We start from the raw sequence: 72089 nt of genomic DNA, 5'->3' as shown, positions 1-72089 counted from the left end.
CATTTGTTTGTATCCTCTTTTATTTCCTTGAGCAGTGGTTTGTAGTTCTCCTTGAAGAGGTCCTTCACATCCCTTGTAAGTTGGATTCCTAGGTATTTTATTCTCTTTGAAGCAATTGTGAATGGGAGTTCCCTCATGATTTGGCTCTCTGTTTGTCTGTTATTGGTGTATAAGAATGCTTGTGATTTTTGCACATTGATTTTGTATCCTGAGACATTGCTGAAGTTGCCTATCAGTTTAAGGAGATTTTGGGCTGAGACAATGGGGTTTTCTAGATACACAATCATGTCATCTTCAAACAGGGACAATTTGACTTCCTCTTTTCCTAATTGAATACCCTTTTTTTCCTTCTCCTGCCTCATTGCCCTGGCCAGAACTTCCAATGCTATGTTGAATAGGAGTAGTGAGAGAAGGCATCCCTGTCTTGTGCCCGTTTTCAAAGGGAATGCTTCCAGTTTTTGTCCATTCAGTATGATATTGGCTGTGGGTTTGTCATAGATGGCTCTTATTATTTTGAGATACATCCCATCAATACCTAATTTATTGAGAGTTTTTAGCATGAAGGGTTGTTGAATTTTGTCAAAGGCCTTTTCTGCATCTATTGAGATAATCATGTGGTTTTTGTCTTTGGTTCTGTTTATATGCTGGATTACATTTATTGATTTGCATATGTTGAACCAGCCTTGCATCCCAGGGATGAAGTCCACTTGATCATGGTGGATAAGCTTTTTGATGTGCTGCTGGATTCGGTTTGCCAGTATTTTATTGAAGATTTTTGCATGGATGTTCATCAGGGATATTGGTCTAAAATTCTCTTTTTTGGTTGTGTCTCTGCCCGGCTTTGGTATCAGGATGACGCTGGCCTCATAAAATGAGTTAGGAAGGATTCCCTCTTTTTCTATTGATTCGAATACTTTCAGAGGGAATGGTACCAGCTCCTCCTTGTACCTCTGGTAGAATTTGGCTGTGACTCCATCTGGTCCTGGACTGTTTTTGGTTGGTAAGCTATTAATTATTGCCTCAATTTCAGAGCCTGTTATTTGTCTATTCAGAGATTCAACTTCTTCCTGGTTTAGTCTTGGGATAGTGTATGTGTCAAGGAATTTATCCATTTCTTCTAGATTTTCTAGTTTATTTGTGTAGAGGTGTTTATAGTATTCTCTGATGGTGGTTTGTATTTCTGTGGGATCAGTGGTGATATCCCCTTTATCATTTTTTATTGCGTCTATTTAATAAAGAAGAAAAGAGAGAAGAATCAATCTTGCTAGCGGTCTATCAATTTTGTTGATCTTTTTAAAAAACCAGCTTCTGGATTCATTGATTTTTTGAAGGGTTTTTTTATGTCTCTATTTCCTTCAGTTCTGCTCTGATTTTAGTTATTTCTTGCCTTCTGCTAGCTTTTGAATGTGTTTGCTCTTGCTTCTCTAGTTCTTTTAATTGTGATGTTAGGTTGTCAATTTTAGATCTTTCCTGCTTTCTCTTCTGGGCATTTAGTGGTATAAATTTCCGTCTACACACTGCTTTGAATGTGTCCCAGAGATTCTGGTATGTTGTGTCTTTGTTCTCTTTGGTTTCAAAGAACATTTTTATTTCTGCCTTCATTTTGTTATATACCCAGTAGTCATTCAGGAGCAGTTTGTTCAGTTTCCATGTAGTTGAGCGGTTTTGAGTGAGTTTCTTAATCCTGAGTTCTAGTTTGATTGCACTGTGGTCTGAGAGACAGTTTGTTATAATTTCTGTTCTTTTACATTTGCTGAGGAGAGCTTTACTTCCAAGTATGTGGTCAATTTTGGAATAGGTGTGGTTTGGTGCTGAAAAGAATGTATATTCTGTTGATTTGGGGTGGAGAGTTCTGTAGATGTCTATTAGGTCCGCTTGGTGCAGAGCTGAGTTCAATTCCTGGATATCCTTGTTAACTTTCTGTCTCGATCTGTCTAATGTTGATCTGTCTAATGTTGACAGTGGGGTGTTAAAGTCTCCCATTATTATTGTGTGAGAGTCTAAGTCTCTTTGTAGGTCTCTAAGGACTTGCTTTATGAACCTGGGTGCTCCTGTATTGGGTGCATATATATTTAGGATAGTTAGCTCTTCTTGTTGAATTGATCCCTTTACCATTATGTAATGGCCTTCTTTGTCTCTTTTGATCTTTGTTGGTTTAAAGCCTGTTTTATCAGAGACTAGGATTGCAACCCCTGCCTTCTTTTTTTGTTTTCCATTTGCTTGGTAGATCTTCCTCCATCCCTTTATTTTGAGCCTATGTGTGTGTGTGCACATGAGATGGGTTTCCTGAATACAGCACACTGATGGGTCTTGACTCTTTATCCAATTTGCTAGTCTCTGTCTTTTTACTGGAGCATTTAGCCCATTTACATTAAGGTTAATATTGTTATGTGTGAATTTGATCCTGTCATTATGATGTTAGCTGGTTATTTTGCTCGTTAGTTGATGCAGTTTCTTCCTAATCTCAATAGTCTTTACAATTTGGCATGTTTTTGCAGTGGCTGGTACCGGTTGTGCCTTTCCATATTTAGTGCTTCCTTCAGGAGCTCTTTTAGGTCAGGCCTGGTGATGACAAAATCTCTCTGCATTTGCTTGTCTGTAAAGTATTTTATTTCTCCTTCAGTTATGAAGCTTAGTTTGGCTGGATATGAAATTCTGGGTTGAAAATTCTTTCCTTTAAGGATGTTGCATATTGGCCCCCACTCTCTTCTGGCTTGTAGAGTTTCTGCTGAGAGATCTGCTGTTAGTCTGATGGGCTTCCCTTTGTGGGTAACCCGACCTTTCTCTCTGGCTGCCCTTAACATTTTTTCCTTCATTTCAACTTTGGTGAATCTGACAATTATGTGTCTTGGAGTTGCTCTTCTCGAGGAGTATCTTTGTGGCGTTCTCTGTATTTCCTGAATTTGAATGTTGACCTGCCTTGCTAGATTGGGGAAGTTCTCCTGGATAATATCCTGCAGAGTGTTTTCCAACTTGGTTCCATTCTGCCCGTCACTTTCAGGTGCACCAATCAGACGTAGACTTGGTCTTTTCACATAGTCCCATATTTCTTGGAGGCTTTGTTCATTTCTTTTTATTCTTTTTTCTCTAAACTTCTCTTTTTGCTTCATTTCATTCATTTGATCTTCCATCACTGATACCCTTTCTTCCAGTTGATCGAATCAGCTACTTAGTCTTGTGCATTCGTCACGTAGTTCTCATTCCTTGGTTTTCAGCTCCATCAGGTCCTTTAAGGACTTCTCTGCATTGGTTATTCTAGTTAGCCATTAGTCTAATTTTTTTTCAAGGTTTTTAACTTTTTTGCTATGGGTTCGAGCTTCCTCCTTTAGCTCGGAGGAGTTTGATCGTCTGAAGCCTTCTTCTCTCAACTTGTCAAAGTCATTCTCTGTCCAGCTTTGTTCCGTTGCTGGTGAGGAGCTGCATTCCTTTGGAGGAGGAGATGCACTCTGATTTTTAGAGTTTCCAGTTTTTCTGCTCTGTTTTCCCCCCATCTTTGTGGTTTTATCTACCTTTGGTCTTTGATGATGGTGACGTACATATGGGGTTTTGGTGTGGATGTCCTTTCTGTTTGTTAGTTTTCCTTCTAACAGGACCCTCAGGTTGCAGCAGATTTTTAAAAGAACTTCTAGGACCTTGTCTGTATATTGAATCGTATGTCACTATAGGAATCAGAGCAGGGCATTACATTGATCCTTTAAGAAAATTTTGCTACCCTATACCCCTTGACCCTACTCTTTTTTTTTTTTAATTTTTAAAGGTAATTGTTAGACATTTCCCAAGGTTTATTTGAAATGACACACCACTGAAAACAACTTTTACAGATGATTTGTGGATACAGTACACATCACGTATCTTACTTTAGGACAGTCTGTGAAGATGATATTTTTCCTGCTGCAGTTCCTTTGTCAAGTGACTTTAGACAGAGATAGGACTGCAAGGGTGACTCAGGTCATGCTGGCATAGGAGAAGCAGGTGCTAGTGTTTCACTTGAACTAGTTGTTGGGCTGGGGTGGAATGAAAGCTCCCTAGCCCATGAGGACATCTTTGCAATGTGGAGAGGACCCAAATCAGTGGGTGTTGCTCTTTGAATGTTGAAGGCCTTGTCAGCATACTGGTCACCCAGTTTCATCATCACTTCATACTGTTTGTACCAAAGCACCACAGTTTCCTTATGAAACTTAGCTTCAAGGCTGGAGATGTTTTTGAAAGTATTAATATAAAATCCAATTCGTCTTGACTATAATAATGGTAACTTTTCTTGTAAGTCAACATTAAACTCTTCAAACCTTCTCTTTGCTTTCTGAAATTCTACTTCTGCCTTAGACAGAGGCTCCTATCCTTCCTCCTGAAGCTCTGTTGAGCCCGATGGAGGTGGGCAGGCACTGTCATAGTCCGTCAGCTTCCTGCTGCACTTGGTGATGTGATTCTTCAAGTCAGGAAATTGGTCCAGGTAGTTTTCCAGTGTTAGCAAGGATGCATCCATGAGTTTTTCATGGATATCCTCCCAGAGCACATCACCTTTCTCACCAACCATTTTCACACCTTCCTGCCCAGACCAATCCAGCGCACAGACTTCACACAGTGACTCAGCTTCGTCAAGGTCTCTTGAATGCCTTTGATTGCTTGTAAACATCCTCAGAGTTCTCTCAGGTCTGGTACCCTCTGCTTCTTGTGGCTTGAAGTTCTGGACATATTCTTCAAACTGTTTGTCTTTTGTCTCAGCAGCTTTCCCTGGCTTCTGGAGGATGTTTTCCTGTGAGTGGCTGAGTCTCTTCCAGGCATTCTTGGCAAAGATGCCCTCTTGATGTTGGCCAGGGCTGCAGGTCCAGGACCTGGGAGGAGCTGAGCGCTCAGTGTGGCTGGTGGCATGGAGGGGCGGGAGGAAGTGGGGAGGATCATGAGGAGGGGTGAGGTCTTTGACCCTACTGTTGATATGTTGTTCTGGGACCATCGGGAGCCCAGAGCTCTGCTCTGTTTCACAGGACTCCACAAAGAGAAACTGCAAGTCCCAGTCTTTCACCTGTCTTGGACTTTTTATCTTGTCTCTTCATCACATCTCTTCAGTATAAGGAAGAACAGAAAGGGAGGCGAGAAACTCAGGGTTGTCAGTCAAATGTGTCCATTTACAGAATTTATAAAATGTATTGTTATCCTAGTTATCTTTATACTAGCCTGCTATGGCAGGTTTCAGGATCACTGGACCTAGAGGGTGAGTCAAGAAAGATTTTCTTTGATGTGGCTTAGATCCCCCTGAATTCATTCCCAAAAGCCCAAGGGAAGAAAGAACAGGATTAAGTATACATTGCCCATATCTTGGAAGACAATACAGAGAACAATAACAAACAGACAGAAGAACTAACAGACACACAGAAAGACATGGGTCACTTTAAATTTTATTTATTCATTTTAATGAAAAATTATATTTTGTTAAAAATGGTCAATGTGAGAAGTTCTGTAATACAGTAGGGAATAAGAACTATGTTATATTTACCATCCTCGAGCACACAGTCAAGAAGCTACAAAAGAGAAAGGCAAATTTCACACATACTACAGACAGACACACAGCCAAGTTGAGTAAAACAAACAAAATCTTTTGGTCTAATCAGATAAAGATCATTTACTAGCCTGGAAACTATTGTAAAGGTATTATTTTATTTTTGTTTTCTCCGTGTTATTTATACATCCCAAGAATCCTAAAAAATCCCCACCTTTCTGTGATGAAGAGTAGGTGGGCAACCATAGATCACTGAGTGTCAGTATGACAGAGGCCAGAGATGAGGCGCATCCAGCTGACTGGTCACTGGGTGGCCCCTTGTGTAGTCCAAGCACATCATACCCTGTATTTTGGTCAAAAGAATATCTTTTAAAATTAATTTAAAACTTATCATTTGAGTCATGGATACTGGCTCTTCACCTGGCCATGGGACCACAAACCCCCTCTTCTCATGCCTAGACTCTGAAAAGAATCAATTTTGAAAAGTATTTGGAGCCAGAAAAGGCCATTTTATCTTCTAGTTATGAGCATTGCCTCCATCCTCTCCCTTCCTCCCCACTCTCCACATATGACCAACTGTTTGTTTTTCAACTCGGCTATTTTGCACATGCCAGACACCCCTATCTAGTCTTATGTCTGATGTTCCCCTAAACCAGACCTCTCATACCACTTTATGAAAATGCATCTCTCTGTTCAGTAGTAACTGGAATTAACTATCAAGACAATGGTCATCTGAATTAGAAATTATATCTCTGTTTTCAAATTATTATCAATATTATTTGATAAATGTTAACCAAAGTTTTAACTGAACACATTTCTCATAGAGCTACTTTCCCTAGACTCATCATTTTGAATTGAGGGAAATGGCTTACTCTCATTGAAGAAAGTCTCATTTCTTCACGTGCAATTTTCTAGAAACAGCAGCCAGCTCCATATATGCAAGAGAACTGGATGTATGTCTGAGGCCAAAAATGCCTTATTCCTATGTATAACAGGACTAATATATGCAGGCCATATGGAGAGCAATGGGCATTGACTGAAATACCGGTGACCCAAATCATAGACCCAAGAATTATATATATAATTGGTTCATATATATATATTATTTATATAATATATATAAACACACACAGATACATACACATACTATTATATATTAAATATTAAGTATATATAATAGTGTGTATTATATATTAAATATATATAATAGTGTATGGGTATGTATCTGTGTGTGTATATGTATGTGTGTAAGTATGTATGTATGTATATGGTGCCAGCCATAAGCTAATCAAACAATGTGAGTTAAATTACCTGAGAAAACAATATCAGTTGAGCACTGAGATATGTACTTAGTGTTGTACATATATCTTATACAAATCAGCAATAGACAGGCAGGGTAAAATAATGTTCTAAGTAGCAGAGGGATTGATTGATTTCCACTGAAATGCTTAGGGATTGATTAGTTCTCATTGAAATGACTTTCCCTAGTTACTTATGCTGGCAACATTGTCACCCTGTCCAGGTCCCCTGAATTATTCCTCAGAGACCAGTGAAACAATGTCATGCTCTAGAGTGAGGCAGAGAGAATAAGCGAAGTATGCCACTCTGAATCTGCTTAGTTTTAATGCTATAGATAAATGGGTTCATAAAAGGTGGGAAAAGGAAGTGGAGGTAGCTCATTGTGATGTGAATGACATGAGGAACATGCTTTCCAAACCTATGAATAAATGTCAGGCAAACTACAGTGACATAGAAGACCAGGATGCAGCAGATATGAGAGACACATGTGTTGAGGGCCTTGGCCCTTTCTTCTCCAGAACCAATGCCTATGACAGTCTTGAGAATTGAAATGTAGGAGAAAAAGATGACAAGAAAGTCCAACAAGACCATTGCAAATAAAACTACAACTGGATAGAGACAGTTGAAGGTGATGTCAGCACAGGCTAGCTTGATGACATCTTGGTGTAGACAGAAAGCATGGGAGAGTACATGGGATTGACAATAGGGAAACCAGTGTAGGCGAACAACTATTGGCATAATGGACAGACCAGCCCTTGTCAATACCCCCACACCAATCTTCATTACCTGGGTGTTGGTCAGGATAGAGGTATATCTTAAGGGGTTGCGGATGGCAATGAAACGGTCATAAGCCATGGCAAGCAAGACACCTGACTCCATGACAGAAAGAGTATGGATAAAATAGGCCTGAGAGAAGCAGGCTCCATGGCCAATCTCCCTGTGATCTAACCACAGAACACCTAGCACTGTGGGCATTGTGGTCAATGTCACTCCGAGGTCTGTAGCTGCCAACATAGCTAAGAAATAGTACATGGGCTCATGGAGGTTATGATCATTCCTGATGAGAAAGAGAAGAGTGCCATTGCCAAGAAGTATGGAGATGTAGGCTGCCAATAATGGGATGAATATCCAGTGATGTGCCTTCTCCATGCCTGGGAAGCCAGTAAGCTGGAAGGTGGAAGCAGACTTATTGAGCCCCATTGCCAGCTTTGCAAAGAGGAAAATATTTACTCCAGGTAAAGCAATAGTAATCAGTTGTATAAAAGTTGCTCCTTGAGAATTCTACCTGTTCATAAGATGTTCACCAGTCCTGACTTTCAGTAACAGCAAGGATGATAATTTAGTCATTCCTAGGAGATCCTAGGTTTGGGAAAATAGACTGTATAAAGAAGATATTATTTAGGGTTTACTCTATGTAAGATTATTGGATACTACGTTGGGGATACAGCTATTCATGCAGAATAAACATTGTTGAATTCATTGTAAATCATATAACCCAGAAAATAAAAACAAAATGAAAGAAGAAATCACTATATTTGAATAGTGCTGTAATGGCCTGAAACTTATAGGTCACTTTTCATGGTGCTCTTCATCCTGACTGGTGGTATTATAGGGTGGATGTAAAGGTTTCCCAGGCTATTTGAGACCTAAAAGATCAGTAGAAAAATGGTTCTAAGCACTATTGGAAAAGCAGATATAAAGATTATATGGAAAAACAAATACACAAATTTCAGAGATTGACTTTTCTTCAATATGCCTGGAGGGAAAATTCAATTGATAAAAGCAGATATAAAGATTATATGGAAAAACAAATACACAAGTAAGAAATATATGAGCAAATACAATAAAATAGTAAATTTCAGAGATTGACTTTTCTTCAATATCCCTGGAGGGAAAATTCAATTGATGAAGCTCCAGAGACTTTTGGGTAGTTAGAAAATGACGTAAGAGTGACTTACCTGTGTGTGTTTCCAAAGCACATAGAACTCTATGTTGCCCAGCTTTATAACCCTAGTTATTGATACACTGCTTCAAAGAATTCAAATTTTCATAATATAAATTGAAGAATAAACAGTAAAATGTGGATTTGATGATAAGCTTTTGAAGGCACTAATTGATAATAGCACCAAACTACTGTTGCATATCACCTACTTGGTGATGCAAAAATAAAAATTGGTAATTTAGGCAAGATCAGGGAGAATTTTTTTTTTTAAACTATGGAATCTGATGGGATTTGACAAAAGTGAGAAGGCTCTGTGAGTCATTAGAATTCTAAGATTTCAGCTGGTGCAGGCAGCCAACCTCTGAGAATACATAAATTGTGTGTTGGTGGCATGAGCCAGAGAAAATAGGCCCACCTTCTCTTATGGTTGGTTTGGACTATACATCTCATATACTATTGAAAGAGCATATTGATGTAAATTTATGCACGATTTACAAGACCTCTTTCTGTCCATGAAAAGAATGCATCCAAGATTACTGGACTTTCATTTTCAGAAGAATTTGTTGAAGTTTCAGCTCTGCTCTTTCTAACAATAATGATCTTGGGAAAGTAATTTAATCTTGAGATTTGGTTACATAACCTGTAAACACTACTAGTGATTTCTGTCTTCTCAGTCATTCTCTTGACACAAAGTACGGGGAAATGTTTTGTAAAGAGTGGATAATTTTTTTATTTTTGTGTTTTTCTTATTGTTTCAGAGAAGCACCTTCTTTCTCTTTCTCTAGTGAGTACATGTCAGGATTATTCACCCAGAGGTGTGTCAAATGATTTCCTTTTTTTCTGTGGAAGCCTTGGGAACAGATATAAGATGATGATGGGGTTTTTAGGAGCCTGTGTTTGACTTTAAATAAAAATATTAAACTATAGTTTCTCTAATCAGCAGATAAAATGTGATATGTCTGGGTGGGAAAGGGAAAGGAGAAAAGATTGATGAGCCAGTGTGGGAACTTCTGACATAGCTAAAAGTAACGTTGAGCCTGGGGCATTGGGACTGAGGGAAGTAGAGGAGAAAGCAACTCTGTCCTCAAAAAGTGAGAAAAGGAGGTATTATTGCTCAATCTGCCTGCCAGTGAAAGGTTCAGACAATACTCAGCTTATGAAGGATTAAAGAAGCAGTATGGCAAATAAAAATTGTACATAGGTATATAACTTATTATAGGTATTCATTGTTAAATGATTACCATAATCAAACTAATTAATATATCTATCACCTCACATAATAACTTTAATTTTTTTGGTAGTAAAAATATGTGAGGTCTGCTTTCTTAGCAAATTTTAAATATACCTAAATAAAGCTGGGAGGGAAAAGATAATACAGAACATTAATCTAGTTAATTGTGTTATATTACTACTAAATAAACATATAATTGGTAAATTAAAAAAAACAGGAGTAGGAATAGCAGATAGGGAAAATAAAGCTGAGAAAGAAATGTATGGAACAAATAATTGTTGAATTTCTACCGTGTGTCAAGTATTGGACTGGGGCATTATATACACCTCATTTTTTGGGTAGAATCCTTAAAATAGCTGTTTGTCTTGTCTGTTTTCATATTGAAAACTGAGTGCTTTCACTTGATTCACTCAGTTGCTTTTGTGGTATATGACATGATCTGTGAGTTTCAGAGGGGATAAAAATCTAAAACCTTTGCCTCATCCCTGCAGCCATTCACCCTCTTCCAGGGTCTCTGTCATAGAATAGACTTGAGTTTTTATTAATGAGAAACTAATTCTCAAAGTCTCAAACTCCGCCGCATAAACTGATGGCTCTATGCAGACACCTCAGCAGGAGCCCATTCAGATGTTAACTTTCATATATTCTCTCACCTTCCCTTTGGCTTTTTTCCTTCACCTTTCCTGACACTCTTTTCTGTCTCAAGCACTTAGTATCTCCATCCTTTTTTTACCCTCTTACCTTTGGCTATTATCCTTTCTGTGATGGTTAATATTGAGTGCAAACTTGATTGGATTGAAGGATGCAAAGTATTGTTCCTGGGTGTGTTGTAAGGGTGTTGCCAAAGGAGATTAACATTTGAGTCAGTAGACTGGGAGAGGCAGACCCACCCACCCTCCGTCTGGGTGGGTACTATCTAATCAGCTGCCAGGGCGGCTAGAAGAAAGCAGGCAAAAGAAGATGGAAGAGTAGTGGATGCCTGTTACACAATATAAACTTTTCCAGGTGCTAAAGTCACACAGCTATGTGAATCTGTACCCCTGATCCAGAGGCACATATAACCCAAGCTCCGTCCAAGCTTAATTTTGAATTGGTTTATTAGTCATATGGTCAGATAGTGACTTTTTTTCTAGAAAGTATTTGAACCTCTGATGATTATAGAGGTATACCTCCTCAAGAATTTGGAAGAGTTGATTCTATATTTGGCACTTATCTGGACTTCTAGGGTAAAAGACATGGGGTTGGGGGCAGGGGGACTCTCAGGGTTAGAATGGAAGCCAGAGAGATTAAAGAATCAGTCAGGTGGAGAGAAATTACTGCAACCCCATAATTCGTGCCTGAGTCAACACCCATGCTCTGGTTTGTTCGTAGAATTGTTTGCCTTATGTGCTCCAGAATCTATCCTTCACTTTTTTATATTTGAAGAGGTAACTCTCAAAGAAACCAAGTTTTAGAGATGTCAGGGAGTCTTTAGGACCCATGCCTACTACATATATCTACTCTTAGCAGACAACACTATTACTTTTCTCTTGCTAAGAAATCAGCTTCGATCTCCCTGTCTTTCTTTGCCTTGGTTCCTGCAATGAGATCTTACAGAGGAGATTCATTAAATACACTCACTGACCTGAAACTTTGTTCCCTTCCATTCTTCAGTTCCATAGTCATATATCTCACATCTTTAGCCGTATGAAAGATTTGGGCATCATCTTTTCAGAATCTGCACATGAGCCTGGCTGGTAGGAACATTTATTTTAGAAGCTCCTCCCCAGAGACCATTCCTGATTTAGATAATTATTGTTCTTCCCTCCCTCCCTCTTCTGCTCCCTCCTCTCTTCCCTCTCTCCCTACCTCCTTCCTTCCATCTTTTTCTCTATTATTTGTGCCCTCAGCCTTGTGGGTATTGGGCTTTGAACAGCACAACTCAAGATCTCTGTCTCTGTCCTGGCTTTTACTGGAGGTTTTCCTCTGTTGGAGGTTGAATATTTTGTCTACATTGTGGCTCTGGCTCTTGCTGTGCTACTTTGGAATTATTTTATCTCATTGCATTTCATGGTCCTTACCTGTAAAACGCATATAATAATTGCCATCACAAAGTGATGTGGTGTGCTTGGCTGAAGCACCATGTGATGAGTATGCCTGCTGCATCCCCTGGAAAAGAGAAAACTTCTGGTAGGCTAAACTCAAGAAGGGAATAGTTAGTGATAACTGCAGATTGTGCATTCACGTTGGGTACTAGAGAAGGCTGCCTGAATTTTATTATATTGACTCTAGTCTATCTAGCTCTCTGCTTTCAAGCTTTCTCTGATCTAAACCAAGCAGGAAATATAGTAGAAATTCAGGTTACATAGGCCAAGAAGATATATAGGCTTTCTCTTGAGATAAACTGGGAAAGATTTGACCGTTGAAGTAAATGTAGGGAATAAATTACCTCCCAGAGGTGATACCAGAGTCTGCTGGGGCTATGAAGACAGGCTCTCTGATTCCCCACACATAAAGTTCCTACCAGTGGCTTGATTCGGCCAGTAACTTATTTGAAAAAAGAAAGATTATTTAAAAGCTTGGGGGGACTAATTAAGTGTGCCAGCTCCCTCTAAGGAGGAGTTAATACAGAGTAAATATTTCTTAAGATCCAAGTTGGCTATAAAAGGGAGACATCTGGGAAGGTGCTGTCTTTATTAATAACCACAGTGACTGCTTCTCTTAACAGACGTTGAGAAGGAACAACATGATCTAAGTCTTTAGGTAAGACACAATAACCCTGCTCTTCCTCACCATCAAACAAGTTATGGTACCTGGGAGTATGGTGAAATACTCCTAGATATATAAAGAGTGTACTAGGAGACTCCTCTGTAAGCTCTCCAGAGAAAGATAAGGAGAAGAAGTGAAGGATCTCAATAGTCCACAGCTTTGGATGTGTGCACAGATTTCAGTCTGAAGTTGATAGAACTTCAAAAGCAATTCCAAGTGCTACCAACCAACTACCTAAGACCTTCTGTACTCAGTGATGTGAATATGATTGACCCTCTCATATGTCTTCTTTCCTTTCTAAAAGATGAACAGGAAGGCACCTCTTATTCTACTACATTTTACTTTTTAAACAAAGCAGAGAAAAATTATGGCTGTAAATGTTAGAAGTTTATCTGATTTTCTAGGTGTTCCATTATAGAATCTTCTTGCTTCTATCCTCAGTCTTTATGATCTCTTTCCTTCCCTATTATTTTTTTCCTCAGCTTTTATCTCTTCTCTCATTGTCTTTCTTCTCAGAAACCAAGAGCCACAACTAGCTGAGGACACAAGAATTTTCACAAAACAAAGTAGAGTGATTCCATAGATCACTATTATAGCTGCATTAGCAGGTATGTCTGCATGGAATTCTTGGGAATGGAGAAGGGGAAACTTTAAGTTGCAGGTTATTATTGGCAAAATACAATCATTGCCTTACAGTTTGGTTAGCTTTCCCTGTAGTGATTCATCACTTGTGCTGCATATTCTCTTATAAGAAGGAATTTTTCACAAAGTTGAGATACAGTGAAAGATTAGGTTAAAGGAGATTATTGCTGAAACGTCAGAGAAGTAAGAGTGTTGACAGAGAAATGAAGTACATAGAACACAGAAGGGGAGGAGCTAAGCTGGATTATCTTTGCATCTAGTAACTGAAGAATATACATCACTCATTGTATGTTCAATAGGCACTGAATTCCGGTTTATGTCTCTCAGTCCTAGGACAGAATATGGATGCTGAAAAATGATTCTTTCAATTTTTTATTCCTTAACATCAAGCCAAAAGTGCTGAGTTGTTGCCTCACGCCCAGTTGTCTGGCATCTCTTCACTGAAACTATTACAGTTAGATCTCATCTCTATGGGTGGAAGGTAAGAGGATCATTTCCTTTGGTGGCATCTTTAGGGTAGTGCCTTACACTGACAAAGTAACTCTGAAGGGGTATACTTGGATACTACCATCTTTTTAACTTAGGATAAAAACAACTTCAAGAAGTTGTTCTGGTATGTGACAAGAAAAAAAAGCAAGGGATGCATTTGCTCTAATTCAGCTATATTTACTAATGACTCTCGATTTCCTCACAAGTAAATATGTATCCCCCTCAGACTTCCATTTTGAGTAAATGGCTTCACCATTCTTTCATTTGTTCAAACAGAAATCTAGGGGAAACCTCATTTGATTTTTCCCTCACTCCCATTTTTAATATATCAGCAAATCTTGGCACTACTTCAAAAATGCATCTGTCTCTGTTTAAGTTTTTCTATTTTTCTCTTTTTTTCATTTCCCCTGCTTCTCTCCTAGTCAAGGTCACCATGACTCTTCATATGGATTTTTAAAATAGCTTTCTAACTCATCTCTTTTCTTGTCTCTTGCTTAGTATTCTTCACATAGCAGTCTAAGTGAGTAATTTAAAAATGCAAATCAGAATATATCACCACACTATTTTCCATTGTGATTTTCAAAGTGTCCTAATGTCTTTACTACATTTATAGTAAGAACAAAACAAAACAAAAATTCCATGGTGGTCTATAAGGCCCTATGACACTTGATTACTACCTGCTTCTTTGACATCATCTATTGTCCCTCTCCTGTTTTCTTATCAAATGCCAGTCATGCTGATTTTCCCTCTGGAACAGTTTTCCTCTAGGTCTGTATAAGGTCAGGTTTTCTTTTGTATTGAGGTCTCAGTTCAAATGGGACCTCCTCATAGGTGCAGTTCTAGTTCTAGGCCCCTCAAACTGCTATACTATCTTGTATACAATACCATCCAATTAATCTACATCAAGTAGTACTGTTTTATGTTAAACTTGCATTTATATTTGTTTAAAATTGTCTTATTTATTTTTCAACTTAATTTATGGTTTATAAGATTAGGGACTTTGTCTTATTACCATTTAATTCCAGAGAGCTTTAAATATCATGGCTGTCACATGATGCGTGTTCACAAATATTAGGTGAACTAAGAAATGTATATCAGTCACATGTTAGATACTTTGCAAGGTGTTGAGCAAAGCAAATAAACACCATGTCTATATGCAAGAAGCCCCTAGTCTTGTGGCAGAAGGAATATTAAAACCTTCTCAAAGGACTAATCTCTTCTCTTCAGTAAAAGACAGCACCACGTTTAAGCGGTGAAATAGCTCTCACTCAGTATTGGGGAGAACAGATTCAGAAGCCTATGGCTGGGGATAAAGGGAAGGAAACCAGGAAGATGGATGTTTAAATACAAATGGAGAACTTGAAATGAGAGAGGTCAGATTCTAGGGAATTACTTCAGTAGGCCTATAGAAAAATAATTTAAAAAGAAAAAGACACTACTTGTAAATAAGAAACAGTAAGATGTTTAAACTGAAGGAGATACACTATTATAAGTGATGTCTTTGGCTGGCTTAATCATTTATTCCAGCCCCAAAGTCTATGATTATCTAACTTATAATTATACTGAGCTATTGTCACAAGTAGTGAGTAGTACTGAAGGATTCTACAAGAGGGTAATTCACACTAATTGTGAATGTCTGTTCCCCCTCACTAGTCCATGAAATCTGGAGGCCAAGTGTCTCTTTCTCAATCTGACTGCTCCTTAGCTACAGTGGTAGTGGCAGAGTTTCTCTTCCCACACTTTTCTTTCTTAGGCTGTTGAGACTTTAGCTGATAATTCAGTTAAGTCTTTACATGCAGGAAAATGTGGATTAGGGATCACTACTGTGAAGGCAATTACAGGTTTAGGTGGTAGACCAGAAAAAAATTAGTGTTCGCTTTCTTGAAATCCCCTTGAATGCCCCATAGAATATGAATTCTTTAAAATCTGCCTAGTTAAGGGTAACAGTTTAGAAGTTGTAGTTTACATAATTTTTTTTCTGAAGAGAACGCTTAAACAGTTGAAACTCCAAGAATTTGATTAGGTAGGTAGGAGATAGATCCTGGAATGTGCAGTTAAGAATACAAATAGTATGAGTAACCCTGAGAATGTATTTTGAGAAACAATCACTTATATTGATGTCATTATTATCTTTAGGAAAAAATTCTGAGAATGATACAGTCGAAGTGATACCTTGAAGGTGGAACTGTGCACTGTGGTAATAACAGGAACAGAAAAGACATTTCTTCTATATAAACCCAGGATGTCGTCCAACGGCAGCTCCCATCCCTTCCTATTGACTGGTTTTCCAGGCTTGGAGGCAGCTCATCACTGGATTTCCGTATTTTTCTTGTTCATGTATATATCCATCCTTTTTGGCAATGGCACCCTCCTTCTTCTCATTAAGGAAGATCACAATCTTCATGAGCCCATGTACTTCTTTCTGGCCGTGCTGGCTGCCACAGACCTGGGGCTGACCCTGACCACAATGCCCACGGTGCTGGGAGTCCTCTGGCTGGATCACAGGGAGATTGGAAGTGCAGCCTGCTTTTCCCAGGCCTACTTTATACACTCACTTTCCTTTGTCGAGTCTGGCATTCTGCTTGCCATGGCCTATGACCGTTTTATTGCCATCTGCAACCCTCTTAGATATACCTCTGTACTTACTAATACTCGAGTAGTGAAGATTGGGCTGGGAGTTCTGATGAGGGGATTTGTATCCGTTGTTGCCCCAATCACGCCCCTCTATTTTTTTCTGTATTGTCACATGTTCTTTCACATGCATTCTGCCTTCACCAGAATGTCATTAAACTCGCCTGTGCTGATACCACCTTCAACCCACTGTACCCAGTTGTGCTTGTAGTCTTTATATTTGTGCTGGATTCTCTGATTATCTTCATCTCCTATGTGTTGATACTCAAGACTGTCCTGAGCATTGCCTCCAGAGAGGAGAGGGCCAAGGATCTCGATACCTGTGTCTCCCATATCTGCTGTGTCCTGGTTTTTTATGTCACAGTGATTGGATTGTCTCTGATTCATCGTTTTGGAAAGCAGGTTCCACATATTGTTCACCTCATTATGAGCTATGTCTATTTTCTGTTCCCTCCACTAATGAATCCTATAACATATAGTGTCAAGACCAAGCAGATTCAGAATGCCATTCACCTTTTTACTACCCATAGAATTGGAACCTGATCTCCAATCATCACAGTCACTCCCACAGAATGTAAAAACTCTAATATTTAGCAGGAGAGCAAAGAAGTCTCATATCTAGCATGCATGCTCATATGACTTGGTAAAATAGGTGTTAAAATAGAGCTTCAAGTTGCCCTAAGGTATCTCTTTAAGCCCAACTCTTTAGCTAAATGTAGTTTGTACAAATTTTTGTTGCATTCCTGTAAACGGAATATTTCTCTAAGCTTTCCACTAAATTATTGTGATAACAATACTTTGGGCATCTATTGGTTGTCTATAATGTAACTAACATATGTTTATTTCATGGTATAAAGTTAGCAGATAGGAACAGAATCATAAAAATATAAAATTATTAGTTGGTTCGAGTGAAATGGAATAGAGTTTGGTTTACTACGTCAAATCTAATTTCCAACTCTTATGAATTTCTCTGCAGGTGTCCATACAAACAATGGGAACCTATAAATTTGGTCACTGAAGTCCAGGAATTTTCCTGCAAAAAAGAATATAATCTTAAAAAAGAATATAATCTTCTTTGATCAGTGACCTAATTACTTATCATCTCAACAGTCTAGTTGGTTCCTCCTCCCTCCATCAAATGATAATGAATTTGTCTCAAAAACCATAGACTCATATTTATTCCCCAAGGCAGTATCTTCTGACAAACTTGTAACAAAAAATGTGAGAAGAGGAATCATGGATAAATGAGAGGACGTAGACACAGTCAGTACCTCCTTCTATCTTGCTCTCATTCTTATTCTACTACCCTAGTTGCTAGCTCCGATGTTGAGGCCATCCCCAGGTATCTACGCTGGCTGACTAGTCCAAATTAGTGGAAGAGACAGTTCCTTCACCCTCTTTTTGCTATGAAAAAGGTCTGAAGGAACCAAAAAAAATAGGTTTCTGCATTTTTTTGAAGAACGATTGCTTTCTGTACATACATTCTGATTAAGTGTAAATTTCCCAAAGAATACAACAATGTCATTCTCATTTGATTAAAATTGTCTGCTGAGTTAGGAGGGGACCCATAACTCAATTTAAAATATCCTAAAAAGAGGGAGGTTATGTCTTAATTATACTTTAATCAGAGCAAAAATAATACTTCAGTGAGACAAGAGAGGGGACTATATAGAAGATATTGTTTATGTCTTTGGTGTTTTACCCCGATCATTTTACAGAATTGTGCACCTGTGAATGTTGGCTGCTCATTGTTCATGTTTCTGCTTTCTGCAGGTTGTTGTTCTCAACTCAGCAGGAAATGTCTTATGAAGAAAATGGCCCCTGCTCCTTAGGTAGCAGGCCATAGGCAAATACTGACCCTCTTGCCTTCTGAAGCTAAGCTCCAGCTTCAGTATGCACTTGCTTACCTCCTTCCCCTGTCTACACTGCTTTTACTTGCTCCCTGTCTCCTGAGAGCATTCATTAATAAATTGCACACGTCTGAATCCCTATCTCAGGCATTGCTCATAGAGAGTCCAACTTAAGAAAAACTGCAATCCTTATTTATATTGTTTCATTAAGAGTTGTAATTGTGAAAGAACTGAACATATAAAAAAATCAGCTTTATCATGTTTTTTATCCTTGTCACGCCATGTCACCTGAGCAACACAGTCTGAATACTAAATTGTGAGTGTGAGTGCATATATGTGATGGTAGGTTTTTGTCCTGCTTTCAATCATTCATAAAACCAAACATGTGTCCCTTAATTATGCTCTACTACATCTACAACTTATTTTATTCATAAAAATATTGTGGGGTAGATATTATCACTGTTTTCTTGATGGGGAAATTTAATATAAAAAAGTTAAATATTCCCTCCAAGGGCATAAAATTTTTAATTGGTATAGTCATGATTCAAATTTATATCTTCTAACTATAAGGCCAGTGTGAATGGTACTCCACTAAAATAGACTATCCTTAGTGGCTTCTACTTTTTGCCTTGTATTCCATCATGCTTATAGAAGTAGTACCTACTTTCTTTTTCTGAAAATTTCTCCTCCTTCTACTCCAAAAATATTGTTCCCTATGAAAACTGATATTTTGCATTGTATCTCCAAACTCCTAACTGCAGTAGAAGAACTTTTTTAAAAAGAATTTTTCAATATGACATTGCAAAAAAAAAAAGAGTAATGCTTTTGTTGTGGTAGAATTACTAAAATGCAATGCTTAGAATTGTTAATGACAATGTTTTTCATCAGGCAAGTGACTTCAAACTATAATAAATATTTAGAGTAAATTATAGATAAAGAAATGATAATAAATAAAAAGAATCTTCAAATCCCTGATTCCATGTTTTCCTGAGACTCAGTGACAAGGAGGACAGTTTGAATCTTTTTTTGATTCCACAGCCTAATAAACTCCTCTTCTTGTAATTTGTTTTGTTCAGCCTAGTTTCAGTTGAGTTTCACTTATAACCAAAGACAATTAATAATTATATCATCTCAGTTATAGATATGTGAATCTTCTCTAAAACTGGAAAATACTGTTAGGTAGAAGAGCTGCCTCTTTTTCTAAAATAAAATACAGGAAATGGAACCTAAAAATGGCAGGAAAGTTGACCATTTGGTGAATGATTTATGAAGTTATTTCCCTTGTTTAAGAAGTTCATTTCTGACTGACTTGAAAGTAAGTGTGAAACTAAATTCATTGAGAAGATGCTGTAGGATGAATACAGACACAGGACATCGGAGGTGGGGGGAAGACTAAATAATTATCTCAAACTTAGTTATACAGAAGGCTACATGGTGGAAATCCACTCAGACATGTTTTTCTATTCAAAACCCATTGTAACAATCAACATAAACACAGTATGTTAGTATTATCATAAAATTTAGAACTTTCTGTGATCTCCTACAAGTCTTCCTGTGGTAAAATGCTATGTACTATTAGAAGCCTTAGCAAATTAATACAGGAACAGAAAACCAAATACCACGTGTTCTCACTTATAAGTGGGAGCTAAATGATGAGAACACATGGACACATGGAGGGGAACATCACACGCTGGGGCCTACTGGAGGATGGAGGGTGAAAGGAGGGAGAGGATCAGGAAAAGTAACAAAAGGGTACTAGGCTTAATACCTGAGTGATGACATAATCTGTACAACAAACCCTCGTGACACAAGTTTAAATATGTAACAGACCTGCTCTTGTACTCCTGAACCTAAAATAAAAGTTAGGAAAAGAAGCCTATTTATAACACTATCTCCCAGGAAACACTGCACATAAATTTGTATTCATAAGAAGAGTAGAATTCAGAGTGGTCCAGTGGACTAACAAACTGGTGAACCACCTTCTTACAGCAGATGAAGCCTGTAATTCAGCTTTTCATCATTCAAGACTGAAAGAAGAATATAACTTATATAGAGAAGGACCTCATGAGGAATAAATTCCATGGTGCCTATTAAGATAAATAAGTAGCATGTAGTTATGGGAAATCTAAGGTGTAAAAGAATATATATTAAAAAAGCCATTGCCAAATACCATCCTTTCTTTTTCAAATAATATTATACTTGTATAGTATGGGCTTGAAGGGATAACATACCATAAGAATATTTAATTTGAGTCAGGAAATGAAAGGCTAAGTGTGCATTTCTGTAGACTAAGCCAATCTTAGAAATGATTAAGAAGACATGGAAGAATCTTAGAGACACACTGAAAAAATATGTATAGTCTAATGAGTTTACAGATCACTTTTCCTCCCATATAAAATGAATTTATACTAGATAAGGGGAAGATGAACTTTATTCCTCGTATTAACGAATAATTGCTGGGTTCCTTCACCAGAGATGCAGATTTTTGTAGGGTAAATGAAAGGTGATATATTTAAAGATACTTACTAGATTATATGAGTATTAAATTGGGCAGCAAGGATGATTAGAAATGATTAAGGACCCAGAGGTCTCCATGTCCAATTAAAGAATGTAAATCTGTTTTTGATTTTATAGCCTAAATCCTTAGACACAGTCATTGTTATTAATAAACTCATTGACAAAATTTATTTTACGGGAAATTTAGGAGTTTATGTCCCTAGATTTCAAGTACATGCCACCAAACTGACAGATGAAAGTGATTAGTCACAAAGTGCCTCAAAAATAAATGAGATGGCCCTATGTTAGTCATGGTTCTCCAGAAAAATAGAATCAACAGGATTTACCCAACTTCAAATTATACTACAAGGTGACAGTAACTGAAACAGCATGGTACTGATACAAAACAGACACACTGACTAATGGAACAGAATGGAGAACTCAGAAGTAAGACCGCACATCTGAAACAATCTGATCTTCAACAAACCTGGTAAAAACAAGTAATGGGGAAGGGATTCCCTATTTTATAAATTGTGCTGGGAGAACTGGCTAGCCATATGCAGAAAATTGAAACTGGACCCCTTCCTTACATCTTATACATAAATTAACTCAAGATGCATTAAAGACTTAAGTGTAAAACCCAAAACTATAAAAACTTTAGAAGAAAACCTAGGCAATACCATTCAGGACATAGACACAGGCAAAGATTTCATGATGAAAATGTCAAAAACAATTGCAACAAAAGCAAACACTGTCAAATGAGATCTAATTAAACTAAAGAGATCGGGCGTGGTGGCTCACGCCTGTAATCCCAGCACTTTGGGAGGCCAAGGTGGGTGGATCACTTGAGGTAGGGAGTATAAGAGCAGCCTGGCCAACATGGTGAAACTCCATCTCTACTAAAAATACAAAAAATGTGCTGGGTATGGTGGTGCGCACCTGTAATCCCAGCTACTCAGGAGGCTGAGGCAGGAGAATTGCTTGAACCCAGGAGGCAGAGGTTGCAGTGAGCTGAGATCGCACCACTGCACTCTAGCATGGGTGAAAGAGTGAGACTTCATCTCAAAATAAAGAAAAATAAAATTAAATACAGAGCTTCTAAACAGCAAAATAAACTATCATCAGAGCGAACAGGCAACCTACAGAATGGGAGAAAATTTCTGCAATCTACCCATCTGACAAAGTTCTAATATCAGAATCTATGAGGAACTTAGACATATTTACAAAAGAAACACACAACCCCATTAAAAAGTGGGCAAAGGACATGAACAGACACTTCTCAAAAGAAGACATTTATGTGACCAAGAAACATACGAAAAAAGTCTCAATGTCACTGATCATTAGAGAAATGCAAATCAAAACCACAATGAAATACCGTCTGACACCAGTCAGAATGGTGGTTTTTAAAAAGTCAAGAAACAACAGATGCTAGCAAGGTTGCAGAGAAATAGGAACACTTTTACACTGTTGGTGGGAATGTAAACTAATTCAACCATTGTGGAAGACAGTGTGGCAATTCCTCAAAGATTTAGAACCAGAAATACCATTTGACCTCACAATCCCATTACTGGGTATATACCTAAAGGAGTATAAATCATTCTATTACTAAGATACATGCACATGTATGTTCGTTGTAGCACTATTCACAATAGCAATGACATAGAATCAACCCAAATGGCCATCAATGATAAACAATTTAAAAAATGTGGTACATATAAACCATGAAATACTATCTAACCATAAAAAGGAATGAGATCATGCCCTTTGCTGGGACATGGATGGAGCCGAAAGCCATTATCTTCAGTAAACTAATGCAGGAACAGAAAACCAAACACCACATGTTCTCACTTAGAAGTGGGAGCTGAACAACGGGAATGAGAACACATGGAAACAGTGAGGGGAACAACACACACTGCAGCCTGTCAGGGGGTAGGGTGTGGTGAAGGGGAGCATTAGAAAAAATAGCTAATGCATGCTGGGCTTAACACCTAGGTGATGGGTTGATAGGTACAGCAAACCACCATTGCACACATTTACGTATGTAATAAACCTGCACATCCTGCACATGTACCTCAGAACTTAAAAATTAAAAAAATTGAATGTACATAAAAATATGGAAATTAATAAATGTGATTCACTGCATTAAAAAAAAGTAATGGCAAAAAATGCAATTACTGTTGCACCAACCTAATATAAGGAATTAGCAGATGTGATTATGGAGGAAGGCAAGTCCCAACATATGCAGAGTGAGTCATTAAGTTGAAAACTCAAGAGAGCCTGGTAGTTTAGTCCCAGTCCAAGTCTGAAGGCCTGGGAAACAGGAGGATTGATGGTGTACTTGCAACCCAAAAGCCATCAGGCTTCAGACCCAGGAAGTTTTGATGTTTCAGTTCAATCTAAAGGCAGAAAAAAAGGTCTAGATTCCAGTTAGAAGGCCATCAATAAGGAAGAATTCTCTCTGATTTGGGGAAGGGTCAGACTTTTTGTTCTATTCAGGTTTTCAACTGATTGGAGGAAGCCGCCTGCAATAGGAAGGACCGTCTGCTCTACTTGGTCTACCGATTTAAATGTTAATCTTGCCTAAAAACACCCTCACAAAAACATCTAGAATAATGTTTGACAAATATTTGGGCAACCCATGGCCCAGTCAAATTGGCATATAAAATTAACCATCAGAGCCTGTAGAGGATGAGTTAAAGGATGGAATCTTCAGAGATAATTGTGGAATCCAGAAGGCTGACAGATAATAGAATCAAACTACACAGAAAAAAAAAAAGAAGCTGGTATTGTCAGCACAGACTTACTCAACAAACAGCAAAAATCCTAGGATAGAGACCTTCCTGAATCGTTAGTGATATAAGCTTATTCTACCTGAATGTTGCCTTCCTATATGCCGTATGTAATATAAGGCAGCAGTTAGATACAGACTGTGACACCAGAGCTCAGACAAAGAGCCAAGGAATAGGAAGACCAGAAAAATATTTTCATTTTAAAAAGTTAGGTAATTTCTAATAACATGGCTGCCTATTTTCAGCACAGATATTCTAATAAATATTGTGTTATGTGATTTAGAAAGAGACAAGCACTCAGCGGATGACCCTTGTCAGGAAACACTGCATCAAAGAAGGCTTTTATTACAGGAGATGGAGGTCCTTCCCAATCTGAGATTATGCTGCTGTGACATGATACTTTACTTCACAGGCAATACAGCAGGAAATATGAAAAGAATGAACAAGGTCTTAGAAAATACATGAATGAGAGACACATCAATGGCTATTGAAGGAAATAGAAGATACTTTGGGTGCCCTGCCTACTTCCTCCCAGTGCCCCTAAGCTTGGTGACTTTGAGTGTTGGCTGATAATAGTTGTTCCCATTCTCTGGAGGCTTATCCTCCACCAACAGTGTCACTTCACATGAGATTTTATCCCAACTCTGGGGCAGTCTGCAGGAAATTACTTTATATCTGTTCTAAGGTAAGTGATGTTTCCAGGAATAGAGTCATATTTATGGGGCAGAAGATTCGTGTACTGCCAGTGAGAGGGTCAATATACCTACTAATGAAATGGGAAGGCAGCCTGAAATTAAATCAGTTATCTCAGGGTCTTACTACCTCACCTCATTTTAAGTTCAAAGCATGGCTCCCCTAAATCAATCCAGACCTAAATTTTCGCTTAGTACAAAGAGGACACACAAACTTTCAGACTTAAGCCATTTCCAGAGACTGACTTTTAATCATGATTTCCTACTACTATTCTACTTATATTTCGGAAGACCTATGAGCAGAATGCAGTTCAGGAGGAACGTAACTGATGTGAAATGTCAGGCACCAAAATGTGACCCTCATGGTTCACCACATTGCACCCATACTCATTTTAAAATCTCATAGTTGGGCTAAGTTCCAGGATAAATTTAGGATTTAAGACTGATGAGACAATAGAAATTCTCAGATCCTTATTTCTCTGACAGACTATGAGATGATTGTATTCAAGTACAAATTGTCAGACAAAGCCAGGGATTAAAGAATACCTCCACCATGTCCCCTTTTTAACATTACTACAGGACACTTAAATAAAATTTTAAAACTTGATTTATATTGCTCCAGAAGCAGTAACTCTGATTCTTGGGCAAGACTTACCAAGAGACAGAAAACAAGCTTACTGTTTGAAAGAACTTATCAGCAGCACTCATTTGTGAGTATATATAACAAACAATCTTATTTGAAACCAAGAAAAGATTAAGTGTGAGGGATTATTAAGCTTTGTCTAAGTTGAGTGAGCTTATTGGCTACAGGGTTAAGGAATAACAAAAGTAGGCTTCACGGTAACTTCTTTTTGATGTGAGGAATCATACAAGGCAAAGGTGGTTAGATAGCGTGACTTCCGTGTGCTGGATGAAGCTACAATTCTGTTTTCTTTTTGCAAAGAAAATATGGGGCTTTAAGAACACAGTTCTGGAGCCCACTTCCTTCTCCAAAGGAGGCTTGAAAAAAAATCCCAGTAGCCTAATTATCCAGCATCAAGACAGATACTGGGGAACAATTTTGAATACAAATAACCTCACAAATTAACCCTGTTAGCAGTCTTCAGAGATACCATTTAAACCAATTTCTACACCAGGACTCAGCAATTACCTCTCCCCTTAATTTCTGATACCCCAGGTCAGGCTCTAGTGACTATGTGAGAATGGAATGAAGGTAATTGAGAGGAAAATAAAGACTAATCTTGTTGGATTCTCTTCCACCACATAGTTGTTGCAAGAGGGTAAATAGAGAAAAGAGGCAAGATATCTGTATCTACAGATTCTGCCGGGTGTATCAACCTCCAACATAAAAGTTCAACTTCCTAGCAAATGTTAACTCTGAAATAAAAACAGTAGTTTTATGTGATGGGTGCTTACATGAATAATTAAGAGTTCTGAGTTGATATCTAGAAGTTCTTGTTAGCTCAGCGCTATTAAGAACACTTTTCCTACAATAGAAATTTTCTTTGGAAGAGGCAGGAGAGGAAGGAGACTGACTCTGGGAGTGAATGTGCAGGGTGGGGTCTCCATGACACCTGTGGGTCTCCATGACACCTGTAGGTCTCTATACTACCTCTCCTCCTCCTCTCGATGCAGTTTTCTAGGCTCAGTTTTCTCTGTCTTACATCCACCTATGTTCCCTTTCTGCCTTCTTCCTCTCTACTTTGTAGCTCCCACATTTTCAGCTTATATATTAGCCAATCAGTATATTAGTAATATTTTGAAGTCACTGTTCTTACCTAAGTCAGTTTGACAATCAGCATACCAGTCAGTTAGTGATCAATGTGTTAATCATAAAGTAATTAAAATTTTATAAATAACCTCACAATCAATATGTCAAACTCCGTCATTGCTTCCAGGGCCATTGGTGTGTTAATACAACACTTAGTAAAGTAAACAATGTTAGTGTTGGAGTGGGAGTAGAACCGTGTTTTTTACTACAATGAGTTAGAGCCACTAGGTCTGAGAGACTAGTAAAAGAATGTAAACAGTAAAAATTTTGTGCTAAGTTTTATGCTAAAGTCTGGGTGATGCAAAAGAGACATCTGGGGTTTAGTTAGAGAGGGCAAAATAAGAGAATATAGAAATAGATACAACAAAAGGGTGATGGATATAGGAAGAACAACACAGGAAAACAATAGGATAGGGATGACATACAGCTGCACCCTATGTACCTGAGCAGATGGTGCAGAAATGATCGGTGCTGCCCAGCCAAGCCCAGCCTAAATAAGTTGAACCATGCATTAGAGTGAAAAATAAATGTTTAATGTTGTCAGCCACTGATGCTATACAGGGCTTTGTGATGTGACAATTCTGTGATAATAGATAAATGATACAATAATTTACATAAACTCTGTAAATATTAGTTTATTATAGAACTCTATAAACTCTTAATAAAATATGGATAATAGTAATACTTTGCATTAGTTTTCTATTGTTATACATAAATTACTGCAACTTGAGCTGCTTCAAACATTATTAGTTTATTATATCACATTTCTATAGGTCTGCACTCTCATAGGCTTAACTGAGTTCTCTGCTTAGGGTATCATAAGGTCCAATTCAAAATGTTGGGAGGGCTGGGCTCTTATCCTAAGGCTCTGGGGAAGAATTCGCTTCCACGTTCATTCAGATTGTAGTCAGAGCTCAGTTTTTTTTTCTTTTTCTTTTCTTTTCTTTTTTTTTTTTTTTGAGATGGAGTCTCGCTCTGTCACCCAGCCTGGAGTGCAGTGGCACAATCTCTTGCTCCCTGCAACCTGCGCCTCCCGGGTTCAAGCAATTCTCCTGCCTCAGCTTCCCGAGTAGCTGGAACTACAGGCAACTGCAACCACACCTGGCTAATTTTTATATTTTTTGGTAGGGATGGAATTTCACCATGTTGGCCAGGCTGGTCTGGAACTCCTGACCTCAGGTGATCCGCCCGCCTTGGCCTCCCAAAGTGCTGGGATTACAGGCTTGAATGAGCCATTGCACCCGGCTGTCAGAGTTCAGTTTCCTACTGCTGAACTCTGAAGTCCCTGTTTGTTTTTGTTTTTTGTTTGTTTGTTTGCAGGCTGTTAGCTAGGATGCCCATTCTGTACCTAGGGGCTTCTTGCATTCCTTCTTTTGTGACCTCCTTATATTTCAAACCAGCAACTGACCCATGAACCTTTCTCAAATTTTGAACATGTCTGGCTTCCTATTCTCCTACTACTTGGTGAAAACTCTGCTTTTAGGGGCTCATGGAATTAGACTAGATTCCCCTGAGTAATTTCCTTTTCAATTAACTCAAAGTCAATAGATCAGCAACTTTAATTACATCTGTATAACCCCAAGCATGATATTGTATCATATTCACAGTCCTAGAAATTAGGATAGGAAATCTTATGGTAGAAAGGTTTTTAAAATTATGCCTATCACATCATTAAAAAAATAGCTAGTGAGAGAGGAGACTTTCTTTTCCAATATATGTGTTAGTTTTAAAGTATGTGTGAAATAATTTTTATTCTTAACATTTTTTTGATGAAGCACAATGTCTGAAAGGGTGGTAGAAAGCAGCTGGAGTCGAAACTGAGGATGAAGTCGTATAGTCTAGAGCTGTGCTGTCCAAAACAGTAGCATCTGGTTAGCTTGAGTCAGAATTTTCTGTAAGCGTAAACACTCGATTTTGAAGAATTTGTACCAAAAAAAAAATCGTGGGAACTATCTCATATATGATTTTTATGCTGATTATCTATTAAAATGATAATATTTTTGATATAGTAGCTTAAATAAGACATACTAATATTAATTTTACCACTTTTCTTTTTACTCCTTTTAATGTGACTACCAGAACATTTAACATCACATATTTAGCTCTAATTATATTTCCACCACATAGTGCTGGTCTAGAGAGCTGTTTTGTTTGTTTGTTTCTCCTCAGGTATCCACCATGTCACCCACCATTACTGCTGCCCCTTTTCTCCTCACTGGCTTTCCAGGTCTGGAGAGATTTCATCCTTGGAGTTCTATCTCCTTCTTTGTCATCTATGTCTCTACAGTCCTTGGCAATGGCAGCCTCCTCTTCTTTATCAGAGAAGACTGCACTCTTCATGAGCCCGTGTACTACTCTCTGACTATACTGGCAGCCATAGACCTTGGTGTAACTTTGACAACAATGTCCACTGTCCTTGGTGTTCTCTGGCTAGATCACAGGAAAATGAGCCATGGAGCCTGCTTCCTCCAGGCCTATCTAATCCACTCTCTCTCTATTGTGGAGTCCAGAGTGTTGCTCATCATGGCCCATGACTGTTTTATTGGCATCCATAATCCCCTGAGATACACCTCCATTCTCACCAATGCTAAGGTGGTGAAGATAGATCTGGGGGTTCAAATGAGGGGATTTGTTGTGCTAATTGTGCCCATAATCATCACCCTCTCTGGATTCCCCTACTGTCGATCCCATGTCCTCTCCCATGCTTTCTGCCTGCACCAGATGTGATCAAACTGGCCTGTGCAGACATCACCTTTAATAGACTTTATCCTGTAGTCCTGGTCTCATCAACTGGTTTCTTGGACTTTGTGCTTATCCTTATCTCTTACATTCTGATCCTTAAGAAGGTCATGGGAATTGCCTCAGACAAGGAGCAGACTAAGGCCCTAAATACTTGTATTTCTCACATTAGCTGTGTTCTGGTTTTTAATGTCACTTGATTGGGCTACCACCCTTTCTACCACCCTTTTAGACACTGTGCTTCATCAAAAAAATGTTAAGAATAAAAATTATTTCACACATACTTTAAAACTAACACATGTCACAATGCAAATCAAAACCACAAAGAGATACCATCTCACACCAGTTAGAATGGCAATCATTAAAAAGTCAGGAAACAACAGGTGCTGGAGAGGATGTGGAGAAATAGGAACAATTTTACACTCTTAGTGGGACTGTAAACTAGTTCAACCATTGTGGAAGTCAGTGTGGTGATTCCTCAGGGATCTAGAACTAGAAATACCATTTGACCCAGCCATCCCATTACTGGGTATATACCCAACGGATTATAAATCATGCTGCTATAAAGACACATGCACACGTATGTTTATTGTGGCACTATTCACAATAGCAAAGACTTGGAACCAACCCAAATGTCCAACAACGATAGACTGGATTAAGAAAATGTGGCACATATACACCATGGAATACTATGCAGCCATAAAAAATGAAGAGTTCATGTCATTTGTAGGGACATGGATGAAACTGGAAACCATCATTCTCAGCAAACTATTGCAAGGACAAAAAACCAAGCACTGCATGTTCTCACTCATAGGTGGGAATTGAACAATGAGAACACATGGACACAGGAAGGGGAACAACACACTCCGGGGACTGTTGTGAGGTGGGGGGAAGGGGGAGAGAGAGCATTAGGAGATACACCTAATGCTAAGTGACGAGTTAATGGGTGCAGCACACCAACATGGCACATGTATACATATGTAACAAACCTGCACATTGTGCACATGTACCCTAAAACTTAAAGTATAATAATAATAAAAAAATAAAATACATTATTTTGGATTAACAAAAACCAACAGGCTACCACAGATTCTCTTTGTGTTAAATTTTCTCACATGTTTTGTTATTCTGGCTCTGCTAGAATTCTCTTGATTTGAGTTTGTCATATTTTCTCTTTCCCCATAGCCTGTGTATTTTTTCTTCCTTTATAGAATTAAACTGTACCCCACTTATACAAACACTATATTTGTTACCTTCCTTGTTTTTCAATTATTAGCTTAAATAATATTTCTTTTGAGAAATTTTCCCCTGCCCCAAAGATGCTTTCTATGGGCTCCCTTTAGCATGTTACCATCTATGCAGTAATGATAGTGCTATGAAAATTTGTGGTAACTATTTTCTTTATATTACACACTATTTACATTCTGTGAATAAAGACTATGCTCCTCATTGTGTATCTGGCAAAAAAAAAAAAAAAAAGGGCAATGAGCTACAAGTAATATAATTTTAAGATAAAAAGCTGAATGTCAGCCGGGCGCAGTGACTCATGCCTGCAATCCCAGCACTTTGGGAGGCCAAGGCGGGTGGATCACAAGGTCAAGAGATCGAGACCATCCTGGCCAATATGGTGAAACCCCGTGTCTACTAAAAATACAAAAATTAGCTGGGTGTGGTGACGTGCTACTGTAGTCCCAGCTTCTCAGGAGGCTGTGGCAGGAGAATCACTTGAACCCGGGAGGTGGAGTTTGCAGTGAGCTGAGATTGTGCTACTGCACTCCAGCCTAGCAACAGAGTGAGACTCTATCTAAAAAAAAAAAAAAAAAAAGCTGAATGTCATGAATCTGCATGACTATTAACAGATCCATTGAAGTTCCAGTAGATAAGAACAAATTTTACCAAAGTAACAGGAAAGACAAAAATGCAATTGGAATTCATAAGCTCTAGGACCGGTAGAGGTACATATGATCCCTGAAGACAACCGATATCCCCTAACCCTTTCAAATAAACTAAGTTATGATGCTGAGTCTCCTTGGGTCACATAACCAAGCCCTGGTATCCCTATCTTACATCAACTGGTTTTTGAATTTCAAATTTTCCTCACCCCATTCTTCAGGAAACACCTGAAAATCCCGAGGACATCAGTTGTGGGGCCCTGTTCCTCCCGAACAGAGAAGAGAGGGAAGGGAGATCAAGGGGTCTCCTGAGATGCTAGAAAGATGAAACTCAGGGGAGGTGATTTCCACATGCATAAGCTTTAAAATGAGGCCTCATGAGAGGTCTGTGAGTGAATGATCTGAACTGAGTCCTCAAAGAGGACAGGAATAGCTTCCTATTTTAGCCACAATACTGTGAGTGGGTGAGTGCCAGGAACTTGAATATGGAATGATTCCTCTCTCTTCTGATGTGAGATGCACTCAAGGAAAGCATATAAGAAGGTTTTCCAGAGGTCTGCCTAGAGGTAAAGATCACAGCTGAGGTGGGATATCCTACAGCACAGATTTTTTTTTTCTTTTTTGAAAGAGTATTTAAGGAACTGTGATAGATTTAGGTGTTCTAATCTGGGACCCTTGGATTGGCATAAGTATAATTGTTAATGCTCAGAACTGCATGTGTCATTGTGCATTCTTACCATTTTTCTATGTAGATGTTTATAGCTTTTTTTTCAGAGAATATTTCTTCATTCCAAAACAGCTTTGTTATCACTCACCTCCTTTGTTCAGTTATTGGTAAATATATTACATTTATATTTGTAATAGTTCCAGCAATGCAATTCTATTTTTTATTGTAATACCTTCATTTTTGAAAATAAGAAGCAGAAAGGAATATGTATGCATAATGTCTTCTATAATGACATGACTATCTTTACTGGTGCTTTTGTCATTTTATGTAGATTCAAATGATCATCTTTGGTCATTTGGTTTCAACTTAGTTGAAATCAACTCAGTTTTTGTTTATCCAGAAAGGGCTTATTTTACGTTTATTTTTTATCGATAACTTTCCTGTTCAGAGGATTCTTTGTTGACAGTTTTTCTCTGAAGAGTAGACAAAAAATTCTGAATCGAGTTGAAAGGCTTAGAAAAGGGCAACCAAATTAAGATCTAAGAAAGCAAATTGGTTTGAAAATGAAATCATATTGATGGCAGATGATAATATATTGGACTGGGTTGGAGAAGGCAGGAGGAATTTAACTTGTGGACAATAGAAATCTGAGAGTTGGGTAGTCCCAACTGTCAGGCCCTCAGGACTGGGGCCAAATGGAGGACTCACTTTTTTGAAGATTAAAGACAATGCGTGAGAGCACAGAGTTCTGAACCTAAACAGGCTGAGCTTCTGCACTCTGCTAAGATCCTGAAATTTATAGAAAGAAAAGTCACCATTTTAACATATAACAATTTAATTTATAAGATCCAAACAACACCCCTTGAAACACACACATGCATGTGTGTCTGTGTGTTTGTTTGAAGAACTGCTCTAAGAGATGGCATGAGTAGTCAGTGGGACTCACTAGAAAAATTCTAGAGACAGGGCCCATCTCCTTAGGAAGGTGCGGGGACACATCTTCCATGCAACTCAGAAGGAAGGCAGAGTAGGAAATGAGAAAATGAGGGAAAGGAGGAATCATATTTTTTCCTCTTTCACTTGTTTATGTAGACTGTGTAATAGATTCACTATTTACTACATTTTCTTGAGGCTAACAGATCTTTCCTGTCTGTTCCTTCTTCATACTACAAAGTTCCCTCTGTCTCCTTTACTCCCTTGTATCTGGTAACATTCAAGTTATGTTCTCAAACTGAGCATGACAACTTTTTTCCATGGACCTGTATGTATTTATGCATCTTGGTGAGAGTGTTGCTACAAGTATAGGAATCTTATTCATCTAGAAATATATCATCATGTGAAATTCAGGTCAATAGAACATCTAGAATGAAGCTAGAATGAAGCAGGGCTTAGATCTATGATTTTTCTCAAGTTTTCAGCATCATGGATCCTGTTGAGACATTCAAGGGCAATATTCTGCATAAAATTGAAGGGAGAATATTAAGCACTATTATAATCTCATAGGCCATATTGAGAGCTTCTTAAGGGCAGACTGTGCTTATTACATGGTTATTTAGAACTAAACACAGTGCAGTTGTGTGGCATGTGCTCACCAATTCTGTGCTGACTCAAAATAGTCATTTTCCAACTTGTCCCAGATGGTATTGGTGAATGGAGCTCCTACAGGTTGCTTGTATCTTCATATATGATATATCAGTTCAAGGAAAAATCATCACACATCAAGTCAGGACCCCAGATCCTTAGGAAATCACTAAACATTTATGTTCTGAGTTGAGAGCTGCCTATCAATTTCACAGTCATAGCTGCTCCACCTTTATCCAGAAAAACTAGTTCTTGTGCTTCTAGTATAATTTTCTTAACACTTGTTAATAGCTAAGCCATCTTAATGGAATTTTGCCACATAGTGCAGCCTTGGGAGCATGCACACAGTATGGCTTCATCTCTGGTGACACTGCTTATAGTGGGCCTCAGTTTGATGACAGTATCTAGCTCTCCTAGAAGCCCCACACGCCTGCCTCTGGGTAAATATCAACGGCTTCCCAGTGTTGGGCAGGCTTCTTTTGTGTTTCTTTTTATTCCCAAAATCTCAGACATGATTTACCTTTCATTTTCTTTGAGGTACCATAACCTTCCCTGTCTTACTTTTAATGACCCAAGCTTAGAGATGGAGGGAGATATGACTGTAAACATTTTTTTCTGCTCATAAATATAATAAAAAACTTTCTTTTTTGGTTTCAAGTGTTTTATGGCCAATTTCTCTAAAGACGTTATTATTTTTTAAGGAAAAGCTCACAAACAATTTAAAAAGTACTTGTGCTCTGGAAATCTAGTTTGATCCTTACACAATTTTTTTAAAGGAATCCCAGATTTTATGGCTTTCTTTTTAAAAATTTCTTTTTATTTTTTAAATTTTTTAAAACTTTATTTAATTAAAAAAAATTTTTAATGTGACTTTCTTCTATGTTTACCCTTCAGAATATGTGTCACCAATTTGTCCTTTCTCTAATCTGCCATTCTCTTCCTCCTATACCTCATTCCGTACATCCTCTTATTCCTCAATCTGTGTTTTTAAGCATGAAGGATCTTTCGAAGGTAGAACAACATTTGTGTAATAATTATAATTCAGTCTTCTATATGAATTCAATGTGATTTAATTTTAGGGATTCCCTAGTGTTGGTGATTTCAGTCTCAGTAAGTTAGTAATCCTGACTCACAGGAGCTGATACAGATGTAGCATCAGAACATTTCCTTATACAATATGAAATGCTTTGTGATTTCTTCTGATTCTGATTTATTTTTGATACTGAGGCCATTTTATGAAGAAAACTGCTAGGTGCTAAAGACTTGCTTCCAGGATTCTGAATTTATCGTTAAATAAGACTGCAGCAGAGCAAGTAATAAGCTTCTTCTTTTTCCCCCACCCCTCTTGGATTGTGGCAACCAAGAAAACAGAAACAGTAGTGATGGCTGGCATCCTTAGGCTGTGGAAACATTATAATTTTACCTGTTACAGAACTGCAACAGTTCCTCAGGAGTTTGGAGTTGATGGAAAAGCAGAAAGAGGTAAGAAGGACAGAAAACCAGCTAAGTATTTAATTATGGGAAATAACGTTGGAAAGGGCAAGTGGCAGAAAGAAAGCCAGTAAGTGGTGAAAGAAACATAAAAAAGATAATTGTATGAAGATATTTGGAGAAAATGAGAAAATCAACTGGATGGAAGCATTAAAAGGTTTCTATCTCGAAAGATGGATTAGGTATGAAATGCTTATAGCAGTGATGCCCAGACATTGTTTTGCACTGGAATCACCTGAGGACCTGAAAAAAGCGAATTTGATTCAGAATGTTGGAAGGGGCAGAATCTGAGGCTGCATGCCTAACAAGTCCGCTGCTTGTTAGCTGCATCTAGTCTGTGATCCACAACTCTGGTGGCCAAGCTCAAGTAACTGTTAGAGTGACAAAGCAGTTCATTGGTAGTGATGGTGATGCACGCTATAGTGCATAAAACACTGACATTCGATTTCAAAAAAAAATGAGAAAAATTGCATTAACTGAAAAAACTGTCTTCATCATAATTGTGAAATGTAAAATTACAACAATCATTTCCAAATGGTCAGTAATCACAGCAAGAAAACAACTAAGCCAGATTATTATCCATTTATGTATATTTATGTTATGTGTTTTTGTTATCACTGTTGTTGCAAATATTTATAAGTACCCTCAAAATAGTTGGGGATAATATATTTAAAATTAATGAAAAATTTTTGAATTTGAGAAAAATTGAACCGTTAACTCAGTATTTTTTCTAATTAGGGAAAAAACCATAGTCTGTACATGCTATTCTTCTTCAGGAAAATAGTTGCAGAGTCAAATTTATCACCCCAGTTAATCATCTCCAAGCAGAAAGATTGGAGGCTCCTGGTTTCAAGGTTTCAAGAAATCTGATCTTTACCAGTGGATACACTATGTGGCCCAGTATTACTGCAGCCCCTTTTTTGCTGACTGGTTTTCCAGGGCTGGAGGCAGCTCATCACTGGATCTCCATCCCCTTCTTTGCTGTTTATGTGTGCATCCTTCTGGGCAATGGCATGCTCCTCCACCTCATCAAGCATGACCACAGTCTTCATGAGCCCATGTACTACTTCCTCACCATGCTGGCAGGCACAGACCTCATGGTGACACTGACCACGATGCCTACTGTAATGGGCATCCTATGGGTGAATCACAGGGAGATTAGCAGTGTGGGCTGCTTCCTGCAGGCTTACTTTATTCACTCCCTTTCTGTTGTGGAATCAGGTTCCCTCCTGGCAATGGCATATGATCGTTTCATTGCCATCCGCAATCCTTTGAGATATGCTTCCATTCTCACCAATACTAGAGTCATAGCATTAGGAGTGGGAGTGTTTCTAAGGGGTTTTGTATCCATCCTGCCTGTATTTTTGCGTCTTTTTTCATTTTCATATTGCAAATCTCATGTTATCACACGTGCTTTCTGCCTCCACCAAGAAATCATGAGACTGGCTTGTGCTGACATAACTTTCAATAGACTTTACCCTGTAATTTTGATCTCTTTAACAATCTTCCTAGACTCTCTGATCATCCTCTTCTCCTATATTCTAATTCTTAATAATGTCATAGGCATTGCCTCTGGTGAAGAGAGAGCCAAAGCCCTCAATACCTGTATCTCCCACATTAGTTGTGTTCTTATCTTCTATGTTACGGTGATGGGTTTGACATTCATTTACAGATTTGGGAAGAATGTGCCAGAGGTTGTCCACATTATCATGAGTTACATCTACTTCCTCTTTCCTCCTTTAATGAACCCTGTCATCTACAGCATCAAAACCAAGCAAATACAATATGGCATTATCCGCCTTTTATCTAAACACAGGTTTAGTAGTTAAACTCGGATCTGGAGAATCAGACACAGATATAAAAATGAAGCCAGAATGAAAAATGAAAGCCTGGAGTTCTTTCTTAGCAAAGAGCAAGTATATATTGGAAGACAATGTTGTCACTCACAAGGACTTAAGTACTTTACCATAGGGTTGGGGGCATATCTTAGGAGATGTCTGGTGACAGAACACTGAATAGACCATATGGAACTGAAAAAGTCTATATTTAAATTCTTCTTTCAAATGCACCTGAAATTAGCCACCTCAGTGAAATTTGAGGAAAAGGCAGAACATATAATCTCTATGAAAAACTTTTGCCTCAGTGTGCACATTTGTGCATACATGTTTATGTGTTTGCATAGGCTAATGCACACAAGTGTAAAAAAAAGTTGATCATCATTCTCTAGAAATAAATTCTTATTTAAAATTTTCATTATTCTCATGGCAAATATAGTGATAAGAAACTAACATTTTAAATTTACTTTTAAATAAGTAAGTGTTGGTTATCTTTTAACTGTCCTCTACCCTGAGTTAGGGTACTCTCTAGGGCCATGATTTGCATTTAATATTTTCTAAATACAGTCGTAAGTCACTTACAGAGTATTTCAATAAGAGCTTTTTAATTTTCAATACATTCCTTGCAGGATGTCTGGATTTTATAAAAGTATATTTCTTTACCTCATTCTTCTATAAATATTCTTTTGCCCAAAAAAATCTTAGAAGGAAAAACCTAGACAAGCTTCTTGTCAGCTCGTAAAAAAGTAAAAAGTGAGTTTTTAAGAGTACGTTTGCTCTTCAGATGATTTTAACATACTTTTCCCTTGACCTAATAATAGGAAGGGTCAAGGCTCTATTCAAAAATAGAAAATTAGCCATTCTAGAATGAAAAATATGAGACATCGTTACTTCACAAGTTATATATACTTTATATATGTTCAGAGGGAAAAATTAGAAATGGTGATTCTTTTGCCATAAATACTTTCTCTGACATCTACTGTAAAACTCTCTATATTAGGAAGACTAACAATGTTGAGAGAAATGGATTTCAATTCATCCAATGACTAAAAAATTGTGGTGGGAGGAGTTTTTGTATGACTGTGTACTAAAAGCTTCTTTTAGACTGATTTAATTGTGAAACAGGATTTTCATCCACAAATTTCAAAAGGGGAAAACCTGTCTCAGAGTATAATGTTCAAGTTATTGATGCTGAATATAAACTCAAATCCTAAAAGTCAGTTATCTACCAAAGACTTTCTCTGTTCCTTATTATGTGACCACGAGGTCTATAATACATCTAGGCATCTTAATGGAAAAATCTCATTTCGGATAATTCCCATCTTGATTTGCTATCTTGATGCAGAACCTCTTGTAGCTGAGGAAAGCCTGCCTTTGTTTGCCATCTTTGTAGAACAGAAGCTGTGGGACATCACAAGTTGCTGTGGTAACCCAAGTTACTGCGATATTATATCCCCATCTGATATCTAAATTTTGAGGATAGGCTATCTGTTTTACAGTGATACATTTGATGGAAGGACTCTTAGTTTAACTGGCCAAGGCCAGGACTTCAAGCTATAGTTTAATTACCTGCCACATGTGTGAGAAATAAGGAAGTGTCAAACCATGATGGAGCAGCATCACTGGCATGCCTTTTGTGCATATGGTGGGTTGAGGATATGGCAATACTGCAGCCTCACTGAATAGGTATAAGGAGGTGCTTACTTTGGATAAGCAGTGTTGTTTCCAAGATGAAAGAAGCCAAAATTGTGGGGAAATATGTTTATTATTAATGACGTTGTCCTTAAACTGGTTTAGACGTTGAATTCTCTGTTCTTTGTGCCTTCATGGTTGTTTAAAGAAAATATTTTTCAAATTGATTCTAAGAGGGTGATCTGAATCCACTAGCATTTTATTTCATTGAGACTTTTCATCTTTTACATAGAAGGAACCTAAGTTATTAGTGCTCTGAAATATCAACTTTCATGATAAAAGATACACAGTCCCTTCTGAGGGCACAAGCCAATACTTCATTAAACCAAACCAGCTATCACTCTTCTGTCATATTTTTAATAAGGAGGACAGCTTTCTTTAAATTCTCTAAAAACAAAATAATATCCTTATTCAGCCTTCCCACTTCACCACATGACCTGATTAACCTATTAATGACACTGTACTATGTCAATTATGATATCCCATCTTTACCTATATGTTAATGAAACTGTTAGAAAAGAAAATGATATGAGTAATTTTCTCCAGGGTATCCTTTGTGCAAAGCACTTCATTGAAACTGATTCTCTTCATCTTTTCTACAAAGTCAGCATGTAAAACACTCATTAATGTACAATGACCAATCAATAAATAACTGTTGATTAGTGAATAAAGTCATTATCTTCTTGTGATAACTATGGAAGTCACTGGAACTACTCTCCATTCAGCAAAACTCAGAAATTCAGGTGGCATTACTTACGCTTCTTTCTCTTTAATCTACTACCTTCAATCACTCAGTTCTATTCTAAGTCATAGAATCTCTCTTCTATTCAAGCCTTTCTAATGCTACTGATAACAACTAGTCAAAACCACACCAACACAATTTGACACGTGTATTGTCATATCCTGATACTTCTTTTACCTGTTCTCCCCCTTTTCCAACATGTTTCTCATACTGTAGCCATAGTAACTTTAAACAATAACTACTTGATTATAAGTACTCATCATACCTCTTGTTTTATATTCATTCCCTTATGGTAATGTCAAAATGTTTTACATGATTTGCAAGATATATTGTGATCAGAACCTGCTACTACTACAGATTCATTTTCTCTCAAGCTTTTTTTCATGTATTGTTGTTCAAGAGATATTATACTTCCTTAATGTATATTTTGAATAAAATTATTTTTATTTGAATTTCTAGTATTTAATCTTGCCCCATTACCAATGTACATTTTAAAAATTTTAATTTGTTTACTTTTTTCGTTTTGTGTTTGTTCTTTTCACCTGTACGCAATGATTGCACTACCCCACCAAATACTACTACACTACTAATATAGTAGCATTTAATTCTCAGCTTAAGTAACATTTCTTCCGGAAAATGTTCCCTGATCCCAGAAATTTATTTGATGTGTTTCTCATAGCACACTAATATTCACGTAGTAATGATAGCGTTGTATGAATTCATGGTAAATATTTTCTTTCTAGTGCCTGCTTGGGTTTTAAATTTCAATAAAAAGAACAAGTCCTAGGTATTTCATTTTCTTTGTGGCTGTTCTTAATGGGATTGTGTTCTCGATTTGACTCTCAGCCTGGGCCTTATTGGTGTATGGAAATGCTACTGATTTTTGTATGTGATTTTGTATCCTGAAACCTTGCTAAAATTGTTTATCAGTTCTAGCAGCCTTTTGGAAGAATCTGTAGGATTTTCTAAGTATAGAGTCATATCATCAGCAAAGAGAGATAGTTTGGCTTATTGTCCTATTTTGATGCCATTTATTTCTTTCTCTCGCCTGATTGCCCTGGTTAGGACTTCCAATTTTATGTTCACTAGGAGTGGTGAGAATGGGAATCCTTGTCTTGTTGCAGTTTTCAAGGAGAATAGTTCCAGCTTTTGCCCATTCAGTATGGTTTTGGTTATGGGTTTTTCATACATGGCTTTTATTCTTTTGAGGTATGTTCCTTTGATGCCTAGTCTGTTGGAGGTTTTTATCATGAAGGGATGTTGAATTTTATCGAAAGGTTTTTCTCAGTCTATTGAGATGATCATATGGTTTGTGGGAGGTGAAAGATCTCTACAAGGAGAACTACAAAACACTGCTGAAAGAAATCAGAAACAACACAAATAAATAAATAAAAGCTTTCCAGGCTCATGGATTGGAAGAATCAATATGAATTTAAATGGCCATACTGCTCAAAGCAATTTAGACATTCATTGCAATTTCTATCCAATTACCAATGTCATTCTTCACAGTATTAGAAAAACTAGTTTAAAATTCATATGGAACCAGAAAGAGCCTGAACAGGCAAAGCAATCTTAAGCAGAAAGAACAAAATTGGAAGCACCACACCACCTGACTTGAAACTACAGGCCAGGCACGGTGGCTCACGCCTGTAACTCTAGCACTTTAGGGGGCTGAGGTGGGTGTATCACCTGAGGTCAGGAGTTCAAGACCAGCCTGGTCAACATGGTGAAACACTGTCTCTACTAAAAATACAAAATTAGCTGGCTGTGGTGGTGGGGGCTGTAATCCCAGCTACTCGGAAGGCTGAGGCAGGAGAATTGCTTGAACTCTGGAGGCAGACGGTGCAGTGAGCCAAGATCACACCACTGCACTCCAGCCTGGGTGACAGAGTGAAACTCTGAAAAAATAAAAAAAGAAAGAAAAGAAAGAAAGAGAGGGAAGAAAGGAAAGAAACTACATTATAAGGCCACAGTACCCCAAACAGCATGATATTGTTACAAAAATAGACACATTGACTAAGGAAACACAATAGAAAACTCAAAAATAAAGCTACATAGTTACAACCATCTGATCTTCAACAACACTGACAAAAACAAGCAGCGGTAAAAGGACTACCTATCCAATAAACTGTGCTGGAATACGTGGCTAGCCATATGCAGAAGAATGAAACTAGACCCTTACCTTACACCATTTAGAGAAATCAACTGAAAATGAATTCAAAACTTAAATGTAAGATCTCAAATCTTGCCTGCATTGGCAATGCATTTTTGGCTAAGCCCCCAAAAGCAATTGCAATGCAAAGAAAAATTCACAAGTGGAACCTAATTAAACTAAAGAGCTTCACTATTCACAATAACAAAGACTTGGAACCAACCCAAATGTCCAACAATGATAGACCGGATTAAGAAAATGTGGCACATATACACCATGGAATACTATGCAGCCATAAAAAATGATGAGTTCATGTCCTTTGTAGGGACATGGATGAAGCTGGAAACCATCATTCTCAGCAAACTATCACAAGGACAAAAAACCAAATACCACATGTTCTCACTTATAGGTGGGAATTGAACAATGAGAACACTTGGACAGAGGAAGGGGAACATCACACACCAGGGCCTGTTGTGGGGTGGGGGGGGGTGGGGAGGGATAGCATTAGGAGATATACCTAATGTAAATGATGAGTTAATGGGTGCAGCACACCAACATGGCACATGTACACATATGTAACAAACCTGCACGTTGCGCACATGTACCCTAGAACTTAAAGTATAATAATAATAATAAAAAGAACTTCTGTGCAGCAAAAGAAACTATCAACAGAGTAAACCGACAATCTACAGGATAGCAGAGACTATTCACAAACTGTGCATCTGGAAAAGGTCTAATATTCAGAATCTATAAGGAATTCGAACATATCAGCAAGCAAAAAGCAAACAATTCCATTTAAAAATGGGCAAAATCCACGAACAGACTCTTCTCAAGAGAAACATACAGGCAGCCAACAAATATATACAAAAATGATCATCATCACTAATGAGAGAAATGCAAATCAAAACCACAAGAGATGCTATCTCATACCAGTCAGAATAGCTATTTTTAAAAAGTCAAAAAACAGATTCTCATGAGGCTATGGAGAAAAGGGAACACTTATACAATGATGATGGGGATGTAAATTAGTTCAACCACTGCAGAAAACAGTTTGGAGAGTCTTCAAAGAACTTTAAGCAGAGCTACAATTTGACACAGTAATCCCGCTACTGGGTATATATCCATACGAAAATAGAGCATTAGACCAACTAGACACATGCACTTGCATGTTCATTGTAATGCTGTTTAGAATAGCAAATACAAATAACTGGCCTAGGTGTCTATCAAAGGCGGACGGGATAAAGAAACTGTGGTACATATACACCACCACTATGTGGCAATAAGAACAAATGAAATCATGTCCTTTTCAGCAACATGGGTGGAGCTGGAGGCTATAATCCTAAGCAAATTAACACAAGAACACAAAAGCAAATACCATATATTCTCATTTATAAGTGGAAGCTAAACACTGAGTACACGTGGATATAAACATGGGAACAATAGCCACTGCAAACTACTACAAGGGGCAGGGAGAGATGCGGGAGAGGGTTAAAAAATCTATTGGGTAGTATGCTCACCACTGCATGCAATATATCCATGTAAAAAACCTGCACAAGTACCCACTGTATCTAAAGTAAATGTTGAAAATTTAAAAGAAAAAACAAATAAATAAAAACAAGTCTATCCTGAACCTGGTATGAAATGGGCAGGGATTTTTATATAAACAAAGTTATTTTAAGACAAAATATAATAGGCCCTTCATTTACTTGGCTGTTAATAGATCCATTGAGGTTCCTGTGGATCAGAACTGATTTTCCCAAAGTATCAGAAAAGACAACAATGCAATTGAAATCCATAAACTCCAGGACAAAGACACATGTGACCCTGCATTCAATTAGTATCTCTCTGGTCCTTGAGACAGACAATGCAAAGTACACACATGGATATACTGTGTACTGATGCTTAGGGTCCTGAAGGGTCACATAATTAAGTCCTGGCATCCCAATGTAGAGGTGGCATTGGAGTATGCAGCTTTTCTCACCCATCCTTGGAGAACTACCTGAAAGTTCCGAGGACATTGGTTGAGCATCCCTGCTTCTCCCAGACAGAGGAGGGAGGGGAGATCAAGGGTTCTTCTGAGTATTTGGAAAAAGGAAACTCTGGGGAAGTGATTTCCACATACATAAACTCTCTAATTTGGCCTCTTGAATAGTCTTTGAGAAGTGAGTGTCTGAACTGAGTCTTCAAATAGAGCAGGAATGGGTCCTTATTCCAGCAAGAAAATGACAGCATAGGTGAGTGCCAGGAACAGGAATAAGGAATGATTCCTCTTCCTTCTTATGTTAGATGCAGCGAAGAGAAGATAGGAAGATTTTCAGAGGTCTGCATAGGAGAACATACTCCATCTGGGATGACCAACACCTAAAGCACAGACTTTTTCATCTCAACACATGTTTCAAGGCAGGCTTGAAGTTTCAAATGTGGTGCTCATGGATTAGCTTCAGGAAAACGTGTGAATATTTTTAGACTAAATGTGACGTCACCTGCTTTTGTCCATTTTTCTCCACAGAGGGCTCATGGCTTTTGTTAGAATTCCATAAAACATTAACATTCTATTTCAAAACTAAACAAAGAAAAGTTTTCTAACAAAACACCATGTCTGTATCATGATTGTGAAACATAAAATAAAAATCAAGTTTAAACGTATCCAAATATGCAATTAAGCTAAGCAGCAGGTTAACTATGTACAATTATTATCTAATTGCATATATTTGCCTTCTTTTTTGTTACTATTGGTTCAAACATTGTGCAGCAAGCACACCACAGAGGGGCATGATGCATTTTTTAAAATGTGTTTTTTAGATTAAGAATGCTTAACTACTTAATTATTCATAACTGAAGAAATGATCATCATTCCTTATCTCTAGCACAGTCTATAAATGTATTGCTCTTCTATAAGAAAATTATTGCACATTCATGCAGGTACCAATAAATTATTGCTAAATATGAATATTAGGATTGACGCTGCAGAAATACAGTTTCACAAGAAGGTAGTAAAAACTGATAAAGCAGGGATTTCAGTGTAATAGTTTCTATAAAGCTACTTGCCACTTGTGAACACACAATGCGGCTCCTTTTTTGCTGCCTGGCTTTTCAGTACTGGAGGCAGCTCATCACTGGATCTCCATCCCCTTCTCTGCTGTTTATGTGTGCGTCCTTCTTGGCAATGGCAAGCTCCTCTACCTCATCAAGCATGACCACAGTCTTCACGAACCCATGTACTGTTTCCTTGCCACACTGAGGCAAGACCTCATGGTGAAATTGACCATGATGCCCACTGTAATGGGCGTCTTGTGGATGAATCACCAAGAGGTTATCCATGGGGCCTGCTTCTTGCAGGTTTACATTATCCACTCCCATTATCCACTTGCAGAATCAGGTATTCTCCTGTCAATGGCCTATGACCGTTTCATTATCAACCACATGCTTCTCAGGTATAACTCTATTTCTACTAAATCTTAGGTGATGAAGATAGAACTGTGGCTACTTATGAGGGACTTTTTATCCCTCGTGCCTCCAATTCTGCCACTCCATTGCTTCCCATATTGTCATTCCCATGTTCTCTTCCACACCTTTTTTCTCCATCAAGATGTCCCGAAACTTGCCTGTGCTGATATTACATTCAATCACTTATACCCAGCTATTCTGGTTGCTTTGATTTTCTTCCTAGACGCTCTGATCATTGTCTTTTCTTATATCCTGATCCTTAAAACAGTTATAGGTATTGCCTCCAGAAAAGAGCAAGCCAAAGCTGTCAACATGTGTGTCTCCCATATCAGCTGTGTCTTGGTATTTCACATCACCGTTATCAGTGAGACTTTCATTCACAGGTTTGGGAAACATGCACCACATGTGGTGCACATTACCGTGAGCTAATGACTCATTTCTTTTTCCTCCATTCATGAACCCTATTATATACAGCATCAAACCAAGCAGATCCAAAGAAGCATTGTTCGCCTATTTTCTGGGCACAGAATGGCTTGAGCCCTTTTTTCAGAATTTTGTGATCTTCATGATTTCTGGGCCTTTTGAGTAATTGGAAAGGAGCTTATTTTATACCCAATATCTCTTGTATCAGTGTTAGATAGGCTTTAATTATTATCTAAAGTGAAAAGCTACATGGAACAATAATACAATGAATGTATCCATCAATTGATCAATTGATAAATACATAAATATATGTATAAATGTATTCATATGTAGATGTAAAGCTTTATCGAGGGAGATATATCTATAATTTACCTATCTATTGAGAGATACTAGGAAAGTGGAATACTATTGAATATGGAGATAAAATATATAGATAAATACCCTAATAATTGGGGAAAATATGGTTATTCATAACCTGTATTCATAAGAACTGTAAGTACCATTTTAGAAAAGTCAAGTGGCCAGTCTAGTTCAACCAAAGCCTACAGAAGGAAAAATGTGCAATTGCAGATCTAGTTTTGGCCATATAAAGATGAATTATAGCATGTGGATTGAGGTCATGGAACTCTACTATAATCTCAAAACTACTCTATTTCAGGGTAGATTTTCCTTTTTTTTAAAAAAAAAAAAAAAAGATTTTATTTTCCTTCAACTTATTAGGTAGGTGCAAAGGTAATTGCAGTTCACAGAAATTACTTTTGTACCAACATAATATATTTTAAATTCCAGGGCACATGTGCAGGATGTGCAGGTTTATTACATAGGTAAATGTGTGCCATGCAGGTTTGCTGCATTCATTAGCTATTCTTCCTGGTGCTCTCCCTCTCCTCCCCACCCACTACCGGACAGGCCCCTGTGTGTGTTGTTCCCCACAAGTGTCCATGTGTTCTCACTGTTCAGCTCCCATTTCTGTGTGAGAACATGCGTGTTTGGTTTTCTGTTCCTGTGTTAGTTTGATGAGGATAATGGCTTCCAGCTCCATTCATGTCCCTGCAAGGAACACAATCCTTTTCCTTTTTATGTCTGTATAGTATTCCATGGTATATATGTACCACGTTTTCTTTATCCACTCTATCACTGATGGACATTTGGGTTGATTCCACGTCTTGGCTATTATGAATAATGCTGCAATGAACATAAGCATGCATGTATTTTTATAGTAGATTGATTTATATTCCTTTGGGTATATACCCAGTAATGAGATTGCTGAGTCAAGTGGTATTTCTGCTTCTACATCTTTGAGGAAAGGCCACACTCTCTTCCACAATGTTTGAACTAATTTACTCTCCCGTTAACAGTGTAAAAGCATTCCATTCCTTTCTCTCTGCAACCTTGCCAGCAACTGTTGTTTCTTGACTTTTTAATAATTGCCATTCTGACTGGCGTGAGATGGTATCTCATTGTGGTTTTGATTTGCATTTTTCTAATGACCAGTAAGGCTGAGCTTTTTTTTTTTCTTATGTTTATTAGAAGCATGAATGTCTTCTTTAGAGAAGTGTCTATTCATGTCATTCCCCACTTTTTAATGGGGTTGTTTTTTTCTTGTAAATTTGTTTTAGTTCCTCATAGACTCCGGATATTAGACTTTTGTCAGATGGAGAAATTGCAAAAATTTTCTTCTATTCTGTAGGTTGTCTGTTATCTCTGATCATAGTTTCTTTTGCTGTGCAGAAGCTCTTTAATTAGATCCCATTTGTCAATTTTTTTTTTTGCAATTGCTTTTGGTGTCTTGAGTTTTCTTTCAAAATGATACAATGTCATCTATAAAGTTTTACAGTAGAGACTCTCTAAATTCATAAATTTCCTATTTGTTCATTTCATGAGTTAATGTATTTCTTTTGATCTTGTGTTCTCTCTAAATGCTGGATAAAAACATTTCTGATATGTCCAATAGATGAAATATAATCTGATATTTTCCTTTTTGTATATTCAATTTATTTTTTATTCTAATAAATCACAAGTGATCTCAATTTGTTGCAGCAACTTGGAAATCTCACTAGGATTTATTTGATCATATATTTTGCTAATTTTCATCCTTTTATAATTGATTTTAAGAAGTTTATTATGTATTATCTCTAGTGTTTTATTTTTAGTGAACGTATTTTCCCAGTTTTCTGTTTGTCTTGCTATATACACAATTTAAAAGCTTACATATACATTATTTTATTATTTACTTTATCTACTGAAGTATTGGAGCCATACTATCAAAGCCCTTGCTGACTTCAGGTTTATTTATATCTTTTTCTTATACTTTTGCCTAATTTATTTGTACATATCCTATGTTTAAAAGGGTTTGTGTTTGGAGGAGAGTAGGACTTTAAATCATTCCTCATGTGCCTATTTTCGTGGAAACACCACTAATATTTAATCATTCCTTTGGTTAATTTTTTAAGGGCACTATTATGGGTCACCTTGCTAAGCAAAAATGATATAAGAGAGCAAATAGACAAACTTTTCTTCTTAAAGTCTTCAAATAAGTGGGGACTCAAAGAATAAAAGAAATCCAAATTTAAAACAAGTGCTGTGATTAATCATAAAGCAGAAAGAAGACACTGAATGGAGAGTGTGGGTCTCAAAAAAGGCTTGAGGTTATGGCTTGAAATAAGGGTAAGATTCCCTGAGAAAGTGTCCCTTCAGCTGAGACCTGAAAATGCATTAGAAACTAACTGGTGAAAATACAGACAAGAGTATTCTAAGACTGAAGGAGTGTGTGTGGAGACCTCAGCTAGGTTGGTTTATATTAGGGAAGGTGGCTACTGGAAGAGGGTGTTTGCTTTGAGAAGAGGCTGAAGAGGGAAGAAATGGCCTTATTGATCATCATAAGAGTTTGAGTCTACTCGGAGTCATGGAAAGCTACTGAAAGAAGCTGCATAATTCATTGATGTTTTAAAATTACTTCAATATTATTTATAAAATGGAATTGAGGGAGGCAGGGAAAGGGCAGAATATGAGAGTAATTTGAAGAAAGATAATAGTAACTCAATTTAGGAAAGTGGAAATGGTAATGGAGAGATATGACAAATATTTAAGGTCTAAATATAATAAGGTTTACAGGTTATTTAGAAAAGCAGAGGAAAGAAAGAGTTGGAAAGGAGCAAAAATCACCATCAATTTCTGACATGTTCTTGGAAGAAAGGCAGTGCCAAAAGAAAGGCAGTCACTGATTATGTATTGTCTATAAATAAGAAGAATCATTATAATTTTTTAAAGTTGTGGGACACTGAGAATGAGTCAAAATAATAAACGTGATTTAAGAAAGCAATTGAAGGAAGTATTTCAAACTGTAGAACTAGACTTTTAAAAACAAAATATTAGCTTAATAATTAAAAAAATCATTCATTCAAATCATTTCAGTATGTATTTCTTTTTGCCTGATCATGAGGAGTCATAGTAAAGGCAAGACATATGTCAGAAAATGATGAGAATTTACAGATGCAAGACAACAGAAACAAACTGAAGCAGACGACACCCAAAGAAGGTCAGAGAATAAGTGAAACAGTGGCTCACTATCCTAGGAGAAAGCAGGATAGCTCCGGGTTTTTCTTGGGTGTCATTCACTGAAGTAGACCCAGTTTTAAAATAGCAGTCCAAAAAATACTGCCAAATGTGAGATAATATATCAATTATATGATGCAACTGGTTAGAGCCAGATAATCTGATACAAACATAAATAGGAAGATGGATTAACTAAATTCTGAATTACCAGATGAGTAAATAACAAGAATTTATTGAAAAATGAAGTTTTTTCATGAGTGCTTATGTTAGTTACCCTAGATTGGCGGCATGCCTTCACAGATGTCCAATCATAGATATTTGAGGAGGACCATATGGAAATGAAAATAATCTATGCTTGATTCTTTCTCTCAAGTGAAATTGTTGAGTCAACCATCCTATTCTATTTATTAAAATCAAATAAATGGTCTTTAAGATATAAGAGACTTTATCCTAGTATGTATATATATAGTTGTGTTTGCATGTGTGTGTGGACACCTGCACATGTGGAATAAATCTTTTAATATTTTATCTTAGAAATAATTTTTAACCTCAAACTCTTGTTTTTAAACCTTTCACAATAAATTTAATGAATTGAAATACATTTATTGTTTTATTTTTACAGTGGTAATATATACAATTTGCCACTTTAGCCTTTTTATAATGTATAATGCGGTGGCACTTATTACATTTGCCATGTTGTGCAATCACCACCACTATTTCTAAAATTTTGTATTACACCAAATAAAAACTCTGTATTGATTAATCAGTTACTCCCCAATCCATGTTCTTCCTATACTCTGGTAACTTCTAATCTACTTTTTGTCTCTATGAATTTGCCTATTCTAGATAGCTCATGTAAGTGAAATCAGACAATGTTCTTTTGCGTATGACTTATTGCACTTAGGATAGTTTTTTAAGGTTTATTCATGTTGTAGCATGTGTCAGACCTACTTTTTATAGATAAATAATATTCTATCATATGTATAAGACATTTTGTTTATATACGCATCTGTTGATAGATACTTGTATTGTTTCTATTCCTTGGCTACTGTGAATTATTGATGTCTTCCCTTCAATATGCCCAGATTCTACCTAAATATATCTCTCTACTTCCTCTCACTCTGAATATTTTGCTTTTCAAAGAATATTCCTTGGAATATTCCATGGAAGAAGAAAATGAGACAAGCTTTCTGGAGAAAGGAAGTTTTCAGTGCCTTGATCTCGGCTGACTGCAACCTCTGCCTCCTGGGTTCAGTTTTCAGTTAAAGAAATGATTTTAAAATTTTTTTCACTCAACTAGAGATTTTATGATAATGCAACACAGATAAAAGATAATGCAATCCTTCCAGACCTAAAAATATGTGGCGTCCACATTTTACAGGTACATTTTCACGGAGAAAGATAAGAACTGGTGATTTGTTTGCAACAAATCTTTGCTCTGGACTTCACTGAGTAAAGTTTTTTTTTGCTTTGTTTTGTTTTGTTTTGTTTTTGAGATGGAGTCTCGCTCTGTCGCCCAGGCTGGAGTGCAGTGGCGTGATCTCGGCCTACTGCAAGCTCCGCCTCCTGGGTTCACGCCATTCTCCTGCCTCTGCCTCCAGGAGAGGCGCCTGAGACTACAGGCGCCCACCACCGCGCCAGGCTAATTTTTTTGTCTTTTTAGTAGAGGGGGGGTTTCACTGTGTTAGCCAGGATGGTCTCGATCTCCCGACCTCGTGATCCACCCGCCTCGGCCTCCCAAAGTGCTGGGATTACAGGCGTGAGCCACCGCGCCCGGCCTGTGTAAAGTTTTATATTGGGAAGACATAAAAATGTGGAGAGAAATGAGATCCAATCTATGGAATGCTTAAAAAAATAGGTGTAGGCGCAAGTTTTCTGTATGTCCTTGTATTAAAACTTTTTCATACTGAATCAATTGTAAAACCGATTATTTACCCAATGCATGTTGTAAGCAAAATTATATGCTATTGAGTACAATGTTTAAGCTATTGATACTGAGTATAAACACAAATCTTAAAATCTGGTTATCCCCCAAAGACTTCCTCTGTTTCTCATAATGTGCCCAGTAAGTTCCTAATGTTTATTAGTGTGTTGGTAGAAAATTTCAGCCCCGATCATTTCCATCTTGATTTGCTGACCTGGGTGCAGGTTCTTATGACAGAGGAAAGACTGTCTTTGTAAGTTATTTTGGAAGAATAGAAACTGTGAAAAATGTATGGCTTCTTTGGTGCTCATGAGGTATTTTGATACTGCATGCTGCCCCAATATCTAAATTATACATCTGCTCCTCTTTTACAGCTTTATCTTAGGTGGAAGGGACTTCAGCTAAGTTGGCTAAGGCCCTTCAAATTAAAACTCTGTTAGTTTTTCTCATGCTTAGCGAGAAAGATCCCAACTTTCTGCTATGAAACTTCAAGTTATAGTTTTTTCAATAACCTGCAATTTATGTCCAAGAAGAAAGGAAGATTCAATCTATCTTCAGTGATGACCAGCATCACTGAACGGTTATCTGGGCCTGTTGTGGATTGTGAATATGACAATATTTGAATCTCTCTGACGAGGTATAAGAGAGGGACACTCACTTTTGAATATGCAGGGCTGTTTCCATGATGGAGGAAAGAGATTGGAGGAATGTAGATTTATGGGTGAAGTTGTTTGGCTTGGAAGTTGGATGGTCAGTTCCAGGTGCTACCATTGGTGCTGAAGGAGAATGTTTCCAAAATGTCTTTGGGGAAATACAATTTCCTATCGTTTTGTTTAGTTGACACAAATTCTTACTCAGCAGGGGCCCAAAGTGCAATTGGTCTATATTATCAACTCCTCTATACATATTTAGAGACTTCGCAGGTATCAAGTCATTACCAGGAGCACCAGCTTAGTTGTTTCATCTTCTACAACCTCATTAGATTGACTGACTGTAACTCCTTTCAACATAATCTCCAGAAAACAAGTTTTACTGCATACCTTCAACCTTAAAATGTCTCCTTTCAGCCTTGTCCCTGTACTATTAGTCCTATTTGCCTTGCATGGATGTGAGATGGTACACAGTGATTTCACTTATAATTTTCTTTCTCTTCCTATATGGTAACATAACTGATAAGACACAAAGAAGATAAAAAAGACATATAATGTCTGATATATTATTGTTGGGGTACAGTTCTTTATTGAGAATAAGAGTTTCTTTTCATGTATTGGTCTAGCTATTTAGTAGTATAGATAGATCACAGGAAATTGTAGACTTGGTGTATTTAGACATCAACAAAAACATTTTCAAAGTAGTCTTTTCATTGGAATGGGAGAATATAAGTTCCATAAGTGGTTAAAACATCTTACCTCGAGACTCACTTGCAGCCAAAGTACTAAGAAGGAAAAAAACACATAAATGTCTCTTCTCGTGTGGTCACAGCTATTTGGGAGGCTGAGGTGTAAAAATCACTTAAGCCTAAAAGCTTGAGGCTGCAGTAAACTATGATCTCACCACTGCACTCCCTCCTGGGTGACAGAGCAAGACACTGTCTCAAAAGAGAGGAAAGAAAAGAAAAGAGAATAAAAGGAAAGGAAAGGAAAGGGAGAAAGAAAGGAAGGAAGGAAGAAAAAGAGAGAGAGAAATAAGGAAAGAAAGAAAGAAGAAAGAAAGGAAGGAATGAGGGAAGGAGGGAAGGGGGGAGGGAGGAAGGAAGGGAGGGAGAAAGGAAGGAAGGAAACTTTAAAAAATCTTTCTTCTTGATGTTGTTATGGATTTTTCTCTGAACCATGATTGATATAAAAATTGGAGACATTGAAGTACTAAACAATAAAGAAAAGGAGATAGCATTGTTTGGCATGCTTGAACTAGTAATCTTATTACAAACAAATGTAGAGGTTGTAAAGGTCTACAATTTGCCCACAAAACCAACGGCTTGATTACAAGAATAGCATTCATTTGCTTAACTAGTACTTACTGAGCACCCACTATATGTTAAGCTCCATTTTAAGCACTGAAAATGTCACTCACTTCAAATCTTTCAGAAGTTTTGTTTTACTGTGAGTACAAAGAGAACTGACTTTATGATGTGGTTATTTACCAAGCCGTCACTTCTTAGCTACAAGTCTAGAATCAACAGGTTCTGCAAAATGAATTCTGGAATGCATTTATTGCTGTATGACCTAAAATCACGTTTTGGCAAAATCTTACCTGAATAGATGAGAGGATATTTAGTTTTTTTCCCCTAAGTATAAACAGGTGATAGTAAATAGAGTAACTTGCTGCGAGTGTCACATATATTACGTAGAATATGCATTTTATCACTATTTTAAATCTGAAAGACTGAATTTGACATGTTTTGAGATAAGAGTTTAGGGTAGAGTTGTGTATCTGCACGATCTTAGACTACTTAAGTAGAAACTCAGCACATAATCCAATGAAAAAAGAGATTTCAGAATGGGACTAATATGACAACATCTGGATTATTATGTTCAATAAGGTGGAGCATCATAGGAAATAAATTAGGATTAGGAATAATTACATGATAAACATTTAAAGGACTGTTGATATTGGTTCACCCATCAGGAAAGAAGTCTTAGGGTTTTTAATGCAGATATCTTTATACATCTAGAAAAAAATTATGTATGAATATAATGGCTAATATATGGTTATTTTATTCTGGAGATCAGACCTAAATATAAGGAGTAGATATTATATGTTTCAGAGAAGTATATGTCTCTCTCTCTCTCTCACTCACTGTCTCTGTCTGTGAATATATATACACACACACACACACATATGCATACATATATTGATAGTAAATACCATATATACATATACTAAATAATTAAATGAAACCCACATATATATGAATGAGATAGCTCAGGGTAGGGTAGTGAGTTTTGAATCAATAGAAAGAATAAATAAATGTCTGATGAATAATCATCAAGACGAAAAGATTTGGTGGTGGCTCAAGGATTTTGTAAAGGGTTGAATTAGAGAATATAATACAGTTTGAAAGGGGGCAATGTTCTTCAAATGCTAACATTTACAAAGACAAAGTGACTGGTCTTCCCACTCTAAGACCAATGGAACACTTGAGAGTGACTCATTTAGGTCATGCCTCATCTGATGTTAGAGACACAACTTCTCCTAGAGACTCTCCTTCCAAAGAAAAAATAAAGGCCATGGGGACCAATTTCAATGGCCGAGATCCTTCCCAGGTTGGGGAGGAAAAGAGAATTATTTGGTACACTATTCCCAAATATCCTATGTGGAAATGAGCTAGAATAACCCCTTGAGAGTTGTTTGTTTAACAAATATATCTCTCATCAGAATTAAGAGTAAATACTGAGGATATAGCAAACAACCAATATTCAGGTCATGCTCAGAAACTGCAAAGAGAAAACTATGGCTCAGGTAAGAAAAGCCAAGGATTCAAATATGGGAAGCAAGTTTAACCATTTCCATTTGATGGACATTGGTTGAGAATATGAGCTTGGGTTTTGGGTTAGATAAACCTGTGTTTGAATTCCTTTATGACACATATTAGTTGCGTGATCTTAGGCTAATTGCTTAACTTGTCTAAGGCTCAATTTCCTCACCATAACAATATAAATAAAATAATATATTGTCTTTACTTTCTTGTTTTTTACTCACTTTTCTTTTCTCTCTCTCTCTAACAGATTTTTCTCTGTTGCCCGGGCTGGAGTGCAGTGGTGCGATCTCAGCTCACTGCGACCTCCTCCACCAGGGTTCAGGGGATTCTCATGCCTCGGCCTCCAGAGTAGCTGGGATTATGATCATGTGCCACCACACCTGGCTTATTTTTGTAATTATAGTAGTGATGGTGTTTTGCCATGTTGGCCCAGCTGGTCTGGAACTCCTGAACTCAAGTGATCCACCCTCCTCGGCCTCCCAAAGTGCTGGGATTATAGGCATGAGCCACCGTGCCCAGCTGTTTTTTACTCACTTTTTGTCTCACAGTCATTAGGCATTCATTTCTGCCATTATGTTGAAATTGTCAATATTACCAAAGACCTAGTTGCCCCAAACAATCAACACCTCTATGTTTATATTAATTGATAATTCTATATTTTTCACTATTAACCTACCATAGTATGCACTCCTATAAACTTCCCTTTTCATTGTTTTTTGTAAATACAGATCAACTTTGCTATCCTCTTACATCGGTGCCTGCTTCTTTGTCTATCTCCTTTGAGATCTTTCTTTTTACTGAGAGCAAAATTTGTCCTAGTTTCCCAATGTTTCTCTCCAAACCTTTTTTTTTTTGAGACAGAGCCTTGCTTCGTCGCCCAGGCTGTAGTGCAGTGGCACAATCTTGGCTCACTGCGACGACCTCTGCTCCCCAGTTTTTTTAAAGCAATTCTCCTGCCTCAGCCTCCCGAGTAGCTGGGATTACAGGCGCTCACCACCACACCCAGCTAATTTTTGTATTTTTAGTAGAGACAGGGTTTCACCATGTTGGCCAGGCTAGTCTCAAACTGCTGACCTCGTGATCCACCTCAGCCTTCCAAAGTGCTAGGATTACAGGCATGAGCCTTTGTGCCTGGCCACCTCTTCCATTTTAATTTGTACTAAAGGTAAGATATAAAAAAGTCACTTAAAAGCTGAGATTTTTCAGATATTTTGTCTTCATCTCATGGCTTCCCATTGTCAGTTGACTTTAAATATTTATTTTGGTATATTTATTAATTTCTTCTATAGGAACACAATTTTGGGGCAATATGTGGAGATGAAAAAGTGGATTCAGGGGACACTGATTGTACAGGGTGCTTGCAGATTATCTGGAACTAAACGGAAGACTGTTCTTTTTTAACACGATCTTAATATTCTCTTTTTGTCTTCTCATTTTAGTTTATGTCTTTATAAATGGTTCCCTGAACAGTTCCTAAGCCTTTTGTCAGCATGGCAAGTTGAAGAGGCTCTGGATGATGGATCTATGTTACCTTCAGAAACTCTTGAGGACTCTGGGATAGTTGCTGTCAAAGAATCAGTCCAAAGGCACTCAGAAAGGGGCAAGAGAACAGTGAGCCAGTCATTTTTGCATCCCTCAGGGGGCCTCTATGCTTGCCTGAGAATGATAAATTCCACTAAAGTTATGACTCTCACTTTTGTCATGTATCACATTCTAGGAGACTCCCTAAACTATTAGGGCAACTATTCTCCCTGGAATATTTGGGTATGTGGACAGTTTCTGGTACTACCAAATTTGCCACAATTAAATGCCAGTGTAGCTGTTTTGCTAGAGACTGTAGATGTTAAATAGAGGGCTATCTTTAGGTCAATAAAATATACTTATAAATTGTATTAACTATTTCCCCAGTAACTACCACACAGTTTTAATAAAACCCTGTGCATCTGAATGTCCCAAATGCAGCTCAGGTTTTGAAAACACGACTATAGTTTAAGAATAATCAGGCCTCCTCCGGCTTCCTCCATCTGGTCCATTATCTGGGTGACAGTAGATCCAAATAAGTGGTTAGCTCTTATCCTGTACAACAAATTTTGGCATTTATCCATTCTCTTATAAGGCAACATTGGAAGGTTAAGAGAACTTATAATGATATACACATCACTCCTGTGGAGGTAGATAAGTTTTGCCATGTTAAGCACTACACAGGTCATAATTCAGTGGATCAAGTTAGTTAGCAGTGTTTTTAGTATCCATATGAACATAGTCTCTGCTACTGCAGTGCCTAGACTGACATTTTTCTTATCAACAGTGTCCCCTGAAGTAGCAGCCCTTTCAAAAGTCCTTTCACCTTTCCTCTGTCCATCTCTCTCCACCAATAATTGCTTATATTAGAGATGTTACTATGTGCCAAAATTCTGAAACATACAATTATTATTGTTTCTATAGGTTTTTATAAAATAAAAAAGGTGCAAAGATTGTTATCACTTCATTTTTACTGAATTACACTTCAAAGGTGTCGGTAGTAATATTTATAATATTGAATGATATTTTAAAAGACTCTGGACACATACAGAATCAATTGAATTTGGGAGAAACTGAGTTTCCCTTGTAGTTCTCTTTGTTTTCCTAATAAACCTGCTACAAAATTTCTTGGTATCATGACAACAAAAATCTTGACTTTGTAAAAGTGTAATTATAAATATAAATAAATATTAATTATAAATAGACTTCATAGTTCCCTATGAGGATCCTTGTGAATTTTTCTCAATACGAGTCTTACAGATTCATAATGATTAGAGGGTCTATAAGATTGTCTCCATCAGCAACATAGTTGCCATATTTTCTCTCTGGGAGTGCTTATCTTTTCCCTAGAACTGGTTGTGTGAAGTTTATTAACTCAATTACCAACTTCCGATATTACCATTGCTCTTCAGATCAACATACTTACGAATCTATGACTCTAACAAGTATTAGGCTTTTGTGGAGGCCCTCATTGTAGAAGTATGTCCTTAAAATATTTCCGTTATGAGCTTCCAACATGATCTCCTATTTTCATGTTTGTCCCTAATGTGCCAAAACTCAGACTTTTTGCAGCATAGGGAACTTGCTGAGTCCCAAGTCCACTGAGTAATTACACCTTTCTAAAATGAGTTTACTAACTTTACCCACTCGTTCAGGTTTTCAGATTTCTGTGGAAACTCACAATAGATGAATTATTTTCTTTCATTTTATTTTATTTTATTTTATTTTTTATAGAGACAGAGTCTGACTCCGTTGCCCAGGCTGGAGAGCAGTGCTGCAATCATAGCTCCCTGCAGCCTCACAGTCCTGGGCTCAGGTGATGTGTGCCCCTGTGCCCAGCTAATTTTTATCTTTTCTTTTTTTTTTTTTTGGTGGAGGCAGGGTCTAGCTATGTTGCCCAGGCTGGGTTCTCTTCTTATTCACAGTCCACTTGAGATAGCAACATTGATCACAATATTTCTCAGTCATTTCTATTGAATAAGCATTTTCCTCAGTGGTTAATCCTAAATACAGCTGTCCCATTAGTTTCAAGAGAAAAAATTTGAGCTGACTCAACTTGGATAGTAACACAGTAAGGGCCCATATGATAAATAATAGGAGGAGGAATAAAAGAGTAAAGAGAATAAAAGGGAACAAAGGAGTCCTATTTGGGACCAAGAGTCAAGGCTATGAGCACAGACGTAAGATGAGTGTTGAAAAAATAAAGGTTGTATGCTTCATAGTGAATTGGAATTATTATTCTGACTATGATTATTGTTATTTGTTATTCTAGGGAAAGGCCTTGTGAGTACAGGCTTACAATTAATTAAGTATGAGACAATCCAGAAAAATATTTAAGTTTTGAGGTAAAAAATGGCCTGATGATGTGCTACAAGAAGATTGTGAGAGAAAAAAGAAAACTGCATCTTTGGAGGTCATCACCCCTAAAAAATATCTTCTCCACCTGCAAAACCTACCATGTGGTATAACAACAGTGCTGGCCCCTTCTTGCTGACTGGCTTCTTGGGCTCAGAGGCAGTTCACTACCGGATCTCTATGTCCTTCTTTGTCATCTACTTCTCCATCCTTTTTGGAAATGGCACTCTTCTTGTCCTCATTTGGAATGATCACAGCCTCCATGAGCCCATGTACTACTTCCCGGCTATGCTGGCAGACACGGACCTTGGGATGACATTCACTACAATGCCCACAGTCCTGGGTGTCCTGCTGCTAGACCAGAGGGAGATTGCCCATGCTGCCTGTTTCACCCAATCCTTCATTCATTCACTGGCCATTGTAGAATCAGGTATCTTGCTTGTTTTGGCCTATGACTGTTTCATTGCCATCCGCACACCACTGAGGTACAACTCCATTCTTACCAATTCCCGAGTGATGAACATAGGACTGGGGGTACTGATGAGAGGTTTTATGTCCATTTTGCCCATAATTCTTTCACTCTACTGCTACCCATATTGTGGTTCCCGTGTCCTCTTGCACACTTTTTGCCTCCATCGAGATGTCATAAAACTCGCCTGTGCTGATATCACGTTTAATCACATATATCCAATTATTCAGACTTCTTTGACTGTCTTTTTAGATGCTCTAATCATCATCTTTTCTTATATACTAATCCTCAAGACAGTGATGGGCATTGCGTCTGGACAAGAGGAAGCTAAATCTCTCAACACTTGTGTCTCCCATATTAGCTGTGTCCTAGTATTTCACATCACTGTGATGGGACTGTCATTCATTCACAGGTTTGGGAAACTTGCACCTCATGTGGTCCCCATTACCATGAGCTATGTCCATTTTCTCTTTCCTCCATTCGTGAATCCTATCATTTATAGCATCAAGACCAAGCAGATTCAAAGAAGCATTGTTCGCCTATTTTCTGGGCAGAGTAGGGCTTGAGCCCTTATTTCAGAATCTCAAGATCTGTAGGATTTCTGGGCCTCTCCCATTACTGAAAAGGAACCCTGGTTTTATATCCACACTTTTTTTTCCTCAGAGTTAGATTCAATTTTAATTATCACATGAAAAAGCTGATGTGAGCAAGAAATTTTTATACATATGTGTGTGTGTGTGTGTGTGTATATATATATATATATATATATATATATATATAACCTAATAAAGAGGGAATGCCAGTGATGCTGAAGAAAAAGAATACAGGAAGCAGAGGAGATATAACAATCCAAAAGAAGAGTAACTACGATTTCAGAAATAGTCAAGATAAGTGGACTAAAGCAGCTTGGGTCAAATACAGTTCATCTAAAGAAAAATGTGCAGTTGGAGGTACATTTTATGTGTCTTATAAAGGTGAATTTGAATAATACATGATCATATTTTTCATCTCCATACTTTGAATCTAGTTACTCTGAAAAGGATCTTGCTTGATTAGTAAGCAAACTTGTGTGAGGCTAAACAGCAAATATCTAGAACTTTAGGAAGCTTACTCATGAAATGTAATTTCCCTTAGTAGATTGGCATATTTTACTACTAAAAGGCGTGTGATACAGACTAACAGCTAAATAGCAGCAAACACATTTCTTATCATCTAGTGGAAGCCAGATATCCCAGCCCCGTTTTCCTTCTTCCCATTGTCTGCTGAAACTAACTTAATACTTTTTCTTCTTTCCAGCTTTCTATTTTGTCTCCTGACATTTTTCTTCTGAAAAAAATAACCAACTATAAATTTAGATATCACCACCCATTTCTATTTCCCCTCTTGCTTCTCACATAAAAAATCTCGAGACTTTTTCACTTCATGAAATAGTTTGATAATTAATGCAAAAACTTGGCAAAGGTAATGTTATATTTTAGAAATTTTTCACAGATGGAATAGTTTCTTCCTTCAACCTTCTTCAAAGTGCTTGTAAGTCTTTATGCTGTTCATTGGGTCTGAACCGCAGTCTACTACTTGCTATTAGTGTAACAGGGGATGACAATTTCTTCATCTACTGTTAGTTCTGCGCTAGTATTTGCAGCTGATCTCCTTATAGGAAACTAATCTCAAAAGTTGCATTCATTCCTCTCTGAAGATGCTGTTTCTTCCAATTTTTAAGTTCTCGTTGAGTTTGCTTCTAATATTTTCTTTTCTGATTGAAAGTCCATGTTCAGAACCCAGTATATAATTATTCCATTCTAAATTCTCTCTGCTTCACTTAAGAAATCTTTCATATTTATTTTACATCTGGGCAGTGGGCACTCTGAAAATATTCCAGAGATTTGATAAGAAAATACTTACTGAAAACTAAAGCTAAATAATGCAGTATTTCTCCAAATTAGAAGGGCCATTTGGATGCAGGAAAAATAAAAACTAATAAATGACTACTCCTGAAGGATTCAGTTATTGTGCAAATGGTTTGTGAGAGTTCTTTGAAAGTAGGACGTGGGGGGTTTATTCATTGTCATTTTAGTTGTTATTCTCTGTGTAAAATTTATTTATTTGTTTTTCCAAAGTTGGCATACAGAGTTTATTCTATTTAGAAACGTTGTTTTCTGGTTGCCTTTGTTGTTTGGTCTAAAATGCACATTGCGCTAACATACAAACTACATTTAGGAAAGCTGCATCTCTGTTGACCACTGAAAGGATGTCGGTAAGAGTAAAAAACATAGTGGTATTAAAATTTTCAGGCGAATAAGGGTTTTTTGTAAAAATGGCAAATGTATTTGTCAGTAGGGGATCGCAATGCTGTTTTCTTGATTGTTATAAGAAGACAGCCTACAACAATGTGTAAATGTGTAATGCAAACTCAGGGGCAATGTGCTGAAAAATAAGGTATGATAGTGAAGTCTAAGAAACAGAGGTATCTAATTATAAATAAGAAGAAGTGGTAAGATCAAGTTGAGAGCTCAAGTTTACTCGTATGTTAGCAAGGGATGACATAATATGATATTATAGCCTATTGATCTTTAAACAGCCTGTATCAATAGTCAAAAATCAATTAAAAAGGATACATTTTAAAAATCACTCATTTTCTTAAGTAAATGTACATTTATGCGTTTTAATTTTAATTATATTCATAACCTATATATTATATTTTACAACTTCTTAGTTTGAAAATCCTTTCAATTATTAAGTCAGCATCCACCTGCTGATCCAGTGATATATAAGGACATTTATTGCACCACTGAAGTAAAATCAGTGTCCTTTCAAACAAGTGCAGCTTCCAGACAAGCCTCTTAGACCTCATCCTCAGTCTCACCCTGACTGACAAGTTTGCCATACTTGAGAACCTTGTGAAGCAGGCGTTGTGTCTATAAGCTCTCTTAGAGCTCTGCTCTGAGGAATTATCAAGTCAGCACAGTTAATTCTCTGTCATACTGTGAGTTTAGTCAGGGCAGTAATTGTATTTCCCCATCAGCATATTGTCTTCCCAAGGATAACTACCTGCCATTCTGTAAACCCCCAAATTTATTAATGCAGTCCTTTAAAAATACACAATGTTACTTGTCTGGTGTGGCTAAAGCTTATTTATTTATTTATTTATTTTTATAGACATGATCTTGCTCTGTTGCCCAGGCTGGAGTGCAGTGGTGCCATCACAGCTCACTGCAGCCTTGAAATCCTGGGCTCAAGCAATCCTTCTTCCTCAGCTTTTTGAGTACCTAGGACTACAGGTTTATGCCACGGCACCTGGCTAATGTTTTTATTTTTTGTAAATATGGGATCATGTTATGTTGCCCAGGCTGCTCTCCAATTCCTAGCCTCAAGCAATCCTCCCACCCTGGCCTCCTAATGATAGGGACAAGAGGCAGAGAAATTTTAGGCAGAAAAGGGCGGGGTCCCTGGCATGGGTCCTACCCTCCAGCCTGGAACATGGCCATTCCTGAGATATTTCTCTCAGCCAGAACTGTTTCACATTCACATTTTAAGTGCCAGGTCTTTCTATCTTTCTAGCTGTCTTATTCATGCACTTTCTAGAAATCACTTGTATATTAACATGCCTATATTATATTTACATTCCCTTCATTTCTTTATTCTCTGTTTGTCTCATGAATATTCCCTCAGGAAACACCCTCCCATGCCATTCCCTTTATCTAGCTTCTTATTCATTCCTCTTGCTGTACTGATTAGCCTTGACTCCTCTTATAGCTCATCCCAGCCTCTTGGCATTATTATCAAGTGTTACCACAGTTGAACAGCTGGATCCAAAAGTATTGACCAATAAGGAGCAGAAAATAAAACTTGCAATGTAAATTATAATACGGATAAGCATTGGTACTAAACCTGAAGTTAGTATTTTACTCCATACCTACAAGGAAGATCTACAAGTATTTCTCTAAGGTAGTTTGAAAAGCCTAGATATAGAAACTGGATCCTCACATGAGTTCAGTATATAATTATAATAGAATAAAAAATCAATTATGTATTCAAGTTGCTAGTGTCTTAAGAAGTTCACATTTTTATCTAACTGATTATCACAAAAATACTTCGAGTTACTTTTCATTATAATTCCTGACTACACATGAAGAGACTGACACGTAGGTGCCTTACTTAGGTAGGTTAAGTAATTTATCCAAAACCACACAATGTAGAACCTAAGCTGATTCGGCCATAGAAACACAATATGTGGTATAAATGAGGCAGAGGGATTTCTCTCCTTCCTATGCTGTCAGATGAATACTGAGATAGAATATTTAGTTCATCTATCACACATTAAACGGGACTTTACATTTCTGTCTGTTGAAGATTTGGGTGTGGGGATAACTCAAGGTATCATATCCAAGGGATGCATGAAGGCAGGTGACTCTAACAGAAAGGGAAAGGATGTTGGCAAGGCTATGTTCATGAAGGTATATGTAAAATCCACATTAAGCTTCTTTCTGCATGCATTGGCAATGTTTATGAATAATGTGTATGTAAAAGTGTGCTGTATATTCAAAAGTGTTTCATGTGCCTAGGGGTGTCAAATGCTTTGAGTTTGTAAGTGTATACTTCTCTATAATGTGTCTGAATATCTCTATTTACTTGATTCTCAATAAGTATGTATCATAGTGAACATCTGACAAATGTTTGAGGAACAATTTAGTGTTTACCTATTCACCAAAATTTATTAAATGCCTAATTTGTATCAGATATACAATTATCTGGTGAAATCTGTAATTCCTAATTTAAACAGCTGTGTAGCCTAATTAGGGATAAAGGCATGCAAACCCATAATTTGTGTAGGTTGAAATGAGCTATAGAAAAATGCAGTATATTTATCAGAAGTCTTTAGGGTCATGAAAAGGAATGGTCAACTGACACTGCCAGGGACTCATATGTAAAAGATAACTAATGTGAAGTGACTTTAAAGGAGAAATTAGCAGAAGTTTTCTTTCCATGTCTCCTCATCATGTTACAATGACGGAAGAGATTAAAACAACAAATACATTTAGACAGCAATGTTTATCCTGGTTAGATGTTTTAATCTAAATCTATCTTGGAGTGTTAAAATGCATTTGCTCACCTACTTTAAAATATAAATGAAGGTAGGAACCTGTAGATACAAAAAGTTGGAGAAAAAAAGACAATAAAGATGACAAAAATCTATTAATCCTTGATAGAAAATGAGAAGAGATAAAACACTGGTTTACATAAAGAAAATAAGATGGATAGATAGCAGCTCCTTATAAAAGTGATAATTTGAGAAAAAATAATACTCCATATTCTGAGTTTCTTCACACAAAATAATACAAATCTGCTGTGGTAAGTTACAAAGAGATAGATTTTTTATCATTATATAAAAGATATTTTAAACAGAGTTATACAACAAAGGAACAGACTATGTCATATATTCTCACTTATCACTATAAACATCTCAGAAAAATCTGCAAAATCATTTCATAGCATTTTAAAGTTAGGAATAATGTAGAAAACTGAAACAGTTCTAAGTTTCCCACAAAGTTAGAGTCTCAAATGTTGCATTACCTAACTTACCTGCAAATATTTTATACAAATTTGTACATGCTACTCTAGTCAAAAATATATGTACATTATGGGTATTTTCTGTGTGTAACTTGGTTCTAGTTGCTTCTTTCAGAAATAGCCTCTATTTTTGATTTACCTGATAAAATCACATTCCTCTCCAAAGCCTTCTAAATACTTCCAGACTAACTACTTTTTAGTACATCTAGGAAGAAAAGAGTTTTGTCTCTTATCCACCTCTGAGTCAAAAAGCAGCATGTCCATCAATTGGTACATAGTTCCCACAGCCCCACTTAGCTCTGGATTGGAGTTCTACTTGGCATTGTTTGCAACTACATGGACGTAAAATGCATGGATTCTCTTGAAAAAATGTTTTTGCCATGATGTTCTCTGAAAGAGACGAACCTTCCCTCGCTTTGCAGAGAAAGACTCATGTAATCCTTGACAATGTCATCTCATCTATTTATTCCCATGTCTACCCATATGTGACCTTCATGTCTTTGCTCTAAGCCCCTACATCCTCAATCTACACACTAGGATAGTATAAAAGTAATAGTAATAATAGTAGTAATAGTAATAACACTACAATGATTATGGCTTATACTATACACAAGACACTGTTGATATATTATTTCATTTAGTATTCACAGTAACTCTGTGCCTCAAGTACTATTGTAATACCCTTTAAGAGGAGGAAACTGAGGCACAGGGCCCTAAAGTAATATTCCAAGATGAAGTGGCTACTAATTGACAGAGGGCATAATTCAACTCATGATATTTGGCTCTAGAATACATGCTCTGAATCATTATACAATAATAATTCATGAGGAAACATTTTTTAAAGCCTAAGTTATTTGCTCTGAAATAAGATACAATTTGGGGTGAGAAAACTTAGATTCCATGAAGTATTACAGCATTTGGTAGTCTTTTTGCACTCCAGGTCTTATTTTTACTGCTTAAACATAATAAAAAATATGGTTCAGTATGCCTTTGATTTTACAATAATATTCCTGTTATTTTTGGAAGCACAGGGTGTGGGATAATGCTAATTACTAGTGATTAGTATCGAGAGGTGACAGCGTGCTGGCAGTCCTCACAGCCCTCGCTTGCTCTCGGGGCCTCCTCTGCCTGGGCTCCCACATTGGCGGCACTTGAGGAGCCCTTCAGCCCACCGCTGCACTGTGGGAGCCCTTTTCTGGGCTGGCCAAGGCCGGAGCCGGTTCCCTCAGCCAGGAGGTGTTGAGGGAGAGACGCGGGCGGGAACCGGGGCTGTGCGCGGTGCTTGCGGGAGTTCCGGGTGGGCGTGGGCTCCGAGGACCCCGCACTCGGAGCCGCCAGCCGGCCCCACCGGCGGCGGGCAGTGAGGGGCTCAGCACCTAGGCCAGCAGCTGCTGTGCTCAATTTCTCGCCGGGCCTTAGCTGCCTTCCCGCGGGGCAGGGCTCGGTACCTGCAGCCCGCCATGCCTGAGCCTCCCCACCTCCATGGGCTCCTGTGCCGCGGGAGCCTCGCCGACGAGCGTCGCCCCCTGCTCCAGGGCACCCAGTCCCATCGACCACCCAAGGGCTGAGGAGTGCGGGCGCAGGGCACGGGACTGGCAGGCAGGTCCCCCTGCAGCCCAGGTGCGGGATCCACTGGGTGAAGCCGGCTAGGCTCCTGAGTCTGCTGGGGATGCGAAGAACCCTTATGTCTAGCTCAGGGATTGTAAATACACCAATCGGCACTCTGTATCTAGCTCAAGGTTTGTAAACACACCAATCAGCACCCTGTGTCTAGCTCAGGGTTTGTGAATGCACCAATCGACACTCTGTATCTAGCTACTCTGGTGGGGACTTGGAGAACCTTTGTGTGGACACTCTGTATCTAGCTAATCTGGTGGGGAAGTGGAGAACCTTTGTGTCTAGCTCAGGGATTATAAATGCACCAATCAGCGCCCTGTCAAAACAGACTACTGGGCTCTACCAATCAGCAGGATGTGGGTGGGGCCAGATAAGAGAATAAAAGCAGGCTGCCCGAGCCAGCAGTGGCAACCTGCTCAGGTCCCCTTCCACACTGTGGAAGCTTTGTTCTTTCGCTCTTTGCAATAAATCTTGCTGCTGCTCACTGTTTGGGTCTACACTGCCTTTATGAGCTGTAACGCTCACCGCGAAGGTCTGCAGCTTCACTCTTGAAGCCAGCAAGACAACGAACCCACCGGGAGGAACGAACAACTCCAGACGCGCCGCCTTAAGAGCTGGAACGTTCACTGTGAAGGTCTGCAGCTTCACTCCTGAGCCAGCGAGACCACGAACCCATCAGAAGGAAGAAACTCCGAACACATCCAAACATCAGAACGAACAAACTCCACACACGCAGCCTTTAAGAACTGTAACACTCACCACGAGGGTCCGCGGCTTCATTCTTGAAGTCAGTGAAACCAAGAACCCACCAATTCCGGACACAGTATGTCAGAAACAATATGAGTCACTAAATCAATATACTTCTCAACAATTTCCAACAGCCCTTGCAATTAACTTGGCCATGTGACTGGTTGTGACTAAAATAATGTGGAGATAATAATGTGTTACTCCCTAAGGCAGAGTGCCCTTCTATCATTCTCTTTCCCTTCCTCTATGTGGCAGAAAGTAAAAGATTCTGAAATAATGAAGTCAATCACAGGAAGGCACCTGGATTCCTGGCCCACTGCTTGGAGGAGAGCACTCAGGACCATGAACATCTGACTGTGACGTAGCAATAAACAAACCCACGTTTCATATGAAACTGCTTAAAATTAATGGCACAAGTCATGTTTTTGATGTTGCACATTTGTCTTTATTTGTGGCTTGTTTTGCTTCCACATCAATCCACTCAAGGCCTACATTCTGCTATAATGCAATTTCAAGTTCTTTACAGGCCGAGAAAGACGAATCTGAATTCCTGACCTCCAAAAGTGATAAAGATATTTTTAGTTCAGGCTCCAAAATTTTCTCATTTTCATAGGTTTTCCTCGATTGATCATTATTCATGATTTGCAAGGAATCATTCAATGTTTTCTAAATCTATTACTGCATCCTGACACATATGACATTTTAACTATGTTCCAGATTTTTGAATGAAGAGTGTAAATTTTAAACGTTTTCACCACAAAAAATAAGTATGTGAAGTGGTGGATTTGTTAATTAGCCTTATTTAACCATTTAATAGTGTACACATACACCAAAGCATCATGTTGTACCCCATGAATACACACAATTATTATTTGTCAATTTAAAATAAAATAATAAAAAATAACAAAGGCATTAGCCTCTGCATTGCCTTTACCAGTCATCCTCACGGTGACTAACACCAAAAACTTTCTATTTCATCCTTACAAACATCCCTATCTTTGATGCCTCTTTGTCTAGATCTCTATCCCCTTCTGTTTTCTCTACGTTATTTATATGGGTATCATCACCATCCTGGACAACATCAGGACAGATATCCCTCACCAAGCCAATGTTCCTCTCTATGTTGGCTCAAATGTACTTGAACTTTCCCTTCACCACCCTTTCCACAGTCAAAAGGATATTGTAGTTGAATGCCTCAGAGTTCAGCTTTTAAGCTTCTGACAAATTATTCTTCCTCTTTAGGTTCTCCTTTATGGAATCTTCTGTACTGATAGCCATGTCCTTTAACTACTATGTAGATATCTGCTACTACCTGTATTATGCTTCTACCTTTATTAGCAGAGTTATCTGTACTGTTGGCATGACAATCATTTGTTAATATGACTTGCCTTTCCTTTTTCTGCTATTCTTGATCAAATGGCTCCTCTTTCTTGCTCCTATCATCTCTCTCATTTCTCCTGCCTTCACTTGGACATGCTTCACGTAGTCTGTGCTTATGACTGGATTAAAAATTGATATGGACTTATCCTAATGTTGTTCATCATAATATGGGTTTTATGGTCCATTATTATTTCCTATGCATTGATCTGGAGAAGGCTTCAATCCTTTTGCTCTTAGTGGAAAATATCTGTAAACCTTCTGGTTCACTCTGCTATAGCAATTTCAGTTTAGGCTAGTAAGCATGAGGATGCCTTCTTCTCTGATTTTTCCCACAGTCTGTTGGTCACAGAATAACCTGAGTGATTACTGATGAAAGAGTGAGAATGTTATTGGTAGTCACAATGACAAAATACAAATAACTGCAGTCAAAATGTTGTTTCTATTTTTATTAGTGGATTATATTTCCTGACATATATCTGGCAGGACTCTTTAGAGAGGTAGCTGAAGCTGCTGTTATGACCACTAGAGGGAAGAAGATACCTGTGGAGCTAATGGTCCAAGATGGTGGAGCCCCAAGCAAGGAAGGTGTTAAGGAGCCCTTTTGATTGAAGGTGGATGCCCCCACCTTACAGGGACAGGACATCTGGATACTCCTCCCAGTTTCTCCAGTTTCCCTTTTTCCTAATATATCTCCTGATAAAATGTCTATACTCACTTCCCCATTTCTAATAATAAAGCAAAGGCTAGTTAGTAAGATATCACCTTGCATTTTGAAAATGCCATAGACTTTCAAAATTATTTCATATATCGGTCTTTCTTTATTACAAGAGTCCAGAAATGGCAACATTACCTTTGATTCAATGTAATGGAAAGAGCTCTTTCAAGAGACAGAGAAAAGAATAATTTAATTTCTTTCCCCACACCTCCTTCCCTGTCTCTTACCCTATCTTCCTTCCTTCTACCCTCCCCATTTCTCTCTCTCATTTCTCAGAAATACATTTTGAAAGGATTCATAGCAGACAGCTAAGGCTGGTTTTTTCTAAGTAAAGAAGTGATATTGAGAAGGTAGGGTTGCATGAGCCCTTTCAGTTTTTTAGTTTATATACATCTGTATTGTTAGAATGTTTTATAATATAAATAAAATTATTTCTCAGTTATATACTAGCTATGTAACCTGTGGATATTTCCTTAAGTATTACAAGCTATACTTAACTCACTTGGAAAACTCAAATAAATACCTGCTTCATAGTTATTAATAAGGATTAAGTGAGATAATGCCCATGAGATTCCTATTAATAACAGATAAATACATACACACACACACACATTGAAAGGATTCTTACTTTGTGCTAGGAACTATAATAAGTTCATTGATGCATTATATCATTAAGTTCTAATTTCAACACTAGAAGGCAGGTATTATCTAAATTTCATACTGGATACCTCCAAACTCATAAAGATAATTAAATTGCCTTTTGTCATATATTTATTCAAAAGGGTAAACTCAAACTATGGCTTGTCTAATTTTATATATCACCCTACTGAACATGACCCTATTGTGATATTTTATAAAATTATTCTCTAGTTATTATGAGGATGTTGAAAGACAGAGAGGATGGGGTGCTATGCCCCAAATCAGCCTCACAATTAAGCTAAGCAGCTAAGAGTCTTGCAGGGTAGTGTAGGGACCACAGGGTTAGGGGGGCAGTAGAATTATACTCCCACTTTAGTTTCATTTCAAACAATCCATACACACACAGCCCTGAGCACTTACAAATTATACTACGCTCTATACTTTTTGTTTAAATGTATAAATAAGTGGATGAAAGAATAGATAGATAGATAGACAGATAGATGATAGATAGAATAAATGCTTGCCTTCATAGCTGTCTCCCTACCTTGTTCAAAATGCTCCTGTCCAGACCAAAGTACCTTGCCTTCACTTAAGTAATCAATTCCTAGGTTATATTCTGATGTCAAAGGAAGTCAAAAGATGTGAAAAACAATTTCTGACCCACAACTCATGCTTTGTAGATGACTAGATCAAAAAATTTCAGCCATATCTTAACAGTGAGTGAACAGGAAATCTCCTCTTTTCCCTACATCTGAGATCCCAGCTTCTAAGACCTTCAATTCTCACTCTTGATGCAACAGACCTTGGAAGTATACAGGAGAGCTGAACTTGGTCAACAAAGGAGAAAAGTTTGTTGGCCTCCAAAGGCACAGCTCAAACTTTTCAAGCCTTCTCTAATCTTGAAGGTAAACAGGGGTCTCATTTCTTTGAGAACTTCAGGGAAAACAGACAAGGACTTGCCTGGTGCTTTTGGTAGGGGGGAACTTTCCCCCTTTCTGGAGGAAATATTTATCTCCAGGTAGTTCCCTTTTTGCACCAGTGGTTCTTTGAAGAGACTTCCACCTGGGAACAGTTAAACAGCAACTACAGGGCCTTGAACTGCACACTTTCAGTCCAGTCCTCACAGTTGAAAAGACCTAAGCTTGTGCCTGATTTAAGCCTTTTTGGTCATAAAACATTGAATTCTAATCTCCCTCTCAACCCTACAGTCACCCATTTGGTATATTAAAGATGTGTTGTCTACTGTCTAGTATCCCTCAAGTAGTGTCAGGAATTAGTCATTTAAATAGTCTGCAAGCCAGGAGTGGTGGCTCATGTCTGTAATTCCAGCACTTGAGAGGTAGAAGTGGGAGGACTGCTTGAGCTCAAGAGTTTGATATTATCCTGGACAACATAGCAAGACCTCGTCTCTACTTAAAAAAAAAAAAAAATTAGCCAGGCATGTGATGTACACCTGTAGTCCCAGCTACTCAGGAGGCCGAAATGGGAGGATCCCTTGAGCTCAGGAGGTCAAGGCTGCAGTGAGACATGATCTTGCCACTGCACTCCAGCCTGGACAGCAGAGTGAAACCTTGCCTCACGAAACAGAATACAAAAACAAACAAACAAAAAACTGCTCTGCAATGCGCTTCCTTGATGCTCTACCACATAGGTCTGGGTACCTTGTACACATTATCTTATTGCTGTTCATAACTGTTAGATTAATTTTGTAATATTGATATTATTCCTAGAAAGCTGAGGCCTCAAGATGATAACTTTTACTTTCTGGACTTGTAATAGCTTTCTCTTGTATTCACCATGTTGTAACTTTCTTAGAGTAGTAACAATATAAAGTTATTGTGAGTTTTTGCAAACACAGCAAACACAACGACCCATATTGACATTGATGTGAAATTGTCTATTGTCAATTTATGGGAAAACAAGTATGTACTTTTTCTACTAAGCCATTGAAACAGGAATAACAGAACAAGATTGAAAGAATACATTTTCCGAAATTACTTGAGTATTATACAAAGACAAGCACGCGGACCTGGGAGGAGGGTTATTGTCCATGACTGGTGTGTGGAGACAAATGCAGGTTTATAATAGATGGGATGGCATCTAGCGCAATGACTTTGCCATCACTTTTAGAGAGCTCTTGGGGGCCCCAGTACACAAGAGGGGACGCAGGGTATATGCAGACATCTCATTCTTTTTCTTAGTGTGAGAATAAGAATAGCCATGACCTGAGTTTATAGACAATGAGCCCTTTTCTCTCTCCCACTCAGCAGCTATGAGATGGCTTGCCCTGCCCCTGTACTAGGCTGACTCACTCCAAGGCCCAGCAATGGGCAGGGCTGTCAGGGCTTTGATAGCACTATCTGCAGAGCCAGGGCCGAGAAGGGGTGGACTCCAGAGACTCTCCCTCCCATTCCCGAGCAGGGTTTGCTTATTTATGCATTTAAGTGATATATTTATTTTAAAAGAAATAACAGGACACTGCCCAGCCCTGGCTGTGACATGGAAACTATGTAGAATATTTTGGATTCCATTTTTTTTCCTTCTTTCAGTTAGAGGAAAAGGGGCTCACTGCACATACACTAGACAGAAAGTCAGGAGCTTTGAATCCAAGCCTGATCATTTCCATGTGATACTGAGAAAGTCCCCGCCCTTCTCTGAGCCTCAGTTTCCCTTTTTATAAGTAGGAGTCTGGAGTAAATGATTTCCAATGGCTCTCATTTCAATACAAAGTTTCTGTTTATTAAATGTATGAGCTTCCGTAACTGCAAGACTGAGGAGGGAATTGAACCTGAGACTCATCAACTGGCAAGATGTCCCCAGAGGCTCTCATTCAGCAATAAAATTCTCATCTTCACCCAGGTCCACTGAGTGTCAGATGTGCATGCACTAGTTCACGTGTGTAAAAAGGAGGATGCTTCTTTCCTTTGTATTCTCACATACCTTTAGGAAAGAACTTAGCACCCTTCCCACACAGCCATCCCAATAACTCATTTCAGTGACTCAACCCTTGACTTTATAAAAGTCTTGGGCAGTACAGAGCAGAGATTAAGAGTACAGATGCTGGAGCCAGACCACCTGAGTGGTTAGTGACTCAGTTTCTCTTAGTAGTTGTATGACTCAGTTTCTTCATCTGTAAAATGGAGGTTTTTTTTTATTAGTTGTTTTTGAGAAAGGGTCTCACTCTGTCACCCAAATGGGAGTGTAGTGGCAAAATCTCGGCTCACTGCAACTTCCACCTCCCAGGCTCAAGCGGTCCTCCCACCTCAACATCCTGAGTAGCTGGAACCACAGGTACACACCACCATACCTCGTTAATTTTTTGTATTTTTGGTAGAGATGGGGTTTCACATGTTACACAGGCTGGTCTCAGACTCCGGAGCTCAAGC

At 37.9% G+C, this 72089-nt stretch overlaps 4 protein-coding genes and 2 pseudogenes across 4 annotated transcripts; 5 read left to right on the top strand and 1 right to left on the bottom strand.

The window, feature by feature from the left end:
* Positions 1–7054: 7054 nt before the first annotated feature.
* On the bottom strand, positions 7055–7993 carry LOC100981207 (olfactory receptor 51B6). The gene has a single exon (XM_003819041.2). The coding sequence runs from the start codon at positions 7991–7993 to the stop codon at positions 7055–7057; it is 939 nt and encodes a 312-aa protein (XP_003819089.2).
* Positions 7994–16087: 8094 nt separating this feature from the next.
* Positions 16088–17019, top strand: LOC100979491 (olfactory receptor 51B5). The gene is given in 2 exon segments (XM_008972423.4): positions 16088–16586; positions 16589–17019. Coding segments are annotated over 2 exon segments (930 nt in total).
* Positions 17020–28252: 11233 nt separating this feature from the next.
* On the top strand, positions 28253–29073 carry LOC100981549 (olfactory receptor 51B2-like; annotated as a pseudogene).
* Positions 29074–35334: 6261 nt separating this feature from the next.
* Positions 35335–36273, top strand: LOC100980536 (olfactory receptor 51B2). Its single transcript, XM_063607952.1, has one exon. The coding sequence runs from the start codon at positions 35335–35337 to the stop codon at positions 36271–36273; it is 939 nt and encodes a 312-aa protein (XP_063464022.1).
* Positions 36274–43922: 7649 nt separating this feature from the next.
* LOC103786181 (olfactory receptor 51B2-like) lies at positions 43923–44849 on the top strand (annotated as a pseudogene).
* Positions 44850–56536: 11687 nt separating this feature from the next.
* LOC100979837 (olfactory receptor 51B4) lies at positions 56537–58603 on the top strand. Its single transcript, XM_003819037.3, has one exon. It carries the CDS (start codon positions 57671–57673, stop codon positions 58601–58603), a length of 933 nt encoding a protein of 310 aa, XP_003819085.3. The 5' UTR covers positions 56537–57670.
* The last annotated feature ends 13486 nt before the right edge of the window (positions 58604–72089 follow it).

The sequence above is a fragment of the Pan paniscus genome, chromosome 9, assembly GCF_029289425.2.
Source record: "Pan paniscus chromosome 9, NHGRI_mPanPan1-v2.0_pri, whole genome shotgun sequence".
NCBI classification, from domain to species: domain Eukaryota; kingdom Metazoa; phylum Chordata; class Mammalia; order Primates; family Hominidae; genus Pan; species Pan paniscus.
The sequence above is the reverse complement of the archived record's forward strand: the minus strand, read 5'-3'. Positions and strand labels throughout refer to the sequence as shown.

What these genes read in the sequence shown, in the direction of transcription:
- LOC100981207 (XM_003819041.2), bottom strand. Translation starts at nt 7,993, where the DNA reads ATGGGGCTCAATAAGTCTGCTTCCACCTTCCAGCTTACTGGCTTCCCA.
- LOC100980536 (XM_063607952.1), top strand. Translation starts at nt 35,335, where the DNA reads ATGTGGCCCAGTATTACTGCAGCCCCTTTTTTGCTGACTGGTTTTCCA.
- LOC100979837 (XM_003819037.3), top strand. Translation starts at nt 57,671, where the DNA reads ATGTGGTATAACAACAGTGCTGGCCCCTTCTTGCTGACTGGCTTCTTG.